The 71745-nt window shown below is 41.8% G+C and overlaps 3 protein-coding genes across 3 annotated transcripts in view; all 3 read left to right on the top strand.

Annotated features, from left to right (window-relative positions):
- Positions 1–15149: 15149 nt before the first annotated feature.
- LOC141510117 (uncharacterized) lies at positions 15150–22571 on the top strand. Its single transcript, XM_074220120.1, has 2 exons — positions 15150–15337; positions 20864–22571. Exons 1-2 carry the CDS (start codon positions 15178–15180, stop codon positions 21721–21723), a joined length of 1020 nt encoding a protein of 339 aa, XP_074076221.1. The 5' UTR covers positions 15150–15177; the 3' UTR covers positions 21724–22571.
- A 1247-nt stretch (positions 22572–23818) lies between these two features.
- LOC141510115 (uncharacterized) lies at positions 23819–53740 on the top strand. The gene is made up of 5 exons (XM_074220118.1): positions 23819–24460; positions 31469–31684; positions 37297–37420; positions 38339–38434; positions 48698–53740. Exons 1-5 carry the CDS (start codon positions 24458–24460, stop codon positions 50836–50838), a joined length of 2580 nt encoding a protein of 859 aa, XP_074076219.1. The 5' UTR covers positions 23819–24457; the 3' UTR covers positions 50839–53740.
- Positions 53741–61603: 7863 nt separating this feature from the next.
- LOC141510116 (uncharacterized) overlaps positions 61604–71745 on the top strand; it is a 19072-nt gene continuing 8930 nt past the window's right edge. The window contains exons 1-4 of the mRNA XM_074220119.1: positions 61604–61695; positions 62802–63029; positions 66111–66237; positions 67483–67578. Coding sequence (XP_074076220.1) covers positions 62844–63029; positions 66111–66237; positions 67483–67578 — 409 coding nt within the window. The 5' untranslated portion in view covers positions 61604–61695; positions 62802–62843. The remainder of the gene's footprint in view (positions 61696–62801; positions 63030–66110; positions 66238–67482; positions 67579–71745) is intronic.

Raw genomic sequence — 71745 nt, 5'->3', positions numbered from 1 at the left:
TGTGGGGGTCACCCCACTGGGACCTTTATTCCTTCAAGGTCTTATGCTCTCTAGTCTGTGCTTTGATATGTAGATGACCACAGCACTACCCTGTGCCCTGGGGCTATAAGGAGAGATCCAGCTTGGTTATTTAGTATGGGAGCCCAAACTGCAATATGTGAGTGTAGGAAAACAGCAGGGTCCTACCCCAGGAAGAGCAGAGAAATCTCTGCAGACTTCCCTTACTATCTCTGGAGGTGCAGGCTGCTTTCTCCCGATTCTAGCTGCAGATTCTTTGGCCATGCTCCTCACTGCACACTCACCCAGGTGCAGCAGAGTTCTCTCACCACCCCTTCAAGCTGTTATGGGTGATCTCTGGGTTGGGCAGGGCTGGGCTGGGTTGCAGCTCAGCTTTTTTTCCTAACCCCGGTCCTGGTGAAACACACCTTTCCCATCGAACTTCTAAGTTATTTTAGACTGGGAAAATATATCACTCAGTCTTTCTGTGGGTTCTGCCCTGCTAAATTTTGGCTAGAGCCATCCTTTTTTTTTGGGGGGGGGTGGTCAGCGTTCCTGGGATATGCTGCCTTTACACTGTCATCTTGGCTCTGCCGCCCACAGCACATTTTAAGTGAACCCACAGTATAATTTCAATTAGAAGAAGCTCAATCTAATCCAATCTGGATTACAGTTAAATTATAGTTTGTATCATACAAAATCCTAATTTCCCCAAGAGCCATTTGGTGCCGGGACCTCAAAGTACAGGGCATGCTGTTTCTGGTGAGTCTGCTGCCCAGGTTTTCTCTTGGCAGGCTTTCTATTCAGGAGGAAGAGGGTGTGAGCCTCAGAGCAGGGTGAAGGATGGAAGGTGGTGGAGAGATGGGGAGGAGATGGAGAATTCTGGTCAAGGATCAGCCAAGAGGCCAGTGTTGCTAGGTCAGAGAGGAGGAGGAGGGGAGTGAAGTGTGTGAAGACTGGGGCCAAGGTTGGGGCTGGTTCTCCGCTCCTTCCAAATATATCCTGATATCGTTTGCAAAAAGAGATGGTTTATTACTTCATTTGCAATTCTGGTACCTTTGATTTCTTTTTCTTCTTGTATTACTATGCTAACATTTCCAAAACAATATTGAATAATATTGGGGACATCTAGCATAGTTTCCCAGTTTATCTATCTTAATTAAATGTATTTTAGCTTTACCCTTGTGTGAGATCATGATTGCTCCCCCTACTAATAAATTTTACTCCAGTTCCTTTATTTTAACTGTGTGTATCTTTCATTTTTAATTGTGGTTCTTGTGAACAACCTATCCTCAGGTTCTGATTTTTAATCCATTTTGCTAGTCCTTTCCATTTCAATGCATGAATTCATCCCATTCATATTCAATGTTAAAATTATTACTTGACTGTTTCCCTCTACCCTGTTTTCTTGCCCTATTTACCATTTCCCTCCTTATGCATCTAACTTCTAACTACTACCTTGACCTTCTATTCCTTAATCTACCCACTCCTCTAAGAATTCCTCCCTCTGGTGCAGTGGATAGAGCACTGGCCCTGGAGTCAGGAGTACCTGATTTCAAATCTGGTCTCAAGCCACTTAACCCCATTGCCTTAAAAAAAAAACCCCAAAAAAACAACAACAAAAAAAGTAAAAAACAAGAATTCCTCCCTCATCCTCTTCCCTCATTCTTCATGCATCCTCCTGATGCCCTGTGCCTTTGCCCTCTTAATTTTTTTATAAATCTGGAAGAATTTTAGACCTTTCTAGATATGTGTGTAGTTCTTTTTTTAACCTAGTTTCACTAAGAGTAGAGTTCCAGCACTGGCAGCCTGCACTCCAACTTGCCTCTTGTTCTTCCTTTCCTGTCTCATTTGTATGAGATAATTACTCTTTTTTAACCTCTCCCTTCCCAGTTACATTTTTTAGAATCAATTGATCATAACAAACCTTTCTATAAAACTACCCAAGTAAAGATGAAATATCTTAAAAGTACTGATGACATTTTCACATATAAGAAGTAAACAATTTGACCTTGAGTCCCTTTTAATTGATCTTTAATGTTTATCATGTCTCTCCTGAATCTTATTTGTCAAATTTTTCAATAAGTTCTGGTTTTTTTTTTAAAAAGACTTTTGAAAGTCTAGATATTAAATGTCCATTGTTCAGGATTATACTCAGCTTTGCTTGGTACGTTATTTTTGGTCACAATTCCAGCTCTTTTGCTTTTTTGAAATAAAATGTTCTGGGGATGGTTAGGTGGTGCAATGGATAGAGCGGTGGCCTTGGAATCAGGAGAACCTGAGTTCAAATCTCGGCCTCAAACACTTAATAATTACCTAGCTGTGTGACCCCATTGCCTTGCAAAAAAAAAATCGTCTGGAACACCAAAAGCTCAACAATATCAAGGGAATCAATTAAAAAAAACTAGCTATACCAGATTTCAAGTTGTATTATAAAGCACTAATTATCTAAACATTCTGGTACTTACTAAGAAATTAATATATTAGGTATAAATTACAGTATAGTAAATGGGTAATCTAGTATGTGATAAACCCAAAGATCCAGGCTTTTGGAAAACTCACTATTTGACAAAAACTACTGGGAAAACTGGAAAACAGGAGAGCAGAAACTAGAAACAGAGCAACATTTCACACACATATTAAGATAAGGTCAAAATGGGTACATGAATTACACATAAAGGATGATAGTATAATCATGGAATAGTTAATCTGTCAGATTTATAAATAAGAGAAGAATTAAAGACCAAAGAAGTTATAGCAAGCATTACAAAATGTACATAAAATTAAAAAGGTTTTGCACAAACAAAACCAATGCAGCCAAAATTATAAGAAAGTGGAAAACTGGGAAATTTTTTAAAATCTTTGATAAAGACATAATGTCTCAACTATATAGAAAACAGTCAAATTTATAAAAATATGTTATTCCCCAATGGTCAAAGTGAAAATGCAGTTTTTAGACAAAGTTACCTATAGTCCTATAAAAATGCTCTAATCACTGTTCATCAGGCAAATGCAAATTAAACCAGCTTTGAGGGATCACTTGACACCTATTAGAACAGCCAATATATTTTTAAAAAAGATGTTGGAGGGAGTGTAGAAAAACAGGGACACCAATGCCTTTTTGGTGGAGCTGTGAACTATCCAATCATTCTGGAGAGTCATTTGTATCTATGCTCAAAGAGTATTCAAGCTGTTCAGCAATACCAATACCGGTTCTATATCCCAAAGAGATCACAAAGAAGAGACAAAGGCATATAAGTATAAACATATTTGTAGGCGCTCTTCTGTGGGGGCAAAGAACTGGACACTGAGGGCATGCCCATGCACTGGGGAGTGGCGGGACACGTTGTGGTCTTCGAATGCAACGCAGTCCTGTTGTTCTGAGCAGCGGATTTTGGGGCAGAAGAACTGATGCTGAGCGAAGGGAGCGGAACCGGGAGGACAGTGGGCCGAGCAGCAGTGGCCCCCGCGGTCAGGACCACGGCCAGCTCCGAGGCTCGGTCGGACAGTGCCCTCCATGCGGATGGCGCGGCACCGTGTGCCCGCGGTCTCCTTTTGTACTTTTTGCTTTAGCAGGGCGGTAGGGTGGAGGGACTCGGCCAAGGTCACACAGCTAGGCGAGCATTAAGTGTCGGAGGTCCGCTCCATCCACTGCGCCCCCTAGCGGCCCCAGTTTCACGATCTCTTAATGACTAATCGGGAAATGCTTGACGCGACTGCGCATGGAGGTTTGTGTGATTCAGGGACGGGGTGGGGGGAGAGGGGGGAGAGTTTGGAAATCCGGACTCGAAAGTGGCTCTAAAAATTGGAAAAGTAAAGTGAAGCCCTAAGGCCCCCCCCCCAGAGTTGGGCCCCGCCCCTCCCCTGTGAAGAGGCCAATTGGAATCTGCGGCGGGCATCACGTGTCGCCGGCCCCGCCTTTCCGCCCAGTGCACGGCCTACGCTCGTTCGGACTACATCTCCCAGAAGGCGTTCCGTCGCAACCGGAAGCCGCCTTCCCCCGCCCCCGGAGCGGCCCCGGCTTGGCGGGGGACTCCCGGAAGCTCCCGTCGCCGCCGGCCGAGCCCGAGCGGGCATGCGCAGTGCCGCTGCGGGCCGGGGTGAGCGCGGGGGGCGGGGTGCTGTGCCGGAGAGGATGGGGCTGCGCCCGCCCCCTCAGCCCCCTCCCCCGACCAGGGGGTCCCCGGAAGCCCCCCCACGCCTTGGCCTCGTCCACAAGGGGACTCGCCGCGTTCGCGGGGCCCCCCGGCCCCCCAGAAGGAAGGACAAGCTCCTCCTCGTCGTCGCCCTCATGGGGGTCACTTCCGGCCCGGCCTCCGCCCGCCCCGGGGCCGCCCCCCTTTTCTTTGTTTTTCAGGCTTTTGCTGGGCAGTGGGGGTCGGGTCTTCACGAAGTGTCTGAGGCCGGGTTTGAACCCGGGGCCTCCTGACTCCGGGCCGGGGCGCCATCCACCGCCCCCCGGCCGCCCCCTTGAGGTTTCCCGGTGGATGGGGTGCTGCCCAGCCCTGCCCCTTCCTGATGTGGCTTTGGGTCCCCGACCCTGCGGGCCGGCCCCCTGCCCCGCCTGTGCCCCTGCAGGCCTCAGGGCCCCCGCTCTGCCCTCGGGCCCCCCAACTTGGGCTTGCCCTGGGATCTCTCCCAGGAAGGATCAGGCAGTGGTGTGGGGTCTGCCCCCGACCCCCGCGGCCTCCCTCTGCCCCCGGACGTTCCCCGTGACCTTGGAGTCCCCCTCCCGGCTTTGATGTGGGGCGGCTGCAGGAGTTTGGGAGGAGGCCCCATGCAGCATGTCCCTGCCCTCAGTGCGAGGACGAGCACCTCTGGCGTGAGGGCTGCTCATCCACCCTCTGGTCCACACGGCCCGACTCCCACCTGTGACGCCAAGAAACTGCAGTGGCCACACCTACAAGTAGATCCAAGGATCGGCTCCGACTTATCGCCATTGACCAGGAGGGCCAAGAAAGTTCTGTATTGTTCAAGGAGGATGCCACCCATAGGGTCCCCCTGTCACCCCACTCCCACCTGGGGCTTCCAGAAGCTGCAGCATGCACCCTGGCCGTAGCCCCCATACCCCCTCTCAGCAGACAGGATCCACCTGGCTGAGGGGAAACAGTCGGGTCTCAAACCCATCAGAGGGATGTTTACCCCAAGCATGTGAAGATGCCCTCCTCAAGGAATGGGACGTTCCAACGGCCAGGAAGGCGGCTAAAGCAGAAGCCTAGTGAGACATGGATCACAGTCATCCGCTGCATCCCAAGCCATTGCCGGTTGGCTTGACTTTCGTCGCCCTGCCTTTTGTCCTGCCGCTGTGGAAGGGAGAGTGAGGCAGAGGACTTGGCCCAGCACCCCCTCACTCACCACCCATGATGTCACTGGTCCTCTTTGCAAAAAGAGGGGCAAGCAACAACAAGCACCCAGTCTGATGATGTATTCAACTCGGCATGTTCTCCCTCTCTTCCAAATTTCCCTTTTATCTCCTCCAGAATCTGGGGTCACACTTTGAAGATTCTACCATTGCAGCATCCACTGAAGACTCCCCCTTCTCTCTGCCCCATCAAGGTCGAGGCCCCAGTCCCCTGACTCCTGTTCCAGTTCAACAGCCTCCTCTGCTTGGCTTTTGAAGCCCTTCCTGGCCTGACCCCTTCCTACTGACCAGTCTTCTCTCCCTTGGGTCCCCAGGCCCTCCCCTCACATACTCTGGCTTCCTTGCTCTTCCAACCCAGCCTCCTGACCGGCCACTCTTATTGGCCACCCTCGTGCCTGAAATTCTCTCTCTCCTCAATCCCTGTCTTCAGGTTTCCTCAGTGTCCTTACAACCTTTCACCATTCCCAGTCCCTGAACAGAGTTTCCCTGGGAGAGCATCCCCCATCTGAACTTCTTTAGGGTTTGGTTGTCCAAATTTATTCACAGGCTGTCTCTTCCATTAGACTCCTAGCTCCTTGCTGGCCTTCTTGCCCCTGCTTTGTATCCCCAGTACTAAGAACAGGGCCTCGTAAAATAGATGCTTAATGTCTGTTAATACAATGACTTTCAGGGGTGGCTAGGTGGGATAGTGGATAAAGCACCAGCCTTGGAGTCAGGAGTACCTGGGTTCAAATCTGGTCTCAGACACTTAATAATTACCTAGCTGTGTGGCCTTGGGCAAGTCACTTAACCCTGTTTGCCTTACAAAAACCTAAAAAAAAATTAATGACTTTCTTAGACAAAAATTTTATCTTTAAATGTAAATGGAGGGGCAGCTAGGTGGCGCAATGGCTAGGGCACCAGCCCTGGAGTCAGGAGGACCTGAGTTCAAGTCCAGCTCAGACACTTACTAATGACCTAGCTGTGTGACCTTGGGCAAGCCACTTAACCCCACTGCCTTGCAAAAAAACAAAAACAAATTGTTAATAGAGTATTAAACTTCACTTTGGAAAGCAAGGCAGTGCAGAATGGGCACTAGTGGCAGGAAGACTCCTTTTCCTGAGTTGAAATTCAGCCTCAGACTCTAGCATTGTGACTCTGGGCAAGTCACTTAAGCTTCTCTGCTTCAATTTCCTTATCTATGAAATATATAAACTGGAATACATAAAATAGCTTCCAAATGTTTCTATTGAGAATAGTGACAAAAGGTCAAGTAAACATGTTAATCCTGAATATACATATTTTTTATCCTGAAGGTAATAACTGTTAAATCATTTCAGTGGAGGCCTATTCAAGATGCCTTTTTTGCAGTTTTCTTGGTAAAGATGCCAGTATGGTTTGTTGTTTCCTTTTCCACTTCATTTTGTAGGTGAGTGAGGCAACTAGGATTAAATGAGGTGAAAACTTAATTTTAGATTAAAAATGAAACAATGGAAATTTAGGTCAAACATGAAGTTTATTCTCTAAAATTTACCATGAACTCTATAGGCAGTGATGTTTTTGTTCTTCATTCTCAAAGACCATGACAAAAAGGAGGTGATGCCATAACAGGTACATGCATTGGATTTGAGTGAGGGGGGAGCTGTACTGTCACCACTTTCTCAGCCTCACTTTCCCTTTGGAGCAATCTCGATCCAGTGGTTGGATATGAATCAAGATGACTGACCCTGGATGATGAGGCCACCAGGGTTAAGTGACTTGCCCAAGGTCTAGTATCAAGTATCTGAGATCACATTTGAACTCAGGTCCTCCTGATTCCAGGACTGGTGCTCTATCCATTGTGCTACCTAGCTGCCCTTACAGGTGGTAGTTATCCTGAGAAATGGTTATCTAGAGAAAAATGAGAGGATGATATTTATAGAAAACACATAAGAGTCAAACTTTTGGCACCCAACCAATCAGATTCTACATTTATACATCAAGGTGTCATTGATTATGTTATGATCCTCTTTCCCATCCAGGAGTTCTATTCTCTGTCAGAACTGACAAAGAGCCAATTAGCAACAGGACCAGTGCCTCCTTTCTGACTTCATATTTGATATTGTTATCAGATATGTTATACTCATATAAAATTGATTTCTCCCTTCCCAAAATGTCAGAAGAATTTATATGGGTCTCTTATAGAGATAATCAGACTAGTGTCCTTCTTTCTCAGGGTGCTCTTTCTCTGGGTGCTCTTTCTCTAGATGTTGACACAACAGGAAAGCCAACTTCTAGATGCAATTAGAAAGGGACCAGACTCATTCACACAGAACTGCCTTCAGATTTATACTTGAAGAGTCCCAGACCTTGAGAAGGATAGAGACTAACATTCAGACTTATAAACCTTAATTAGAGGCTGAGAAACCATATCTTATCAGAAATATATGGCTTAGAAACTTAACTCATTCCAAGGTCAGAGCTTTATCCACTGGGCCACATAGCTATCAAAGTTAATAAAACACAAGACTAAAAGCCAACCAAAGACCTGAATTTCTTGATGATGATGATGATGATGTTTGTGCTTCATTCTTGAAGAAGACCCTGACATCAGGGAGGTGATGTCATGACAAGCACATGAATTGGTTTGAGTGGGGATTGCTCTACTAAGTCTCCAGTCTCACTTTCTCCTCCAGAAACATCTGAATCCAGTAGCCAGATAGGAATCAGGATGACTGGAGATGGTCCTGGATACCAGGCAATCGGGATTAAATGACTTGCCCAAGGTCACACAGCCATCGAGTATCAAGTGTCTGAGGCTGGATTTGACCTCCCATCCTCCTGATTCCTCTTAAGTGTCCAGTGAATATACAGAGATGACATTTTTGTTAATTATTTTTAACCTAGGATATATAGGCTGATTGTCTATAAAATCTCAAAATTGAATTAAAGCTTTTTCACATAAAAGTGATTTAATTAATTGTGTATTCACAATTTTTAAATCATGTCCCCTCTTCCCTCTCTCACTTTGAAATTGATGATATGAGGAGAGAAAGGAATCATTTAAAAGCACCTTTCATATGTGCCTGGGACCCACATGTCCTGACTCAGTTCTCCCAGAGAATCTACTATCTTTCAATGAGAGAATATTTCTTAGGAAAGAATAACAAGACACAGAGAAAAAGGCTCTATGATGTGCAGATGTTTCCATATTGGAGATGAGGGTTAAATAGGGTAGGCAAATCTGGGGTCCAAATTGCAGGGTAGATAGGGGCAGCTACCTACTTGATGGCATGGAGGAGGGAAATGGTTGAGAAATCTGAAGGGATTAGAGTCTGGATATAGCATTTGGGGAACAAATGAGATAACAGGGAGAGAGACGAAAAAAGTCTATGAGATTCTGCTCAGAAAGAGGGTCTGGGACCTAGAACAGGGGGAGGAAAGGAGGGAGATAGTGGGAAGAGGACTCTCACCTAAGATCACTTAGTTTGGAGTCCTGGGAACAGACTAGAGACAGTTGGAGGTCAGGTCTTGGCCTAGAGACCTGGCAGGGTTTGAGGTCCTGGCTCTAGGAGCCATTGGAGGAAAGGGAAGCTTCTGGGCTCTCAGTTGGCCTGGGCAGGGTAGGACTCCCGGGACTGTGAGCTGACTGGAAGTGGGAACCTCTGGCATTGAGGTTAAGCTGCCTTCTTCCTTTGGAGTTGTGTCTGCTCTGACTCCCCTTGGAGCTGAGGTTGCTCTGCTTTCCTGAAGCCAGATCTGCGCTTGTAGGTCCCAGGTAGGTCTGAGCCAGGAACCCATGAGTTCTCAGCTACAACTGGCCAATCTTTCCTTTAGGTTTTAGCCTCCCCATTTGACCTCATGTTAAGTGGACTCGAGGACCACCAGGAACCTCTCTCCCTCCCAAGGTTGTTTTCCTGACTGGCCCCTAGTCCCATCAGACTCTCCATCCTGTCTCAAACAGCCTAGGGTTCCATCTCCAGATTGACCATTGGGTCACACTTGCCCAACTTCAGACCTTTCCCTTGATGACCCAACAGTATTGCCTTCCACCTATTCATTAGGACACATGTGTTTCCCTTCCCCTAGCTCCTATTCAGAGATTTAGTTGTCCCACTAGCATTCTTGGCTTCCTAAAGGACCCAGGAGTCCTGTCTCTTTTCCTAGGGCCTACCTAGGACTCAGGCACCCAAGTTCCTTCCTGGCATCCCTTAACTGGACCTGCAATTCTCATACTGGCTCCCAGTCACAGGCATTAGCTTCCCTGCTCTACTTTCTGTCACTGAGATATCCCCTCCTTTTCCCCCAGCTTTGTTACAGTGTCCTGCCCCTCAGACCCTTTCTTATCCTGACCTCCTGCTTCCTTCTGCCATGTTTTCCAGACCCTCGGGTCCCTTGCCAAGCTCCTAAACCTAAGACAGGATTGTGTCTTCCCCCCTCAGGCTTCCCTGACAGCTCCATCCCAGAGCCCTCCCTCTCCCCAACTTTTCCTAGCTACCTTCTCTCTTGGATCAATAACTCAATCTGTTGCTTGGATTTTGTGTGGGTGAGTTGGGGAGAGGGGGGAGCATGGAGGACAAAGAAAGAGTTGAAGGAAGAGTTCTGAGCCAGGGGCCATGGTGGCTCTGATGGGTCTCATTCCATCTGGGACCCCCAAAATCCTTTCTACCTTCTGAATCTTTGTAGGAGGAAGGGGCAGAAGAAAGTAAGAGAGGGAAGGAGTCTTCCTGTTCAGACCATCTTCATTTCCAAGTCAGATAGATCCTGCTTGCTATCTCCTTCCTGCAGCTGGTTGGAGTTTCTCCTCTAAGGGCAGGGCCAGGGTCTTTGTAACTCCTGTGGACCTCACTTTGTATAAATTCTTGTAGGCCGGCCTCCTGTCCAGGAAGAGAAGGGAAGGACATCTCTCTTTCCCCGGTTCAGACTACAGAGAACCAAGGCCTGATCGAAGTGAGAACCCTGGAGCCAGAGGGAATGACACCTGAGAGCTGCAGACCCACCCCCCCCAGGTGAGTGGAGTCTGTCTACAGACACGACCAATATCAGTCAAGAGAACATTTCCAGACTAGCGATACCTTACCTGGATTGTTTCTGTACAAAATAGCCATGAACTTGAATACAGAAGTAACAGCACTGCCCTAGTCTTTTCTTCTGTGATTTAAACTGATTCATTGGCTTTGGCATCTTGTGGACTGACTGCTCCCCCACTACCGGCATCCCCCTCTCCCATTATTGCCCTTCCTGATTTAAGTTTATCTTCATGGTAAGTGGGCAACCACTTCACTCAGCCTTTGTTCTATTGGGCATCATTTCTTTGCTCTCTTCTTACCTACTTAGCACCTCCCTCCCCCATTTAGCATCCCCCTTCTTCTTTGTTTCTTGTGACCATGCTTTTCCTTCTCGGAACAGAAGGTCAAAGAAATTCTTTACTCTTAAATCCTGTCTGTTCAGGCCTGGGGCAGAGAGAGAGATCTGAAGGTTTCTCCAGCTCTCATCCTTTGCAGTGCTTTCATCAGAATAGGAATTGTTCTCCTGGTGCTGCTGGCAGGGCTTCTGCCTCAGGTTCTTGAGGCCTTCTCAGGCTTCTCTGAATCCCCCTCATTTACCATGTCTTAGGTCACATCAGGAAGTATTAGAAAGTGGCTCCTCTGGGTCAGGAACTGTTTGAAACTTCAGGAAGGATAATCCATTCCCTGCCCTCTAGGAACTCCCAGTCTAATGGGAGAGAGACAACCTGCCAGGAGCTGGGTCCACATAAGCTCTGTATCTGAGAGGAAAGACTCCGGTAGTTTGGGAACTGATGAAAAACTTCTTTTCAGAATGTGAGATTTTAGCTGAGATGATAAGGAAACCAGGAGGCCCAGGGGAGGAGGGAGGACCTTCTAAGCATGAAAAATGGTCATCAGAAAGGTTCAGAGTCAGGACTGGAGAGTCTTGGTCACGGATTAGCCAGGAAGCCAATGTCCCTGGGTCAGAGAGAAATGAACCAAGGGGGAAAAAGACTGGAAGGGTTTGGGGCTAGTCATCTGGTGTCTGGTAGGGGCCAAGGCAGCCTAGGACAGAGCCAGGAGAGCGCAGGTAATGAGAGTCTTGAACTTTGATCATGCTCACTCCAGGCCCAGGATTCAATCTACTGAGTCACCCTCATTTATTTCCCTGATTCCCATCCCCATCTGACCTCTCCTCCCTCCCAAATAAAAAGAGGACCATTAATTCATTTACTAAAATTCCCAGGAGGGAAGAGAAGAACTTGGGAAAGTTACCTAGACAAGCTAAATGTCTTTGGAAGGAGTGTGTTAATATTGTCATTTACTATGAAAAAAGAAACATCCTAATAACGATCAATACTCTTTCTCTTTTGCTTTGTTTATGGGAATATTTGAGAATCAATTAAAAAATTAAAGTCCTTGGCTTCCTTCAAGACTCAGCAGAAGTGATGCCTTTGTCAGGAAGTGTTTCTGATCCCCAAACAGCCCCTTCTTCCCCTGTGAGATTAATATCTGTACTCTTAGGTGTCTTGTAGGCTAGGAGGGGTCTAGTGATTAGAGAACTGAATCTGGAGTTAGGAAGACCTGAGTTCAGGTGCTAACTCAGACCTTATCAGGGGGTAAGTCCTGGACAAGTCATTTAACCTCTCTCTGCCTCAGTTTCTTTGTGTATAAAAATGGGCATGATCATAGCATCCCCTCTGTAGGTTGTTGTGAGCCCAAGTCCTGAGGATACACACAGAGACAAAAGATAGTCCCTGCCTTCAGAAAGCTGGAAAGGAGAAAGGGAAAAATAGCATGTAAACAGCTATTTGAAAGCAAATTCTGTACATGATAAGTAGGAGATAATTCACAGTGGGAAGGCAACAGAATGAAGAGGGGTTGGGCAAGGCTTCCTATGGAAAGGAGGCTTTTATTTGGGACTGAAAGGGAGGTCAGTCATCTGAGTGAGAGAGGGAGAGCAGGCCAGGCCTGGGGAAAGGCCAGAGAACATACTGGAAGAAGAGTTGGTAGATCTTGTTCTTAGAAGTCTTGGGAGGCAGGTGGTATTGGGGAGGAAAGTGTGACAAGCCTGGAAGATGGGAGGGGGCTGGGCTAGAAGGGCTTTGAAGGCAAAATAGCATTTTGTGTCTAATGCTGGGGCAATAGTGACCTTCTGGGGTATATTGAATAGTCAGGGTGACAAGGAAACTCAATATAGTAGCTGAATGGAGGGTGAATGGGAATGGGGAGGACCTAGAGTGGGGCAGACCCTCCAGCAGATGCTATCATAGTCCAGGGGTAAGGGAATGATGACCTGTCTCAGGGTGGGGTCATCTGTGAAAATGCTCTGCCAACCCCAAAGGGCTGTAGAACTGCTGGCTATCAATTTGGAATTATGCCAAAAGGGCAACAAAAATGTGCATACCTTTTGATCCAGCAATACCACTACTGGGGCTATACCCTGAAGAGATGAAGAAAAAGGGTAAAAACATCATTTGTACAAAAATATTCATAGCAGCCCTGTTTGTGGTGGCAAAGAATTGGAAATCAAGTAAATGTCCTTCAATTGGGGAATGGCTTAGCAAACTGTGGTATATGTATGTCCTGGAACATTATTGTTCTATTAGAACCCAGGAGGCACAGGATTTCAGGGAAGCCTGGAGGGATTTTCATGAACTGATGCTGAGTGAGATGAGCAGAACCAGAAGAACATTGTAAACCCTGATAGCAACATGGGGGTGATGGTCAACCTTGATGGATTTGCTCCTTCCATCAGGGCAACAACCAGGGACAATTTCAGGTTATCTGTGATGGAGAATACCATCTGTATCCAGAGAAAGAATTGTGGAGTTTGAACAAAGACCAAAGACCAGGCGGCTAGGTGGCACAGTGAATAGAGCACTGGCCCTGGAGTCAGGAGGACCTGAGTTCAAATCCGGCCTCAGACGTGGCCTTGGGCAAGTCACTTAACCCCATCTGCCTTGCAAAAAAAACTAAAAAAAACCCCAACAAGACCAAAGACTGTCAACTTTAATTTAAAAAAAAAAAAACAAATGTTATCTTATGTAACTTTGTAATCTCTTATACTTTCTGTTTCTTCCTTAAGGATAGGATTTCTCTCCCATCACATTCAACTTAGATCAATTTCTGTAGGGGTAGGGGGGAGGGGTGGGGGGGAGGGAAGCAAGATTAGGGGAAAAATTATAAAATTCAAAATAAATAAATAAAATAATAATAATAATAAAGAGGGGCAGCTAGGTGGCATAATGGATAAAGCACCGGCCCTGGAGTCAGGAGTACCTGGGTTCAAATCCGGTCTCAGACACTTCATAATGACCTAGCTGTGTGGCCTTGGGAAAGCCACTTAACCCCATTTGCCTTACAAAAACCTAAAAAAAAATGCTGGCTAGCATCAACTCTTCATGGAATTTTCTTTGTAACACATTTCTTTTGTTTGTTCTAATGAGGAAGACATTTCACTTCACCTTTTCTCTTCCACCTCTAGATATCCTCATACATTTCTTCCTCCATGCTTCAGTTTCCACTTTTAAGTTACTGAGGGTTGGACAAGGTGAATTTGAAGTCTCTTTCAGCTCTAAGTCTTATGACTTTTGATGGTTTAGGAGGTGGTGACATTCAAAGATGTGGTTATGGACTTCACTCTGTATAAATGGGTCCTCTTAGACCATCCTCAGAAGGAGCTGTACAAGGAGGTCATGCTGGAGATTTTCCAGAACCTGCTGTCCCTGGGTAAGGACACTTTTCCTGGTCACTCTCAGGCTCCATTCCCTAATGTACAGGGTTTGGAGCAAATATTTATTAGTTCTTAGAAAGACTAAAGTACTGGTCTCCTCCAAGAGACAGGGTCCACCTGCTGCCTGGTTTTCTTATAAAAGTCTTTGAGTTGTCTCTCGAGGAGCTGAGGGTGTCCTTTGATACTCCTGAAACTTTCTCTTACTGGTTCGATATTGAAGAATCTCAGACTTGGAACTAATCTGAGGCTGTATCAAGTCTGACCTCTCCCTAAAAAGGAAGTTTATCTGCCAAGTCTCTGAAAACTGTTTGGGCAGCATTTTGCCAGGAGATGGGCAATGCAGGGAAACCCTTTCTTCTTTGGGTTGGGTCTGGTCTTTGAAAAGTTTTTCTTGATAACAACCACAAGTTTGTAAGTTAGTGCTCCTAGTCTTACTCTCAGAAGCCTGCTAAAGCAAGTGTGTCCTTGTTCTTCCCTCTTACCTCCCTAGAACTCCAGTGCAAAGGATGGGAAAGGAAGGGAATAAGCATTTCTCTATATTTTCTATATCTCAGGCACTGTGCTAAAAGCTTTTCCCTTTTTTTTACAAATATCATATTTTTTTTCTTACAACATGACTGTGATGGGCTGGCTAGGTGGCATAGTGGATAAAGTACTGGCCTTGGAGTCAGGAGTACCTGGGTTCAAATCCGGTCTCAGACACTTAATAATGACCTAGCTGTGTGGCCTTGGGCAAGCCACTTAACCCTGTTTGCCTTGCAAAAAACAAAAAAACAAAACAAAACAAAACAAAAAAAAAACAACATGACTGTGAGTTAGATGATACTATTATTCCCATTTTACAGTTGAGGAAACTGAGGCAAACAAGTTAAGTGACTTGACTGGGGCACTTAGCCAATAAGTGTCTCAAATCAGATTTGAACTCAGAACTTCCTGAATCCAGGGCCAAGAGTCTCTCTACTGGCCTTTTAACATCTGAATATTGAAATCAACTCATCCTCCTCTGAAGGAAGTAGAGAAAATAGAATTTTCTGATTCTAAATTGGCTTTCAGAAGATGCCCTTCCCATCCCTCATCAAAATTCCCAACAGTAAATATCATGGAAAAGGTTCTTGAGGAGTCCTGGGAACCATCCTATGACCTTTCTCACGCCACCTTTCCCTAAAGAGAATAAATTACAAGCTGTTCTGCATCCTTTTCCCTCCTTATTCCTCATGGCCAGGACTTGCAGTTCCCAGAGAAAATTTGATCTCCCGTGGAAGCTGGAGCAAGAAGACCCCAGAACCTCCTGTGCAGGTGAGTAAGGTGAAGAAAGCAGGTGTATGAGGGTTGTTATCCCATGTCTCAGGGAGGGGAGTGCCAGACTAGGGGTCATGAACACTGGACTTCCAATTCTTTTTCAGATGCTTTTTAGCTGTGGGTTCCTGGGCAAGTTACTGAACCTCAGTTTCCCTTCCATGGGCTTTTGCTTCCCTTCCTGTGCTAAAGCTCTGATCTTATAAGATCTATTGTCTGGAACTTTGAGTCATGGAACTCTCCTGAAAGTATCCAGAAGGGGCTCAGGTTCTCTAATGCCAGCTCTTCAAGTTAACAAGCATTTATTAGGTGCATACTAGATGCCAGGCCTTGTGCTAGGTTCTGGGCATTGAAAGATTAGTAAAGGACATCCTTTGTCTCAAGGAGTTCACAGTCTAGTGAGGAAAACAGCATGGACAGAACCATGTACGACACACTATCGACAGGATAAACTGGAGCTAGTCAAGGGAGGAAAGACGCTTAGATTAAGGAGGAGTGGAAGAGCCTCACTGTGGAGGGTGGGCTTAAACTAGGGCTTCAGAGAAGTCAGGGGAGCCTTCTAGGCTGGAGGGGCAGCCTAGGAAAAACCCATGGAGATTTGAGATGGTTTGTCCTATTGAAGGAAATGAAAGGAAACCTTTAGGACTGGATTAAAGCCCATGAGGAGGGGAGTAGGGTAAAAGAAGACTGGAGAGGGGCAGGTGATGGAATGTTCTTAGAGTTCAGTGGAGGATTTTATATATCATCCTGGGGCCAGGGAGCCAGGGCATGTTATTGAGGAGGCAGAGAGGAGCTTTAGGAAGATGAATCTGACAGCTGGGTAGAGCATTGCCTGATCTAGGGAGAGATTTGAAGCAATGAGACCAAATAGCAGGTTTTTGCAATACCTCAGGTGTGAGGTATTGGGGTCTAAACTCAGAAACTGGCAGGTTTAGGAGAGAATGAGGTATATTTATATATATATATATATGTGTGTATATATGTATATATATATGTATGTATATACATATACATACATATATATATATACATATATACACATATATATATATATATATGTATATATATATATATATATATATATATGTATGAGATGTAACAAAGGTGGAGGTATGGGGATTTTCCAAATGGGGGGAGGTGGGATGGGAGGGGATAGTAGGAATTTGAAAGATGATGAGGAGTAGATGACATCTCTTTTATGAGCCTGGACAATCGGAAGGGTGACCTGGTTTTGGAAAACAGGAAGATGGGAGGATTGGGGGGAAGAGTTAATGAGTATTGTTTTGGATGTGGCAGGAGGAGAACCCAAAGAGAGAGCGTCAACAAAACATAGAGACTAAAGTGTCAAGGAGAAGGGGATGTGAGTTTCAGAATTTGCAAGGTCAAGAATGATGAAGATTGGGAAAAAGGCTTTTTGTTTTAACAGTTAAATTTAATTAGCCATTAAGAGGTCATTAGTAACTTTGGAGGGAGATGTTTCAATTGAATAGTAAAGTTGGAAGCCAGACTGTAGAGTTTTGTAAGAAATAAGAGCAAAGGAGTTGGAGACCCCAAGTGTAGATCCTCTAGATGGTTAGGCATGAAAGGGAAGAGAGATACAGGATATCAACTGGGCATGGATGGATCAAAGAAGGGTTATTTTAGGACTGTGAAGAAATGGTTTCATTCAATCCAGTAGAAATGGACATTGAAAATTAGTGAGAAAATGGGAGATGGAGGCGGCTAGGTGGCATAGTGGATAAAGCACTGGCCTTGGAGTCAGGAGTACCTGGGTTCAAATCCAGTCTCAGACATTTAATAATGACCTAGCTGCGTGGCCTTGGGCAAGCCACTTAACCCCATTACCTTGCAAAAGCCTAAAAAAAAATGGAGATGGTAAAATAGGGAATATATTGGAGGAGTAGATGAGGCATATTCTTGAAAAAAACAGATAAAGGAGGAAAAGAAGACTCGGATTTTTGTAAGATGAGGTGGAGCTGAGAGAACTCTTGGTAAATGTCCTATTTTGTCAGTGAAATGTGAGGCCAAGTTCTCAACTCTGGGGGTCGGTGGGAGCAAGCTGAGGAGGAATGAGAAGCTCTGGAAGAGCTGCTATAAGTGGAATAGGGCGTTACACCGGGCAATGTCAAAGTTTGCCTTACCACAGAGTCTAGCCAAGTTTATGTAACCTCAACATGTCGTGAACTAGGGCAACAAAAAGTTTCATGCTTTTCTCTTTTCATCTAGCAGCGCATGAATAGGAGTGAAGCCCTATATCTTTCCAAGTAATCCAGTGTCAAGGCTTGTGTAAATCATCCACCTAAGTGCTCTTCCTGATCTTTATGGTCCAGTCTTTCTTTCCATTCTTGGAGAATCATTGGCCAGATGCATATGAGTGACTACCAGGCTATGTTTAGGAAGGAGGGAGTTAGAGAATCCCAGGCGTTCCATGGCAGGAGACCCTCCAGCCTTTGTGATCTCCCGTATTTGGTCTGGTCAGGTCCCATCCACATTAGAACTGGACAAAGGTAACTCCTTGTAGATTATAAAGTGACAGGAGGAGACAAGCAGGACCGAAGCCAGAACCTGCATGTGAGCAAAGGAGATGCCAGGGATTGTGGTAGAAGTTAAAGTCTTTTATCAGCCCTGGGACAAGATGGTCCATCAATAAACATTTCTTATTCTAGGTGTTGTGCTAAGTTCTCAAAGAAAGACAAAGGCAGCTCTGTTGTCAAGGAGCTCACAGTCTAGTGTAAAAACATGGAGGTGGCTTGAGAAAATGCAACAAATCATGAAGCTCAGTCTTAGCTAATGCAGGCAAAAAAGAGTATTTTGGTGAAGAAATGCATTAAATTCAACAGAGTCATAAATAAATAAAAGGTGAGAGGAAAATGACAGTTCAAAAGGGAGAGCTAGTTCATTATAATGTAGTGCCCTATATGGGCCAAAACTTTACAAATATAATTTGATCATGTGGCTCTGGAATCATCTGGAAAATGTTCTTCACAGATGAATAAAATGGGAAATGAGGAGAATTTGACAAATTATGTTGTTTGAGTTGGAAAGATTTTTTAGCTCTCTCTTTCGATAACAAAATGTTAGGTACTTTAGGAAAGATATAATTTTCTGTTGGTTAATGACAAATTGTATATTAAACCTAAATGTACTTTAAGGTTAATTGCACTTTTTTTTTTTTTACACAATGCTTATATGTTTAAAAAACCTTTTCTAAGGGAAGTGTGTCTCCATATATAATTTTCTTCTTTGCCACCAGCACACTGCCTATACTCTCACAAAAACTCTTTTGATTGACTGGACCGTGTTGCCAGCCTACTAGATTGGAGAGTATTAACATAAGTGGAAGATAAGTTCAGATCAGAAAGTAGCCATAAGTCTGTAATGAGAGGCAATATAAAGACTGTTTTTATAGAATGCTTGGGATATTCCATGATGGATTCAAAATGGCTTGTGATATGCTCATGGTTTTCAAAAAGCCTGCCATCTGTGCAAATATTTGTAACATCTTGATTTGGTGATTAATCTCAAGGAATCTGGGAATGCAGGAACTACTCTGGTGTCTTAGACATGAGTTCAGAAAAAATAGAGAGATCACCAGGGAAATTAAACTATAGATAAAATATTTAGTTATATATGTCAGAAATGTCACCTCTATGGCCATTTATTGAATACAAAATAAGAAAAATTGAATACAATACTGAAAATTGCTATACAGTAACAGAACCATTGTTCACCTTAGCATATGAAATTTATTAAGAATGACTGCAGAGGTGGCTAGGTGGCACAGTGGCTAGAGCACTGGCCCTGGAGTCAGGAGTACCTGAGTTCAAATCTGGTCTCAGACACTTAATAATTACCTAGCCATGTGGCCTTGGGCAAGCCACTTAACCCCATTGCCTTGCAAAAACCTAAAATAAAAATAAGAATGACTGTGATAATGTGTCAAAATTGGACAATAAAGAGAAAGAGGAAGAACCATGATCCAGTAAAAAATATAGTCAACAAGTGACATTTGAAGAAAGGATTGAAAGTGCAATGGAGGTCCAGCAAAAGAATAGCAAGAGGGGCGGCTAGGTGGTGCAGTGGATAGAGCAGTGGCCCTGGAGTCAGGAGTACCTGGGTTCAAATCCAGCCTCAGACACTTACTGATGACCTAGTTGTGTGGCCTTGGGCAAGCCACTTAACCCCATTTTCCTTGCAAAAACCTTTAAAAAAAAAGGATAGCAAGAGGAAAGGGATTGGGGGGTGGGGGAGGGGATAAATGATTGTCACATCCCTTTTGGGACAGACATTCAGATCCTGGCCCTGAGGAGTTGAGTACCTTATCTGAACCTCAGGAAAAGATGTAAGACTTCACTACTCAAAGGCATCCTTTCTCCAAAAGTATGACACCAACAGTCAATGTAGAAAGCCATGATCTGGACTCTGGGAATCCTCCAAAAGATGCCCACAGAGCCACTCAAGGACAATGACGCAGAGGCACACTTTTAAGAAGAAAGATCATTGCCAGAAGACTGGGCTGGACCTAATTGCATCAGGGATCATTCTGAGACCTTCTATTCCAGTGTGAGTTGTTGATCTCTTCCTTATTATCAAGGAACTTACCTGCATCTTCCCAAAGGAACTATTTTTCTAACATTGAATACAAACTGGTAATCACCATTTTTAATAAGCATAATGAATTTAACTAGAGGATGTGGCAAAATTTTAAGTTTAAGAAAATCCAGGGGTGGCTAGGTGGCGCAGTGGATAAAGCACCAGCCCTGGAGTCAGGAGTACCTGGGTTCAAATCCTTTCTCAGACACTTAATAATTACCTAGCTGTGTGGCCTTGGGCAAGCCACTTAACCCCATTTGCCTTGCAAAAAACCCCTAAAAAAAAAAAAAGGAAAAGAAAATCCAACCAAATTTGCATTTGAGTAATGTCTGAATTCCAATAAATTAATTCTTTATATGAGTTCATGAACTCATACTTGTATAACAATACCACTAAAAATGACATTATAGTAATGCCAAGCATACTACTTCCATTGGGCACTTGTCAAAACTGTGCTTACCCCATGCTTTGTACACATGCTTATAAATACAAACAAGTGAATAATCAATAATAAAATAGTTCCTAGTACTGTGGACAGAGCATGGCCAATTACAGGATGAGTTTGAGTCTTGGTTACAGGGATGTTGGTCAGGTCACTCTATCAGTATAAGATCATGGCTTGAGTAGGGAATGTCTTGAGAATGTTGATCCTGCTTGTGTTGTTATATGTTGTGAGGATCCAATGTTATTGTATCTGGTGTTACTGTATATGAAGCTCTTTGTAAATTAAATTATTCTGAGAATGTGAACTAGTGGCATTTTCAAATGATTGACACTGCCCATTTAATTTTAAAAATTTACAATCAGATAACTTTCAATGGAGGGAAGAGGATATATTTGTATACAGTGTGTATCTGCCACTACGTATATACATCTATCTATCTATCTATCTATCTATCTATCTATCTATCTATCTTTGTTTGTTTACTTCAGATGGAGAGACTAAGCTTGAAAAGAGGAAGGCTGTTGCAAAGCTTAGCATTTCATTGGAAGAATCAGGACAACAAAGATTCATGAAAAATGGTCACTGTGACTTCAGTTTGAGAGAAATCTGTGACTCTGATAATAAGACAGGAAAAAAACAAAAGAATAACTATGATTTTGATAAAGCTGGAAATTGTTTCAAACAATATTCAGTCCTAATTCATTGTAAGAAAATTACTTCAGGGAATGACTATTTTCAGGAAAATAAATACAGGGAATGCTCTACTAAATTGGTAGAGGTTGTTGAGTCACATGAAGAGCCTCCTGAAGTGCAGACTTTTCAATGTGAGATGGCCTTCAGCTTGACTTCAGATCTAATTAGACCTCAGAAAAGACATATTGGAGAAAAACTTTATATCTGTAATGAAGATGAAAAATCCTTCAATTGTAATTCAAAGCTCATTGACCACCAGAAAATGCACAAGGAAAAGAAATGCTATGGATGTAATGAATGTGGTAAGGCATGCCTCATTTCCCATCAGAGAATTCAGACTAGAGAGAAATCTCCTGAGTTTCATCAATGTGGTAAAACTTTTAGTGAAAACTCATCCTTCATTTTCCATCAGAGAAGACACACTGGAAAGAAACTTTATGAATGTACTCATTGCAGGAAAACTTTCAGACAAAAGTACAGTCTTTCTGAACATCAGAGAATTCACACTGGAGAGAAACCTTATGAATGTAATCAGTGTGGAAAGAGCTTCAGACAGAGCTCCAACCTTGCTGAACATAAAAGAATCCACACTGGAGAAAAACCTTATGAATGTAATGAATGTGGAAAGTTTCAGACACAGCTCAAGCCTTGTTAGTCATCAGAAAATCCACACAGGAGAGAAACCTTATGAATGTTATCAGTGTGGAAAGACTTTCAGATGCAACTCCAAACTTGCTCTGCATCAGAGAATCCACACTGAGTAGAAACTTTATGAATGTCATCAGCGTGGAAAGGCTTTCACAAACACCTCCCATCTTGCTCTGCATCAGACAGTTCACACCAGAGAGAAGCCTTATCAATGTAGTAATCAGTGTGGTAAAACCTTCCGGCAATAATTGTCTCTTATTTCCCACCGAAGAATTCATAATAGATGGAAGTCTCATCACTGTACTTCATGAAGAAGGCAATCAAATGGAGTCCAGAGCTTGTTAGATATCAGAAGATTCGTTCTGGGGACATGTTCTATTTCAACTGGGAAGGTCTTCAGTCAAAGATTATTTCTTACTTTATAGCAGAAGACCCAGAGTGAACACATATGAGTATGCTCAAAAAGGGCAGGCCTTTAGATGGAAGAGGAGGGTCCCTAGACATCAGAATATTCACACTGGGAAAAGCAATGATTTTTGGAAAGCCTTGACAGGGAGCTCATACTTCACTGTACCACGGAGAAATTATGCTAGAGATAAACTTAGGCATCTAATTAAAAAGGGAAGACTTCTTGCTTGAGCAAAACAATGAAATATTGTTTTTCAGTAGTTTGATAATATTCCATAGCATTATATACTGTACTTGATCAGCCATGTCCTGGGTGATTAGGATTTGTTTCTTGTTCTTTGTCACAAAAAGTTCTGGCATAAATATTTTGCTAACTGGCGGACATTTGTTTTTGTAATGATTTCTTGAGGCTGGTGGGTGACACAGTGGATAGAATGCTATTCCTGCAGCCAGAAGATCTTGTTCAGATTCGTCTATGTATTAGCTGTATGACCTGGTCCAAATCACAATAGTTTATCATTGCCTCCGTTTTCCCTGTCTTTTTTTTGGGGGGGGGGGGTTGCAAGGCAAATGGGGTTACTTGGCTTGCCCAAGGCCACACAGCTAGTTCATTAAGTGTCTGAGGCTGGATTTGAACTCAGGTCCTTCTGACTCCAGGGCAGGTGCTCTATTCACTGTGCGACCTAGCTGCCCCCTTCCCTAGCTTTTGTAGAATGTGTATTACTAATATCATGAGCTTATTTTCCTTTTCACCTAGAAAGATGAGTTCAGAATCTAAAAGTAAAATTTGTCATTTTGAGGGACACTAAGAATAGGATTGCCCTTTCCTCCCCCCTCCCACGAAGAGGCCAGAACAACAGGAAGGCCAAGTTTCATGACATACTCAATTTTTTTAATATCTCAAGAAGAAAATCAAGCCATAAGTGGAAATCGCTTCACCTGGAAGCCTGCCGGATTACGCATGCATGTATACGTGTAAAAGAGAAGGGATGGGTTCCATTTAGTGATCAATGTGATAAGCACAGCAGAACGGGCTGCTTTTATTTTGTGGTTGTAAACTTTAAAACACGAAGTGAAATACTGCCCATTCCCTTTGTGCCAGGTCTGAGGGCTCTCTGTCTCTCTCTGCCCAGGGCCGGGGGCTCTCGCGGGCTTTGGTGCCCACAGAAGCCTCTGCTCTCGTTGGGCCGCAGACCCCGCCCCCCAGCAGCCAGGGGCCCGCAGTGAGAGGATTGGTCTGTTTGGGGGGCGCCCCCTGGCTTGTGGTCTGGGGGTCACGACGACGGGGCAGACCCCAGCCCTGGCAGGAGCGGGGGTCGGTCCTGAGGACGGATTCACCCTGAAAAGGACCATGGGGAGGGCCGGGGTCCGGGAGACAGAAGCTGGGGGGCGCTGGGGGAAGGGGCACCAAGGGCACATTCCGAGACTGGGGGGCCGGGCACCTGCTCTTGGTTGGGGGGGGCCCTGGCTAGGGCCAGCGGGCACCCCCTCCCCACACCAGGCCCGGTGGGATAGCGGTGGCCCCGGCGTGGGCTCGGGAGGAAGCGGAAGTGGAGCGCGGCGCGGGGGCTTCTGGGAAATGTAGTCCCGGGACCCCCAGGAGCCCAGGCTGCGGAAGGAAGGGGCGGGGCCGCCGGAAGGCTGGGGGAGGGGAGGAGGAGCGCCCCCTTCCGCCCCGCCCTCTGCCCCCGCGCCTGCGCGCTGTCCTGGGGGGCGCCCAGGCGGGGCTCCCTGGGGGGCTCAGGAGGGGGCCCCGGGCCCGCAGGGCGGGGCTGTCCTTCTTCCTCCGTTTCCATCTGGTGTGAACTAGACAAGGAAGGCCGCGGGGAGGAGCCCGGCTGGCAGCTCCCGGGGGGCACAGCCCTGCCAGGGAGACCTCCTACCCAGCACTTGGGCTGCCCTGCCCGGAGAGGGCCCGCCCGCGCTGCTGTGCCGCCGGGAAGGGATTCGGCCTTGTGGAGGGCGCCGCAGCTCTGCCCCAAGGCCTCTCTGTGCCAGGATGGGGGCAGGCCGCCCTTTGTGGCGGCAAGCACCCGAAAGCGGAGGGCATCCTCGTCCAGTGGGGGACGGGCCACCAGGCTGAGGCCCAGGCCCGCAGCTAGTGCCAGCCAGTACCCCGCACCAGCGGCCCCTCCCGATGCCCAAGGAGCCCGCGTGCCCGGAGCGGCCTTTAGGGCGATTAGTAAATGACGGACAAAATCTCCCAGTCTGTAAGGGTGTCTTCCCGCTGACCGGACCACCATCACCGCCATCCTGACTGAAGACATTTGAAGAGGAGGTTGGCTAAGAGTCCCCCCGGGTTCCTCCTCACTGCTAGCAGCTACAAGTATTTCATGGTAAAAGTATTATTCTTGGTGCTGCACCGGCCCTGGAGTCAGGAGGACCCGAGTTCAAATCCGGCCTCACACACTTCATAATTCCCTAGCCGTGTGGCCTTGGGCAAGCCACTTAACCCCATTTGCCTTGCAAAAAAAAAAAAAAAACAACCCTAAAAAAGTATTATTTTTTTAGTTTTTGCAAAGCCACGAGGTTAAGTGACTTGCCCAAGGTTACACAGCTAGGGAATTATGAAGTGTCTGAAGCTGGATTTCAACCCGGGTCCTCTTAGTAAAATTAGTCTTACATCTTGGTATAGTCTGTAACAAAAGTTCTGACAGAATCAAACTGAATTTGAGGTAAATGGGTAGCGAATGAGATCATAAAGATAGACTATACAAGGGCAAAGATTCCATTCACAATAGAATAGAGTCCTGAGTGGGGGCAAGGCAAAAGCCTAGTCTTTAGGTAAGGTTTTTCCCAGAACAAAATTGTCTTTGTTGTTGTTTGTCCCTCCTTTTCAAAAAGAATCAGAGTTATCACAAGGTGATTAAATGAAGTAGTCTTGCACAGATATCAGACTCACTTTCCCAGGGTCATCCAAGTCTAGCATCCAGACATAAGTCAAGGTGATTGGCAATGACCCCAGATGCAGGGAATGACCTTGGCGTCTCTGATGTCTGACCAAACTCCAACCACTCCACATTGCCTGCTTTTACCACTTTCATAGCCATTGGGACAAATTGCTGTCATCTTTCTATTCCATTGGGAGAAGTCTTCACTTCTTGGGGTAGACATCCCCCTAATTCACCAACAGACTTGAGACTTGTCACTTATCCCCAACCTGTTTTAGCTTCTCTGTTGGATTGCCAGGGTGTGGCTGCCACACATGCTACTGCTTTGTGGTATCACAGGTGGGTGTTGAGGACCAGGTAGACCAAATAACGGATGAACAGTCCTGAAAAGAGCCCGCAGCCCCTCACCACAGGTGCTAGTCCTCCTTACCTCCCTGAATGCAGGTGGGAAAGTATTCAATCCATGCCAACTTGAGTCTTAAAAGTAGAATTAAAATTGAGTTTCAATTTTACAACTGTGAGAAAGGATGAGCAGCATGATTTCAGAAAAAAATGTATTCTATGTGCTGATGCAAAGTGAAGTGAAGAAACTAGGAGAACATTGAACCCAATAATAGCAATATTTTGTAACAATAATCAACTGTGAAAGACATAGCTAATCCTATCAATACAAAGATAAATGACGTTTATGAAGTACTCGTGATAAAAATGCTATATACAACTTGGGAGAGAATTGTTCGACTCTAACACACTTTTCTCTTTTTCTCAACATGTTAATATGATATACATAAAATATAAAATTCATATATATGTATATATATATAAAATGACTCAAGGATTTCTTGCCCTCTCAATGAGTGGAGAAGGATCAAGGGGGATACAGAACTTGGAACTCAAAATTAAAATTAAAATTAAAAATTAAAAAATGAGAAAACTTCCTGTTTATAGTTTTTGCCCATAAGTTTATTGGAGAATGGGGTCATTCTTAATTAAATTGCATATGTTTTTCTATACCTTGCATAGTGTCTTTATCAGAGAAACTTCCTGAAAATCTCTTCCCCATTTGATTCCCTTTCAATTTTCATAAGTGATCAAAATTTTATAGTCTGAGATCTCTCACTTTTAGGGGGACAAGTTCCTCCCTCATCTATAATTGTAAAATGTATTTTCTTTGTGTTCCTTTCAATTGTTTGAGGTAAGCTTTTCATAATTAAGGTATGTATTCAGCTACAGCTAATGTTTGTTGCTCTATGCCTACATTCTACCTGATTGCTTTTCAGTTTCTCCAGTATCTTGTGTAATTACTAAGTCCTGGCTTCTCATTGGAGGTCTTTGGATTTGTTGAACCAGGGTTCTTTCATTCATTTTCTTTTGCATATAACGCTCCCAATTTTTTCACTGTCTTTCTACATTTTTAATGTTTTACAAAACAATAATAGCTCCCATTTACGTAGTGATTTAATGTTTTCAAAGCACTTAACTGATATTATCTCATACTCTAATCAACTCTGAAATGTAGGTAATATTCTCCCTATTCTACAGATGTGAAGGGAAAGGTCGGAATAAGTTGCCCAGGGTCATATAGCTGGTAAATATCAGAGCTTTGATTTGAACTCTGGTCTTCTGGCTCCAGACACAGAACTCATCCACTGAGTCACCTAGTTACCTAAAGAAATCATTAGCAAAATAAATGTCCAACAGATTACAAATATTTATAGCAGGACTTTTGTGTTATGAAAAAACTAGAAACAAAGTGAGTACGACTCATCTGAGAAATGACTAAAGAAGTGATGGTATAGAAATGCTATGGAATATTATTGAAGAGTAATGACAACTGTTAAGATGTCAGAGAAGAATTCATTACATTGATAGGGGTTTTTTGTACAGTATGAAATTCCATATGTGAAATTTCATGCATTTAAGGAGGCCTTCCCTTCATCAATAAGGTCCATAGATGTTATCTCCATCAGGATTTCTACAGTGAACTCTCACATATGAGTTCTAACTAAAGACCTTCCCATAGCCATTGCTTTGATGAGGCTTCTATCCAGTATTCTAATATCCATTGACCTCCTCCAGTCAGTAAAAGGATTGTCCCCAGTAAGCCCATTCATGAAAATAAATCCTCTGATGTAAATAAGAGGTAATCTCTGACTAAAGGTCCTCCCACACTGAGTCCATATAAGGCTTGTCTCCAGAATGAATTTTTTTGTTATCCTAGCTTGTGTGGGTCAGCTAGGTGACACTATGGATAGAGAACCTGGTCAGGAAGATCTGAGTTCAAATCCAGTCTCAGACACTTACTAGCTGTGTGAACCTGTTTGCCCCAGTTTTCTCATCTGTAAAATAAGCTGGAGAAGGAAATGACAAATCGTGCCAATATTTTTGCCAAGAAAATCCCAAATGGGGTCACAAAGAGTGAGATATACTGAACAATAAGAACAAGCTCTGTAAGCTATTTGGTTGTTTTTCTTCATTTATGGCAGTGATAAGAGTTCAATCTAGTATGAATTCTCTGATGGCAAATAAGGGAGGACTATTGTGTATAGACTTTATTACATTGATTACATTCATAAAGTTTCTTTCCAGTGTGTGAATTTTTTTTTTTTTGAGGCAAATGGAGTTAAGTGGCTTGCCCAAGGCCACACAGCTAGGCAATTATTAAGTGTCTGAGGCTGGATTTGAACTCAGGTACTCCTGACTCTAGGGCAGGTGCTCTATCCACTGCACCACCTAGCCGCCCCTGAGTGTGTGAATTTTCTGACATCCAATGTACCTTCTCAATACATATATAAACTATTTCCGTAAGAGGGGGAAGGTGATTTAAGAAGTTTGTTAATGGGGGCAGTTAAGCTGTGGCTAGGTGGCGTAGTGGATAGAGCATTGGCCCTGGAGTCAGGAGGACCTGAATTCAAATATGACCTCAGTCACTAATTGCCTAGCTGTGTGACCTTGTGAAAGTTTCTTAACCCCATTGCCCCTGAAATAATTAAAAAAAAAAGTAAAAAAGAAGTTTGTTAATAACAAAGAAATTATTTTTATGATTTTTCTGGCCACTAATTTAGAAACTTATAAAAATTATAACTGGAATAAGTTATGCCTTTGAACCAACTTAGTTCCAACAGACCTCAAATTTTAGTTTTATGGGTTCATATGTAATACCTTAAGATCTCTCTATGCTGGAGACTTTCAATGGTCTGTGTTTTTTTGGGTTTTGAAGGAACAATCATGTATTCATGGTATGGGTATATGGAATGTGTTGTTTTTTCCCCCACTTCTATTGATAGATTTTTGCTTCAGGATAGATGTAAATTAGAAAAAAAGGGCAAAGTAAGACCTTGAATGTACTTAAGGACTAAAGACTAATATTTTAAATAGTAAGTGCTACTGCAACAACATGAAAAAATTAGTAACTGTATCTTGTCCTCAGCTGATTAGCAAAACTTGCTATTTGAGGAAAAATATCTTGGAAAGATATACATCATTTGGTATTGTTCTGAGTTCTGAATTCAGGTGTAATTGAATTATCTTTACATCAGTAAACTACCATTTAAGGGAAATGTCATGAATTTGCTCAAAATGAGAAGTACTTCATGTTGCTTCCCGTACCTGTTGAGAAGACAATCTTACAAAAGTAATGGCGGTTTGAATCAGTTTTCCCATTGTGCTGTTTCCTTTATGAATAGGAATGTTTCCCACCTTGTTCATCCTGAGTCTAATAATACTCTGTGAATAATGTGGAACTTTGCTATATGATTGGCTATTCCAAAATTTAACTGTGACTTACCTGTAAGTGAACAGAGCTAAGGAAGCTTTCTCCTCTTCAGGTCAGTTGGTACCATTGAAGGGGCAGTCTTGATATTGTTAGTCATGTCCCTCCCTCTTCCTTTCACAGCAAATTTGTAAAACCAGGGTAAGTGAATGGTAAAAGTGTCTGTGTGTGTGTGTGTGTGTGTGTGTGTGTGTGTGTGTGTTATCTCATTGTTTTAATACTTAAATATCTAAGTTATTGATCATGTGATGCATCTATGAAACCGTATTGTTTTTATTTTACTATTCTGAATTGGTGAATTAGGCATCAATTTGTTGATCTAAGCATTAAGGAAAATGAATCAGTAGATCTGCCATCCAGTCCCTTATTAAAGAGTTATGTTTTCATGTAACATCAAGTCTGAACAGTATTCATCTCTTTTCTAGATGATTTGATGAGGAACGTAACTATTGTACATAGAGATTTCTATCTTCTCTCACTAGGATAAAGATGTGATATGATAAATATGTAAAACTTTTCAATGTTAGATAACATTTTTGGTTCCAAATTTTTAAAGAATTGGAATATATGACATTAGTTACCAATCGTTTCTATGGAGAATAGTGACAAAAGGTCAAGTAAACATCATGTTCCTGAATGACAGATACTTGCATTTTCTTTTGATCCTGAAGGCAATAAAGCAAATAAAAAGTACAGCAAAGTACTGAACTCCTAAATAAAGGTCCAATGAATTTACAGAGATGAATGAAGTTTCTGTGAATTTATTTTTTATCTAGGATATGCTGGCTTTCTGTATATTTTAATAATTTTCTATAAAATCTCAAATTTGAATTAAGGCTTTTTCATATCAAATTGATTTAAAAAAGTTGTAGACATACTTTTAAATGATGGTTTTCTTTTCCGGCTTTGAAAACTCTCTGATAATATGAAGGGACAGAAGGGCTTATTTTCCAAGCAGATGTAATATCTGCCCTGGGACCCAGGTGTCCTGACTTCCTGGCCTCCACTGGTCTGCCATTCCTTTTTTTTTTCCCAAGGCAATGGGGTTAAGTGGCTTGCCCAAGGCCACCCAGCTTGGTCATTGTTAAGGGTCTGAGGTCGGATTTGAACTCAGATCCTCCTGACTCCAGGGCCGGTGCTCTATCCACTGTGCCATCCAGCTGCCTCTGGCCTTCCATTCCTTAGGGAATTATAGCAAGATAGAGGGAAAGGTTTCCCCCATAAGGGGGCAAGTGTTTCCGGGTTGGAGGAGAGGGTTAGTTTGGGGTGGACACCCGCCAGGTGAATGAGGGACTTGGGGGAGGGGAATAGATGGGAGAATCAGGAGGGTCTGCGGGTGGTGGTTTGGAAGGAGCAGGGCAGAGCTGGAAGAAGGGGGGTGTGAGGCCCAGAGGGGAGCAAGGGAGGTAGTGGGAGGAGCAGGCTCCCAGATGACCATCTTGGCCCAAGTGGAATTTGAGCCCTTGGGTGGAGTTTGGCGTGGGGGGGGAGTCTAGACTATAAAAGGGGTTGTTCCAGTGGCCAAGGCATCGCACGTGACAGAGGGCAGGCCTTGGGGGGGGCTCTGGGCCTGGGAGCCGCCCCGCGATCTCCCTGTCTTCTTCATTTGGAGCTGCGCTCACTGTGCCTTCTCCCCCGGGAGCCCACATCCTCTGCCCACCGGAAGCCCCAGGTAGGTGCATCCGGCCGCAGCCAGGCAGCAGGAGGCACCAGCGGCTGCCAGCCCACTTTGGCCTCCTCCGCAGGGCTCCCCGGGCTGCCAGGGCCGCTGCTTCCCAAGGCTTTCTGGCCCTTGGGCCGGCTTCTGGGCCACCACCGCAGTCTGACCCCTGGGGCCCACTTGCACCCCCAGAGTCCCGCCTTCTGCCTCTCCATCAGGAAGCACATGTCCTGCCCCCCCCCCAGCCGCTGCTGAGAGAGCTCATTGTCCCCCCGGCAGCCGGGCTGTCTAAAGGACCCAGGAGTCCTGCTTCCTTGCCTGGGGCCCAGCTAGGGCCCAGGCACCCAAGCTCCAGCCTGGCCCCCCTCGTCTGCCCTGTAGTTCCCATATGGAGAGCCCCCCCAGCTGCTCATCCTAGAACAGTCATCCTGCTTTCCCAGCCTCAGTTGCCCCCTGGAATCTTTCCTTCACCGAGATGTTCCCTCCTTCCTCTCCGGGCTTTGTTTCACTGTCCTGCCTCCCACACCCTCCCTTACATTGAATCTATTGAACCCCAGATAAGCCTGTGTCTCTCTCAGACTTGCCCATCCCAGAGCCCTCTCCACTCTCAATCTTATCTAACTCCCCACCCTCCGGGATCTGTCAGTCTGAATTCTGTGTGTGTGAGTTGGGGAGAGAGGATGCAGGGAGGGACAAGGAGTAGGAGGGAGAGCTGAGTCAGGGGCCATGGAGGCTCAGCTGAGTCTCCTCCCATCTGGGATCCCAAAGTCCTTTGTTGTTTTTTTTTTTGTTTTTTGCAAGTTTAAGTGACTTGCCCAAGGTCACACAGCTAGGTAATTCTTAAATGTCTGAGGCTGGATTTGATTCCCTGACTCGGGGTGAGCGCTCGGCTACCCCTGCAAAGTCCTTTCTACCTTCTGAATCTCTGAAGGAGAATGAGGAAGAGGGAGTGGAGTGGAGAGAGAGGGGAAGTAGTGTTGTTCACATCATTTTCATTCCTGCTGTCTCCTTTCCTCTGTAGGTTGGACTCTTCCACTATGAGAACAGAGCCAGGGTCTTTGTAACTCCTGCGGGTCCTCCCTGTCTGCAAATCCTCCTGCTCAGGACGAAAAGGAAAAGACCTCTGTCCCTCTGGGATCCTTCTTCCTCCCCAGCTCAGTCTGCAGAGGACCAAGGCCTAGCCCAAGCAGGAATTCTAGAGAGAATGGCCCCTGGGAGCCACAGGTCCCCAGCCCAGGTGAGTGCAATCTGTCCACAGGCTTGATCAAGAGTAGCCAAGGATGCCATTTCCATAGACACAGAGGATTATGGCTGGCAGCAATCCATAGTGTAATAGGTTTGAAATTGAACGCAGTGGGGCAACACTGCCATTCTCTCTTTTTTCCCCCCATTTGAACTGGTTCATTGGTACTTTGGCTTCTCAAGTACTAACAATTCCTCCCTTCCACCTTGTTTTTTAAATTCACCTTAATTACAACTGAGTCACAAGGATGATCATTTCACTCACATCTTTGCTCTCTTTTTGCATGCCTAATACTCCTGACCCCACATACAACCTCTTTCCCTCCTTTTGATTTCCTTTAACCAACCTCACCCTTGAAGTAACTGAAGGTCCAGGAAACCCCTTCACTCAGTCTTGCCTGTACAGGCCTGGAACAAAGCCTTGAAGGCTGCCCTAACTCTTGGGTTTTTTTATTATTTTGAATTTTTTACAATTTTTTCCCTAATCTTGCTTCCCCCTCCACCCCCTGGAGAGGGCACTTTGCCAGTCTTTACATTGTTTCCATGGCATGCATTGTTGAATGTGATGAGAGAGAAATCATATCCTTAAGGAAGAAAAATAAAGTATTGTCCCTGGTTGTTGCACTGATGGAACGAGCAAGTCCATCAAGGTTGATCATCACCCCCATGTTGCTGTTAGGGTGTACAGTGTTCTTCTGGTTCTGGTCATCTCACTCAGCATCAGTTCCTGCACATCCCTCCAGGCTTCCGTGGATTCCTATCCCTCCTGGTTTCTAATAGAACAATAGTGTTCCATGATATACATATATCACAGTTTGCTAAGCCATTCCCCAATGGAAGGACATTTACTTGATTTCCAATTCTTTGCCACCACAAACAGGGCTGCTATGAATATTTTTGTACAAGTGATTTTTTTTATACATTACTAAAATATTGTTTAAAAGTAAATATAATACCCCCCCAAAAAATATAGACCCTCATGAGAAATAAGTAAAGGAAAGAGAAAAGAAACTGTGTTTCATTCTGTGTTCTGATACCATCAGCTCTGTCTCGGGTGGATCACATTCTTTTTTTTTTTTTTTTTAGGTTTTTGCAAGGCAAATGGGGTTAAGTGGCTTGCCCAAGGCCACACAGCTAAGTAATTATTAAGTGTCTGAGGTTGGATTTGAACCCAGGGACTCCTGACTCCAGGGCCCCCTGGAGTTCATCATAGAAGTTACTTCCACATTTTTGCACTGTTGCTGTTGCTGATTATGATTCCCTCCATCTATTCCTCCCTACCACCATCTATTGTATTTTCTCTCTTCTTTCACTCTGTCCCTCTTCTAAAATGTGCTGTGGGGCAGCTGAGTTTTGCAGCAGACAGAACACTGCCCCTGGGGCCAAGAGGCCCTGAGCCCACATACCACCCCTGAGACCTAGCATCCACCTGGCCCCGTGGTTCCGGACAGGCCATCCAAGCCCAGCCCCTTGCAAGAAGTAAAAAAGAAAATGTATTATATCTGACTATTCTCTCCTATGATCCACCCTCTCCTCTATCACCCACATCCCCCCTTCCCCCTTCCCCCCTCTCCTTTTTACTCCAGATGTCTATACCCTATTGAGTGTGTATGCTGTTTCCTCTCTGAGCCATTACTGATGAGAGTGAAGGTTCCCTCCTTTCTCCTCACCTTCCTGCCTTCCATATCATTGCAAAAGTTCATTGTAAAAAAAAAATCTTTTATATGAAATATCTTAGCCTATTCCACCTCTGCTTTCCCTTACTCCCAGTCTAGCTCTTGGTTTTGACTGTGTCTATGCAGAATTTGTCTTCCTGGCACTGCTCATTTCTTTCTGCCCCAGCTCACACTTACAACTTCCTAGGTTTCTCTGAATTCTTCCCATTTACCATTTCTTAGGTCAAGTCATTAATATTTGGAGAGTGGCTCCTCCATAACAGACTGTTTAAAGCATCTGTGGATGCAAAGGAAGGAAAAACCAGTCCCTTCCCTCCATGAGCTCTCAGTCTAATGGGGAGACAACATCTCCTCATTTGTGTCTGCAATATAGAAGGGAGGCTGTCTGAGAGGGCAGTCTCTATACTGGTTAAGTGTTTGAGGCAGCACCTGAATTTAATTCTTTCTAACTCCAACCATCCAGAGAAAAGTCTCTGAACAGAAAGATGGCAAGATAACACGTTGGCAGCTGTGTCCACCCACAGACACCTGACAGATAAGGTTTTAGCAGTTTCAGGGACTAAGAAAAGATTGTTTTCAGAAGGGGAGATGTGAGGGAAGCCAGAAGACCCAGGGGAGGAGGGAGGACCTTCCAAACATTAGAGAAAGTCATTTGAAAGGCACAGAGTCAAGGGATGGAGGGTCTTGGTCAAGCATCAGCTAGAAGGCCAGTGTTATTGGATCAATGAGTTGGAGACAGGAAATAAACCTGATGATATTTATCCTTCATTCTCAAAGAAGACCATGACATTATGATGGTGATATCATGACAAGCACATGAATTGGATTTGAGTGAGGGGGGATGTGCTAAGTCACCAGCCTCACTTTCTTCTCCAGAGCCATCTGGATCCAGTGGTCAGATATGAATCAGGATGATTGGAGATGGCCTTGGATGTGAGGATCAGTGTTAAGTGACTTGACCAAGGCCATAAAACTAGTAAGTTGCTTGGGGCTGGATTCAAATGTCCATTCTCTTGACTCCAAGGCCAGTGCTCTATCCACTACTCCTCTCTAACTGCCCATATAATATTGCTATTATAAACAAATAAAAGCTATAAGAAGTCTGGAATACCAGGTGATGTCCAGGTCACGATGGGCTTTGCAAGAGAATTTGTATTTCATCCTGGAAGTGATATGGAGCCACTGGAGTTCATTCAGTAGGAGTCACTTGATCATGTCTTTGGTTTAGGAAAATTACTTTGTTGACCAAATGGAGTCTTGAGGCAGGCTGACCCAGCAACTGGTTATAGAAGTAGTCCAAAGGTGAGATGAGAAAAACTGGCACCAGTGTAGTTGCAGTATCAGAAAAACATGTAACTCCTCTACTGAAGGGTATATTTGCATGATAAAATTCACAGCCCTTTGCAACACTTTGTAGTTGAGAATGAGGCTGTTGAGAGTATGGTGTTGGCTTTGACAATAAGAGAGAAGGTTATAACTTCTCTGTCGGACATAGTGACTCTAGGAGAGCTACTGGACATCATGTTGCATTGTCTGAAAGGAGGTTGGGAGTGGAGAAATTCAGCTTGAGTGACTTCAGCTTTTAAGGGAAAATAAGGAACAAGGTGCTAAAAAAATGAAAGAAAATCACTACCCTTAAGAAGCTTATAATCTATTAGGAGAAGACAACATACAAAAGGAAGGTGAAAAATTGAGAGGCAGAAGGTACCAGAGACTGGGATGTGGCAGAGAAGGCAATCAGATTAAGTCCAAAGTAGTGTAGCCATGTCGGAAATGAGATGGGTCAGCTGGCCTCTCAACTTGAAGGAAAATTCATGGCTCTACCCCACAGTGGTGATGATGGATGTGGGAGGATGGAGACAGAAAGAAGTTTCTAAGTTTCTGTTGAGATTGTGTTAAGGAACCAATTATTAATCAAGAAAAGGATTGCCTTCCTCCAGTGAGAGCCCACACTGTGAATAAATGCTATCAAGGAAAGAATACTGACTGAAGAGAATCTAGTGAAAATCCGTGTGTGTGTGTGTGTGTGTGTGTGTGTGTGTGTGTGTGTGTGTGTGTGTTCCAAATAGAGCATAAATCTGTTATTTTAAAGAAAATATCAAAATGATTAAAAAATAAAAAGAATAGAGAAAGTCATTGGAAAGGTACAGAGTCAAGGGATGGAGGGTCTTGGTCCAGCATCAGCTAGGAGGCCAGTGTTATTGGATCCATGAGTAAGTGGCACAAAATAAGGCTGAAGATAGATACTCCAAAATAAAGAGAAATTCTAAAATGATAAGTCATATCACTGTAAGGAAAATGATGAAAAATGAGATGGCTGCCAATCACATTTCTAGCTCATTGACCAAATACGTGTTCTCCATTTATGAGGTTAGAAAAACAGATGACTTATTCCATGTATCAGAGCATTTTGAGACCTGGCCTAATTCTTTTGTATGCTGTTCTTTGGTCTGCTGTGATTCATTCTCTTGACTCTTGTCCTCCCAAATTCTAGAGTTCTAGGGATCTGTTTAGGTCCTTTTTTTTGGTTTCTTTCTCATTTAATATTTTATTTTTTCTATTACAGGTAAAAACAATTTTAATATTTTTTTCAAATTTTATTTTCAAATCTCTCCCTATTGAAAAGGCAAACAGTTTGAGATAGGTTATTCATAGGTAGTCATAAAAACTGGCAGTGAAGTTCCATATAAGTCATTCTCTGAAAGAAAACACAGACAAAAAAATATACCACAAGAAAAATAAAGAGTGTAAAGAAAAAGAATCCTTGTAGGATCCCATAAGGAAACTGGCAATGAACCACATGAACCACAACTCAAGCCCCAACCTTTGCTAATAAAATATTACTTTTATTATAAATGAAGAAAAGCTCTTTTCCCTTTCTTGGTTATTCATTTCTTGATGACCAAATATTAAAATTACTGAATAAAGGCTGTTAACAAATGAAAGCAATCATAAAGCAAAGGCATGAGATATTTTGGCCATGATATCATTCCCAGAGCCACCTCCCAAGCCCTCAATATAACAATTGATAGCTCTTTTTCCCTTGACTGGAAATACTACTCAGTTCAGACCAGAATGTATATCTCTCATTTTTTTTTTTTTTTAGTTTTTGGCAAGGCAATGGGGTTAAGTGACTTGCCCAAGGCCACACAGCTAGGTCATTATTAAGTGTCTGAGACTGGATTTGAACCCAGGTATTCCTGACTCCAAGGCTGGTGCTTTATCCACTATGCCACCTAGCCACCCCAGAATGTATATCTCTTAAGAATGTTTTTTTTATGTTTTCATTTAGAGAAGACACTATTTCAGTCACTCAGGAAATAAAATCCATCTTTTCTTTTTCTTTATACTCTTTTCCATGATTACAAGAAATTGCTCCCCTTCCTTGCCTCCCCCTTATTATCCCATGATACATAGTAGCTGCTAGTATGATCCATTGTTTGGAACTTTGGGTCATGGAACTCTCCTGAAGGAACTCTCTAGAAAAGGCTCAAGTTGTCTAAGGCAAGCACTTTCCTAGACCCTCTTAAAGTTAAGAAACATTATTTCACTGTAGTTGGAATTTTCTTGATAACATGACTTATGCCTTATGTTTTGATGATGTTTCATGTCATCTTCTCTCTTTCTCCTCTAGAGAACCTCATATATCTCTGATAAAACACATAACTCCTCTGATTCCATATGGAAAGCAATTCCCACTTGCACATTTCTCAATTTTATTCTACAGTAAATAAAAACAGCTACTCTCAATATTCCACTGGGCTTTTCTTGTCTGTACTTCTAAGTGTTGGGTCTGACATCCATAAAGGATATGACCTTTGAGGAAATCTCTCCTCTATGTTTTGGTTTTCCCCTATAAATTTATGAGGGTTGAACTAGATGAATTCTGGAGTTTCATTTCTAAAGCATGGAACTTTTGATGGTTTGGCAGTTGGTGACATTCAAGGATGTGGCTGTGGTCTTCACCCCAGAGGAATGGGGCCTCTTGGATCATCCTCAGAAAGAACTGTTCAAGGAGGTCATGCTGGAGAATGTCCAGAACCTGCTCTCCCTGGGTAAGGACACATCTCCTGGGAACTTTGAAATTTCTATCAAAAAGACTATCTTCATTCTCAAACTCCAATGCAAAATTTGGACCATTTATCAGTTTTTAGAAAAAGCAAAATATTGGTCTCCTGGATCCAAGAGACAGGGTCCTTCTGCTGCCTGTAAATGGTCTTTGCCTTATGCAAGGGAGAGCTGGGACTTTCCTTTCTTACCTCTGAAGCTGTGTCTTACTGGTTCTAGAGAGCTTGAGGTCAAAGATCAAAACATGTTGGAGAATCTCAGACTTTAAACTCAGAGGCTGTGTCTAGTCTGACCTCTCCTCGAACATGGATTTTATCTGCCAAAACCTCTCAGGCAACTTTTCCTTGGAGATGGACACTGCAGAGTAGCCCCCTCCCTCCCCAGGTAGCTCCTTCTTCTTTGGATAGGTTTGGTCTTTGGAAGGTTCTTCTTCATCACAAGCATAAATCTGTAGCTTATTGCTTTTAATCTTACTCTCAGAAGCCTGGATTCCAAAAGGTATCCATGTTCTTCCTTCATACTTCTCCAGAATTCTGGCAGAAATGATGGGAAATGAAGGGAAGGGAACGTGATCATGTATATACATCTACTATGTCCCAGGACTGTGCTAAAATATTATCTAATTTGATCTTCTCAATAAACCTGTGAATTAGATCATATTATCCCCATTTTGCAGCTGAGGAAACCGAGGTAAACAGAGCTTAAGAGACTTGACTGGGACACTTAGCTAATTACGTGTCTGAGATCAGAGTTTCCTGAATCCAGACACAACGCTCTCTCCACTGCACTACTAGCTTCCTTTTAATAGTGTTGGATTCTTAAGGAATCATTCAATGTTTCTATGAAGGAAGTGGAGAAAATAGAATTTTCTGATTCCAAATTGCATCTTTATTCCCTGTTCTTAGGACTTCCAGTTCCCAGGGAAGATTGGCTTTCCCATTTTGAGCAAGGGGAAGCATCATGGATGTTGGAGCGAGAAGACCCCAGAACCTCCTGTTCAGGTGAGTGAAGTGAAAGCAAGTGTATGAGGACAATTATCCCAAGAGAGAGGTCCATGTCTCAGGGAGGGGCGTGTCAGACTGGGGAGCAGGAACACTGAACTCACAGGTTTTTTTTCAGACATTTTTTAGTTGTGGGATCCTAGGCAAGTCAGTGAATCTCAGTTTCTCCACCTGAGATATGAAGGGATTGGATACCATGATCTTTTGCTTGCCTTCCAGTGATAAAACCATGATCCTGTAAGATCCATTGTTTGGAACTTTGGGTCTTGGAACTCTCCTGAAGGAACTCTCTAAAAAAGGCTCAAGCTGTCTAAGGCAAGCACTTTCCTAGACCCTCTTGAAGTTAACAAGCATTATTAAATGTCTACTAGATACCAGGCCTCGTGCTAGGTTGTGAGGATTCCAAGGATAGCAAGAGACATCCTTTGTTTCTCTCTTTTTTATTTTTTAAATTTTTTTCCATCCTTTGTTTCTCAAGGTACTTAAAGACTAATGTGGAAAACAACACGGACAGAACTGTGTATAACACACTATAGACAAGATAAACTAGAGCTAGTCAAGGGAGGAAAGGCACTTAGATTAAGGAGTGGAAGAGGCTTATTGTGGAGGGTGGGTTTTAGCTGGGGCTTCAGAGAAGTCAGTGGGGAGCCTTCTAGGTTGCAGGGGCAGCCTGGAAAAACCCATGGAGACTTAAGATGGCTTAACTTGTTCAAGGAATTGAAAGGAAGCTTTTAGGACTGGATTATAGCCTATGTGGAGGGAAGTAAGGTGAAAGAAGACTGGAGAGGAAAGAGGGGGAAGGTGATGAAAGCCTCTTAACAGCCCAACAGAGCATTTTATGTGTTATCCTGGTGCTAGGGAATCAATGTAGCTTATTGAGGAAACAGTGATTGTGTCAGAGGGGAGCTATAGAAGATGACTTTGACAGCTGGGTAGATTATTGACTGATCCAGGGAAAGATTTGAGGTATGAGACCAAAAAGCAGACTTTTTCAATACTTTAAATGTGAGGGAATTGGGCTCTGAATCTAGAAATTGGTAAAGTTGGGAGAAAAAGCAGTTATGATAAATGTAACAAAGGGGGGTGAGACGGGGGTGGGGAGCCAAAGGGAGGAGTATCACCAAAACCTAGAGAGAAGGAAGTCAAGGAAAAGGGGATGGGTGATGATCAGAGGCTACAGAACGGTCAAAAAGAATGAGGATTGGGAAAAGACCTTTTGGTTTAACAATCAGGAGGTCATTGGTAACTTCGGAGGGAGATCTTTCAATTCAACAGTAAAATTGGGAGCCAGACTGCAGAGTTTTGTTGTAAGTAAGGGTAAAGGAGTTGGAGATTCCAAGTGTAGAGCATCTCTCGATGTTTGGTCATGAAAGAGAGGAATAATATCTACTGAGAAGAATGTATTACATATGGGCTTTTGGAGGGCCAATGAAAAATGGTTTCATTTATGGAGGTTGGGAAGGACCCAGAAGTAGAAAGAGAAAGAATGAAAATTAGTGAGCAAATGGACTTGATAGAGTAGGAAATATGCTGGAGGAGCAGGAAGACCCCCTTTTCATAAAAGACTGAAGTAAAGAAGAAAAAGAAGGTCTCCGATTTATGTGAGATTAGAATGAGTAAGGGAGGGTGGCTAGGTGGCACAGTGGATAGAGCACCAGCCCTGGAGTCAGGAGTCCCTGAGATCAAATCCGGCCTCAGACATTTAATAATCACCTAGCTGTGTGGCCTTGGGCAAGCCACTTAACCCTATTTGCCTGGCAAAAACCTTAAAAAAAAAAAGAATGAGTAAGGGAACTCAAAGTAAACATCCAATGGTTTCAATGAAATATGAGACTAAGTTCTGTGAGAGCTGGTGGGAACAAGTCACATGGGGGGATTGGGGAGGAAGAAAAAGAGCTGGAAAAGCTGGGAGAGGGAGTCAGTTAGAGAGATGTCAAGGATTGTTTTGCCACAGTTGGGGCCCAGACAAACTTATGTTATCTAAACTTGTAGTGGATTGGTTTCATAGTTTTCTGTATTTTCTTTATTTATTCAGTAGCATACGAGTTGGAATGAAGGCCAGTGTCTCATCCTGAAATAATTCAGTGTTGAGGAGTGCATAAGTCATCCACCTAAAGTACCTTTTTTGATCTTTATGGTCCAGTCTTTGTCTCCATTCTTGGAGAATCGTTTGTCAGATTCATGTAGATAATTGCCACCCTTAGTTTAGGGAGAAGGGAGGTAGAGACTCCCAGGTGTTCCAAAGCAAGAGATCCTCTTGCAGTCTTTGTGATCTCCAGTATCTGGTCTGATCAGGTCCCATCCACATTAGAACTGGACCAAGGTAACTCTTTGTAGGTTATAAAGTGAAAGAAGGAGACATAAAGTAGAACTGAAGCCAGAACCTGCATGGGGCCAAAGGAGAGACTAAATTCTAAGGATTGTGATAGAAGTTAGTCTTGAATCGGCCCTGGGACAAGATGGTCCATCAATCAATATTTCTTAAGTATCTACTGTAATTCTAGGTGTTGTGCTGAGTTCTCAAAGAAAGGCAAAAGACAGCTCTGTTGTCAAGGAGCTCACAATTTAGTATAAAACATGAAGATGTTTGAGAAAAAGCACCAAATCATGAGCCTCGGTCTTGGGGTGATCTAGGCAAAAAGGCATGTTTGTCTTGGATCATTGTATTTCTAAGAATAATTACATCATTCACAGTTGGTCATCATATACTATAACTGTTTTAGCATACAGTGTTCTGGTTCTGCTTATTTCACTTTGCATCAGTTCATAAAACTCTTTCCAGGCTTTTCTGAAAACATCCTGCTTGTCATCTCTCATAGCACAGCAGTATTCTATCACAATTATATGCCACAACTTGTTCAGCCATTTCCCAATTGATGGACAACTCCTCGATTTTCAATTCTTTGCTACCACTAAAAGAGCTTCTATAAATATTTGTACATATACTTTTCATTTTTGATCTCTTTTTTAAGGTTTTTTTTTTTTTTTTGCAAGACAATGGGGTTAAGTGGCTTGTCCAAGGCCACACTGCTAGGTAATTATTAAGTGTCTGAGGCCAGATTTGAACTCAGGCACTCCTGACTCAAGGACAAGTGTTCTATCCACTGTGCCACCTAGCCGCCCCTGTTGTTTAATCTCTTAGGGATAATGACCTAATAGTGATATTGTTGTTTCAAAGGATATACATAATTTTATAACCCTTTGGTCATAATTACACATTGCCCTTTAGAATAATTGAATCAGTATACCACTTTATCAGTGGTGCATTAGTGTTTCAATTTTCCCATATCCCCTCCAACATTTGTCATTTCTTTTTTTTTTTTGTCATATTAGTCAATGTGATTGATGGAGAGTGGTACCTCAGAGTTGTTTTCATTTGCATTTCTTGAATCAGTAATGGTTTGGAGCATTTGTTCAGATGGTCTACAGTTACCTCATCTGAAAATTGCCTATTCTGTCCTTTGACCATTTATTAATTGAGGAATGACCTTTATTCTTACAAATTTAATTCAATTCTTTATATAGTTGAGAAATGGGACCTTAATCAAAAAAACCTGCTGCAACAGTTTTTTCAAAGTTTATGATTACTAACTATTTCTTTTCTTTCTTTTCTTTCTTTTTTTTAGGTTTTTGCTAGGCAATGGGGTTGTGGCTTGCCTAAGGCCACACAGCTGGGTAATTATTGTCTAAGGCCGGATTTGAACCCAGGTACTCCTGACTCCAAGGCCGGTGCTTTATTCACTACGCCACCTAGCCCTAACTGTATTTCCTTCCATCCTCTTCCCCTCCCATTTTTCTTACTCTCTTCAACCTGTCCATTCTCAAAAATGTTTTGCTTCTGTCTTTTATCTGTCTCAATCTGTTCTGCTTTTTATAAGCTTTCCTCTCCTTTCTCTTATCTCCTTCCCTTACCATTTTCCTGTCTGGTAAGATAGAGCACTACACCTCAGTGTATGTGTATGTTAATCCTTCTTTGAATCAATTCTGATGAGAATAATTCCCTCCACTTCTGCCATCTTTTCCTACTGTGAAAGGTCTTTAGCGCTTCTTTTATGTCAGATAATTTACCCCATTCTACCACCCCCTTTCCCCTTCTCCCAATGCATTCCTCTTTCTCATCATTAATTTTATTTACAACAAACTTTTTAAGAAATGTAACTTTTGGGGTGGCTAGGTGGCTGGATAGAACACTGTCTCTGTAGTCAGGAGGACTTGAGTTCAAATCTGGTCTCAGACACTTAATAATTACCCAGCTGTGTGGCCTTGGCCAAGCCACTTAACCCCATTTTCCTTGCAAAAACCTAAAAAAAAATAAAAGAAACAACTTTCTTCTTTCAGCTCCTGGTACACTGACTATACACTCTCACAAAAATCTTTTCTGAATGATCAACTCATGTTACCAACCAATTCCTTAGCTAATCTGCTCAATTAGTTTAACAAGTTATAGTGATTGATTATGATGGAATACTATTGTTATTTAAGAAATGTTATTTAAGAAATGATTAATTCATTGGCCTTAGAAAAACATTGAAAAATATTGCATGGAATAATGAAGAACAGAATGAGCAATTGACTAATATTTCTTTCCTTCAAACAGAACTTGGGGTTGTTATGATAGAGAATCTTCTTCCGATGTCACTAAAACTTTATCATATTTGCTTAAATATCCCCTTAGCATTTTGAAAAGCTAAAGGATCTTAATTCCCACAGGAGCATGTAGCTGATAACAGATGCCCAGGTTTTACATTAGCTTAGCTGTTTATTAGAATTAAATGGGTGTATGCAAAACTGCCAAAATTAATATATTTTTTGTACTGATCTGACATGATTACTGGAATTTACCATAAGGATCAATGACATAAGAAAGGAAAACTTTCCTTATTTAGTTGTTTGTTTATTTTTAGGGTTTTTTCTTTACAAGGCAAATGGGGTTAAGTGGCTTGCCCAAGGCCTCACAGCTAGGTAATTATTAAATATCTGAGGCCGGATTTGAACTCAGATACTCCTGACTCCAGGGCCAGTGCTCTATCCACTGCGCCACCTAGCCACCCCTTCCTTTTTTATTTAGATGTCAGATTTTAGGTAAGGAAACAAGTCCATATCCTTTTTATATCATACATGGGGAAAGATCAGGAGATTTTAAAACCATGCCTATCTTCTCTCTGCCATCTTGGCCAGAAGTCCCCCCCATATCCTTTCTAAACAAAAGGAACATCTTTAGATGCTTTTAAAATAATTTAAAAATAATTTCTAATGCCAAGTGAAACAAAACAGTCCCAAGACCAATCAGAATTCCAAATAGGGTGACACATGAATTTCATTAACATAATGTTTTCATATTCAAATCTTATTTCTTAGAACAACAGCCAAATTAATATAGACCGTATAAACATAATAAATTTTACATATTTTAAATGAGTTTACTTACTTGTAATCAAATATATGCATATCATTCTCAAAAATTAGAATCTTCCAGAATTGGAATTATTTACTTATGATAAATTCAATATATTGAGAAAATTCTTACTTATGAAATGGAAATGGCAACAAATTCAGATCAAAAATAGCAAAATTCTTTCTATTGATAGTAATTTAGATGCTTTTACCTAATGACAAAGTGTTTCACAAATAGTTAATTTTTACTTTTACTACATTGAAAAAATAGAAACTTTTCTCTGAAGAAGGGACATAAATATATATATATATATATACATATATATATATACATATGTATATATACATATGTATATATATATATATAGCTTATCTGGCTAATCAGATGGACAAGACCTAGGAAAATTCCAAAAGAAACATTGAAAGTCTCACTTCATTACTGGTAATTTGGAACAAAATGGAATTCCAAGTTGTTTTGAGTCACATTCCCTGAGAGCAGAAGAATGTTATCAACAGTTAACTTCAGCTGAACCACTTTTCCCTATTGACTTACAGTGTTTTATCAGTTATTCTAAAAGACCTTTACTAACATGGGAGTAGGCCGTATCATTTGGTCTCTAATTATCTCTCTCTCTCTCTCTCTCTCTCTCTCTCTCTCACAAAAATCTATATCAAAAATAGCAAAAGCTAACAACAGGTAACTTCAAATATAGGATCCCTAAAAACTCATTTATTAAGCTGGACAAATAAATGAATTAAAATATTCAAATCAGATACAAAATTTATCTTAAACTAAGTGGAAAAAATTTTTTGTTCTTATTTAGCCTTGAAGTAAAAAACAAATCCTTAAAAAGTAAAGTTATTGAACTCAAATTGATGTAAAGAATTTTTAAGTATCATAAATAAACCCCCCAAAATCTTTAGAAGCACAAAATTTCCCAAAAAAAGTGATTTCAAAAGAACAAAGATTTGTTGCTTAAATCCAATATCTTTATCACAAAACTCAATTTTTAAAGCTATCTTTCCCAAATTTATTCACATACAAATATACCTTTTGGTAAGAACAAACTATGAAGTATACTCCAATTCTGTTCAATACAGAATATTTCTTGATTAGGATCCTAATTTTTTTTAATTTTTTTTTTTGCAAGGGAATGGTGAAGTAACTTGCCCAGGGTCACACAGCTAGGTACTTAAGTGTCTGAGGTCACATTTGAACTCAAGACCTCCTGACTTAAGGGCCATTACTCTATCCATTGCATCACTTAGCTGCCCCAGTAACTGATTTCTAAAGGGAAAGATTATCTTTGTTCAGTGGTTCATGGAAGTAAAATTACTATACCTTTCCTTAATAGCATAGAACTAGGCCCTGAAATCTTGAAAATAATGATATCCTAAATTAGATAATAATCTGCTATTGCTTATTAATTTCAAATTACTTTTAAAACAAATCCAAAACTGAAATAAAAGACATAATTCATATTTTAAACTTGCATTTCATTTAGACTGATTTTAGAAACTGAACTCTGTTGCTCATGAATCTTATTTTTTCGAAATATTGTCAAATAGAGCTAAAGATGAATAATTTAGCATTCTAAATTATATGTACATTTTAAACAGTTAACATCAGAATAGGATTTTCAGCTTCTATTCTTTATTCTGAAAACAAAGGCTTGATTACTCCCTGAGAGTGAACATGAAGCTTAGGTTCAATCTATCCCAAAGATGAGCTCATCCTAAACCATTTTAAATCTGGGTTTCACATTTCTAGAAAAAATCAATAGCTTGTCTTTTGAGATATATATGTACCTATAATGGTAGCCATCTTTCAGGTGAGGGGGAAGAAAAAAGGAGAAAAAAATTTATATGATAATTTCATTGAGTATTTGAAAGGAATATTAAGTTATACACAGTTGATTTGCAGTTTCATATACAATCATGTTTTTCATTGTATTATGTAATGGAAATGCTTGTTTTATTCCATAAACATGTATTAATGTAAAGAAAAAGAAAAATCTGCTCAATTGAAGAAAAGTAAGATAAGTGGTGGATAAGTTCAAATCAGAAAATAGCCTTAAGACTATAAGGAGAGCCAGTATAAGGACTGTTTTTGGTTGTGATAGTCTATGATGATTTCAAGTCTATGATGATTTCAAGTCTATGATGATTTCACAATGATTTGTAATGTGCTTGTCGTTTTCAAAGAACCTGCCATCTGTGTAAATATTTCTACCATCTTGACCTGGTGATTACTCTACTGATGAAAGATGTTTACAGAACAACCTGGGAATGAGGGAACTGGTGCAGTGACAGAAAGCAAGTGATATATGGGCATCCATTGGGAAGCAATTTACTTTTGAATTTCAGACCGTTCTGGCTGTTGGGAAACAATTTGGTGTCAAATTGAGTAACTGAAGGAACATACTTCACTTAGTCAGAAGTGTTCAGAGTTTGATGTAATCACCGCATGAGAGTTTAGAATCACTGCAGAAAGAAAACAATCATGCTTGAAATGTGCACATTTGTTGTTCCAGAGGAAAATATTTATATATTTTTATTTATTTTAAATAAATGTATATATATTCTATATTTATAAAATATAGAATATATTAGCATAATATAGTATGTTTATATTTCATTTATTTTATTTATTTAAACATTTATTATTAAATGGGGTGATTTTTTTCTCAAAATTCCATTAAAATTTTTTAGCTCAAATACTTAGACCATTATTGTGAAGTCCCAGAGGGTTTGTCAACCACAAAAGGGGACTACTAGTGAAGCATGCTGTCCACTTCCTGACAGAAGATCGATAGGCTCAAAGTCCAGTTTAAGAGATAATATTTTTGCATATAGAAATGGATTTTAAAAATCATGTTTATTGCAAGAATTAATTAGGTAACAGAAGCATAGAAAACAGCTATCCTAAAAAAGTGATGGACCAGAACAGAATATAGTATACCTCAGATAAATAGAAAAAACAAGATGGCAGTTATATGGTCTTATACATGAGAACAGGAAAAAATAAAAGGATCACTAGGAAACTAAACTGTGTTTATAGACATTATAAGTCATGAAATAATGTGAATATTTAGTGTATGGCTACAAATAATGCATCTATGGATCTGAATATATTAGAAAAGTTGGATACAAAGTTGAAAATTACTAAACAATAGAACTATTGCTCAGTTTTTTATAAAGATGATGATAATTCATTAATACTGATCAATAAAGAGAAACAGGAACCCCATAAAAAGTACAAATAACAAGTGGCATCTGAAGAAAGGATTGAAATTGCAATGGAGGGCCTGTGAAGTGATATAGACAGGGAAGAGCCTAGAGGGTGACATGCCTCCTGGGTCTCTGGTGTTCTATTCTTAGAGAGATCTTCAAAGATCCAGGGCTTTTGGTGCTTGGGATATTGCCATGGAGACCAGCAAGTAAGAGGCCACCTGTGGGAGATGACAAGGATCTCAGAGACCCCTTTCAAGATTTCCTGCACTCCCTGCCCCCAATGAAGTGTCCTGCAGAGGAAGAAGGAACACTCACCTATCTCATGGATGGATTGTATACCTCAACTTTAGGCTGCTTATCTGACATGACTAGTAGAAGATAGACTTTCAAATTCTATCACTAGCACTTAGGATTTCTGTACCTTATCTGAGCCTCAGGCAAAAATCTAAGACTCCTCCACTCAAAGGCATACTTGAAAGAAAAATATGTCAGTGCAGAGAACCATAATCTTAACCTTGAGAATCCCCCAAATGATGACACTGCCACTGAAGGACAATGACATAGAGATACATACAATCATTAAAAAGGAAAATATTCACTAGGAGACTAGTCTGAACCTGGTTGTGTCAGGGATCATGGTGAATCTGGGTGCTTGACAATGATAGCTTTCTACTTCTGAGATGTTGATCATCTCCCTACAATCAAAGAACTTAGTGATGCCTTCCCAAAGAAACTATTTTTCAAACAGCTGAGTACAAAATGCTAACCATTATTTTTAATAATCACAGCCATACACTACAGAATGTAAAAAGCAATATAGTTCTTAAAAATCCAACCAAATTTGTATTGTAAAAATTTCTGAACTCAAATGACTTTTTATATTATATTTTTCATATTGTTTGTTGGGATTTTAACTCATATTTCTGGAATAATACTTTAAAAATGATATTACAGACATGCTAAGTATACCATTTCCATTTGGCACTTGTTTAAATGACTGCTTACATAAGGTTCTGTATGTATGCTTACAAATACAAACAAATGTAATCATAAAGTAGGTTTTGGGGTTTGGGGGGGTTTGTTTTGGTTTTTGCAAGGCAATGGGGTTAAGTGGCTTGCCCAAGGCCATACAGCTAGGTAATCATTAAGTATCTCAGTTCAGATTTGAACTCAGGTCCTCCTGACTCCAAAGCCGGTGTTCTATCCACTGTGGCACCTAGCTGTCCCAGGTAGTCTTTCTTTAAAAAAAAATCTAGTAACATGGACAGAGCATGCCCAGTTACAGAATTGGAGTTCTAGTCTCAGTTGCAGGGATTCCGGTCAGTTTACATAGCAATTCTGAACTCAGGGCCAAGGTTGTGAATGTAACTGTGGAGCCTACCTGAGGCACAGGTGTATTGGAAGGATTCATTGTTATTGTGTGTAAATTAAATCAACCTGGGGATGTGAGCTAACGGCATTTTCAAATGATTCATTCTGCCCATTTGAACTTGAAGGCTTTTCTCTTTCCCTAGGTAAATGAATTATAAACCAGTTTCCTTTCGGTTAATGGAGGGAAATTATATATTTTTGTATATGTGTATTTATCCATGAATAAATAATAAAGACATTAGTTTCTTTCCTTGTTTCCTTCAGATGGAGAGACCAAGCTTGAATCGAAGGAAACTACTTCAAAGCTGATTGTTTCTTTGGAAGAATCGCAACAGCAAAGATGCATGAATGATAATCTCGGTGACTTCAATTCGAGAGAAATCTTTGACTCTAATATCAAGAACGAGAATAAACAAAAAAGTCACTGTGAATTTCATAAAGATAGAAAGAGTCTCAAAAGATGTTCAGTTCTTATTTACCATAAAAAAAGGACCTCAAGGAATGACTGTTCACAGCATTGTAAATATAGGGAAAGACTTTCTGTAGAGCCTGTTGAGTCTCATGAAAAATCTCTTGAAATGCAAACTTTCCAATGTAATGAATGTGGTATGACCTTCAGCTTGAATTCAGATCTAATTAGACATCAGAAAAGTCATACCAGAGAAATGCTTTATACATGTAATGAAGGTAAGAAGGTCTTCAGTCATACTTCAAATCTTATTGTCCAACAGAAAATTCAAAAAGGAAAGAAACATAGATGTGGTGAATGTGGTAAATCTTTTAAGCAACAGTCATCCCTTATTCACCATCAAAAATGTCATACTAGTGAAAACCTACATAAGTGTATGCAGTGTGAAAAGACCTTTAGACGACATTTATCCCTTATTTCCCATCAAAGAGTTCATAGTAGAGAAGGTGGTAAAGTTTTCAGTGAAAACTCTGCTTATATTGAACACCAGAGAAGTAACACTGGAGAGAAATCTTATCCTTGCAACCAATGTGAAAAGACTTTCAGACAGAGGTCCAGTCTTGCTGAACATAAGAGAATCCATACTGGAGAGAAACCTTATCTTTGCAATCAGTGTGGAAAGTCTTTTAGATGTAATTCTAGTCTTGTTCAACACCAGAGAATCCACACTGGAGAGAAACCTTATGAGTGTAAGCAGTGTGGAAAGACTTTCAGATGTAACTCTAAACTTACTCTACACCAGAGAATCCACACTGGAGAGAAACCTTATGAATGTAATCAATGTGGAAAGAATTTCAGACAGAGCTCCAGTCTTGCTGAACATCAGAGAATCCACACTGGGGAGAAACCTTATGAATGTAATCAGTGTGAAAAGACTTTCACACAAAGTTCCAGTCTTTCTTTACATCAGAGAATCCATACTGGGGAGAAACCTTATGAATGTAATCAATGTGGAAAAACTTTCACCAACACATCCAATCTTGCTGAACATCAGCGAATCCACACGGGAGAGAAACCTTATAAATGTAATCAATGTGGAAAAAGTTTCAGATGGAGTTCCAGTCTTGCGGAACATCAGAGAATCCACACAGGGGAAAAACCTTATAAATGTAATCAATGTGGGAAAAGTTTCAGACGGAGTTCCAGTCTTGCGGAACATCAGAGAATCCACACTGGAGAGAAACCATTTAAATGTAGTCAATGTGAAAAGACTTTCAGACACAGTTCTAGTCTTGCTAATCATCAGAGAATTCACACTGGTGAGAAACCTTATGAATGTAATCAATGTGGAAAGACTTTCACACAGAGTTCCAATCTTGCTTTACATCAGAAAATCCACACTGGGGAGAAACTTTATGAATGTAATCAGTGTGGAAAGACTTTCACAAACACATCCAAACTTGCTCTCCATAAGAGAGTCCACACTGGAGAGAAACCTTATGATTGTAATCAATGTGGAAAGACTTTTAGATGCAGATCCAGTCTTGCTCTACATCAAAGAATCCATACTGGAGAGAAACCTTATGAATGTAATCAATGTGAAAAGACTTTTAGATGCAGCTCTGGTCTTGCTAAACATCAGAGAATCCACACCGGAGAAAAACCTTATGAATGTAATCAGTGTGGAAAGAGTTTCAGGCAGAGCTCCAATCTTGCTGATCATAAGAGAATCCACACTGGGGAAAAACCTCATGAATGTAATCAATGTGGAAAGGCTTTCAGATTTAACTCCAAACTTATTGTTCACCAGAGAATTCACACTGGAGAGAAGCCTCATGAATGTCATGAATGTGGTAAGGCTTTTAGGGATCGTTCAGCACTTATTGTACATCAGACAATCCACACTGGAGAGAAACCTTTTGAATGCAATCGATGTGGAAAAACCTTCCGGCAACAGTCATCCCTTATTTCCCATCGAAGAATTCATAGTAGATAGAAATACTGTCATGAATGAGGACAGTTATTTAAATGGCATATAGAATGTCTTAGACATCAGAAAATTCATTCTGGGGACAAACTCAATATGGAGTCAGTGTGGGAGGATCTTTAGTCTGAGATAATCTCGTTACATCAGAGAATTCATAGTGGAGAGAAACTTTATGAATGTGCTCAATGGGAATAAACCTTTTGATGGAAAAGGAAGGTGACTGTGGGAAAGCCTTGTTATGGAGGTCGTACTTGACTATACATTGGAGGAATTATGCCGGAGTTAAAACTTGAATTGAAATAATGAGGGGAGGCCTCTTGCTTCAATGCAGACTTAATTAGATACCCCAGATTTCATTCTGTAATAAAACCCTACATATGTAATGGTTTTCCATGAAATACTATTGTTTTTCAGTACACTTAAAAATATTCCATAGCATTCATATTCAATAACCTCATCAGCCATTCCTAAATTGAATTTTCTGGGTTTTTTTGGTTGAAACAAAAAAATTGGGGTATGAATTTTTTGGTTACTAATAGCTAATTTATAAGTCTGTCCTTTTATTTAAAGAGGAAAAGGTAGGTCTTTTTTCCATTAAAAGGAAGGGTAATAAAGAGATGCATTACTATAGTGAAGACTTCAGAGCTACAAAACATTGTACTATACCAGCTAATATGTACATACACACTGCATTTGGGATCATCTCCAGGCAACCTGATCAGTCTTGCCTCACTTAAATCCAATTCATTTGCAAGTCAAGATACCATCTTCCTGTCATTGAATCTCTTTGAGAGTGAAAGACAAACAACAATCTGTAAGCTGTAGTTGCTGCCAGACTAGGGATCCTACTGGCCAGTTCCAATTAGGCAATGCTGCTCCTTCCTTTCTCCTAACCTCCCTTTTCCCCCTCTTTCCTTCCTCCCTTCTTGCCTCATTCCTTCCTTTCCTCCTTCTTTCCTTCTTTCTCTCCCTACTCTCCCTCTGCCTACAAAAGGAATTATATTCTTAGCTAGAGGTGCTCTACCCAAAGAAATATAAATTTTGATCACTGAAACTTTGCAAGGTAGCTTCCCAGAAATATTTTAAACAAAATTCCAAACTCATAGGTCAAAGAGAAAGTACTGCAAGGAACCAGGAAAAAAGAAGCCACAAACAGGATCACCAAGATTTAGCAGACACTACTTTTAAGGACTAGAGAGTTTTGAATACAATATTCCATAAGGCAAAGAAGGTAGGATTAAAATTATGAATAATCAATTGAGCAAAACTATAATTCTATGGTAGAAAAAATGGTCATGTAATAGGACTTTATGCATTCTGAAAGAGTTTAGCTATAAATAGGAAGTTTGATAAAGTTTAAGAAAAGCAAAAAAATAAGGGACTTGAAAAGGTCAAGCTATTTACCTTTCTATATGGAAGGATGATACATGTATTCCCTAAGAACTTTTTATCATTCAGGCAGTTAGAGGGCATTGTTGAGAATATTGAGTGAGAAAGAGGAATGCACTGGGAGAGAGGGGAAGGGAGAGGAAAAAAATTGGGGAATTATATCAAAGAAATGTTCAAGGAAGAGGTTTTTTTTTGTTTTTTGGGTTTTTGCAAGGCAAATGGGGTTAAGTGGCTTGCCCAAGGCCACACAGCTAGGGAATTATTAAGTGTCTGAGACCGGATTTGAACCCAGGTCCTCCTGACTCCAGGGCCAGTGCTTTATCCACTACACCACCTAGCCTCCACTGAAGAGTTTTTATAATGGAAGGAAAACTGAATTTGTTCAGGTGCAAAGTAAGTGTGTGTAGTCAAGCAGGCAGGGAAAGAGGTAGTATATATTCAAGGAGGTTAGGCTTACTGATTAGAAACACTGACCACTGAGGAGAGGAGAGTTAGAAAGAAAAGGATAAATAGAAGCAAATAACATGGAGGGAAATGCACAGCAATTATAATTGTGAAGGGAATTAACTCACCTTCAAAATAGAAGAGGAAAACTAGATAGATTAGAAAGCAGAATCTGATCATATGTTGTTTTTAAGAGAGAGACTTCAAACAGAAAGGTCTGCAGACATAAAGTAGTTCTCTAGAGCAGAATTTATGCTTCAACTAAAGTAAAAAAGGCATGGATAGCAATCATGGCCTCAGACAAAAAAAGAGCAAAAATACTCTGAGTTAAACAAGATAGATTGGGTAGCACACAATGGATAGAGTGCTAGACTGATGTCAGAAAGATTTGTCTTCCTGAGTTCAAATCTATCCTCAGAAACTACTAGTTATGTGGCCCTGGTAAAGTCATTTACCCCTGTTTGCCTCAGTTTCCTCATCTGTAAAAGAAGCTGGAGAAGGAAATGGCAAGCTATGCCAGTGTCTTTGCTAAGAAAATCTCAGATGGGGTCACAAAGAGTCAGACATGATTGAAATTACTGAACAACAACCCAAAAAGATAATAAAAATACATTTTGCTAAAAGATTGCCATGAACATACATGCTCCAAATGACAAATCATACAGATTCTTGAAAGAAATATTAAATGAGTTACAGGTGGAAAAAAAGAAAGTAAAACTATACCAGTGAGGGAACCTCAATTTATTTCTCTCACACCTGGATAAATCTATAAAATGGAAAAAAAATTCAAGCAATTAACACAACTTTAGAAAAGTTAGATATGATAGGTTTTTGAAAAAAATTTAAATGGGAATAGAATGGATTAAACCTATTTCTCAGTTCTACTGGCATTTTCATAATTGACCCAGCAGCCATAGAAGCCTCATAACAAATGCAGAGAAGCAAAAATATAAAATGCACCCTTTTGGGGGGGGGGGAGGGGGTCATAATCCTATAAAAATTACATTCAGTAAAGGACCTTGGAAGCATTAATTAAAAATATTCAGAAAGTAAACAATCCATTTTTTTTTTAGGATTTTTCAAGGCAAATGGGGTTAAGTGGTCCCAAGGCCACACAGCTAGGTAATTATTGTCTGAGGCCGGATTTGAACCCAGGTACTCCTGACTCCAGGGCCGGTGCTCTATCCACTGCGCCACCTAGCCACCCCTAAACAATCTATTCTTAAAGAATGAGTCAATCTGAGATCAAATCATAGAAACTATAATTTCATAAAATATAGTAACAAGACAACATAAAATTTATAGGCTTTAATAGTACTTAGGGGAAATTTTATATCTCTAAATGCTTATATAAATAAAAGAGAAAGAACAGATAAAAAAATTGGGTATGGTACTGAAAAGAAATATCTATTAAAATGACAAATTGAAGACCTCTACATGGCTCTTCTGGGTCACACCACCCAAGAAAAACTTGTCAAGGGCTACTCATAGAATTTAACATTTCTTTGTGATTGCTATGTAACCCATATTACCAATGAGTATAATCATAAAAATAAGAAGTAAAATAATAAGATATTCACTTTTTAAATGAAAAATGAGAACATAATATTTTTATGTGAATGCTGAAACTTTTTTGAAAGCAGTGTATCTAGTCTGTTAGAGATTATAGGGGTGGCTAGGTGGCGTAGTGGATAGAGCACCGGCCCTGGAGTCAGGAGTACCTGGGTTCAAATCCGGTCTCAGACACTTAATAATAATTACCTAGCTGTGTGGCCTTGGGCAAGCCACTTAACCCCATTTGCCTTGCAAAAAAAAACCTAAAAAAAAATAAAAAAAAAAGAGATGATAGTTTTTTTGCTCTGCCTTCTTTAGTATACCCTTTCAACAAGATGCCCAATACTACTTTGCCTTCGGCTGGAAGAGTACAGCAGAAATGGATCCACTGACCTCAAGGCAATGTAGAAAGTCCTACCCTGCTCTCTGTTTCCACAATAAGACTTAACTTCCATCACTTTGAGGGCTCTTCTCTGGTGCAATATATTAATGTTCTCCTGCTAGTTGCAGCCAGTATGAGATCTACCAAGTTGACAGTCGCCATCTTCTTCAACTTGCCATGCAATTTTTTGTTGGTCTCGAGCTTCAACAAGTGTTGAAGAATCTGTATGCTACTCAGGAGAAACAGAACAATTAATTGCAGATAAAATAAAACTGAGGCCCTCACCTTGTGACTAGCACCATTTGATCTGGAAACCTTATAACGTCTCAGATGAAGCTGAATATAATGTTCCCAAGAGAGAATCTCACATTAACCCAACTCCATTTTAGAACTGATCTTCATTTTATCTCATCTTAGAATCTATCTATGTAAAACCAATATTAGTAGTATTTATTACAGGAATAAACTAAAAATCTCTCCAGTAATATCAAGGGGGAAAAGGGAAGTCCATTATCATTGGATATTTACTAGAAATGTTAGATGTTGTAATAAGGAAAAAAAAGAGAAAAGAAAGGAGATAAAACTTATGAATTTGATTAAAAAGAGAAGACCTTTTGCTTTATCACAGATGTAATAAGATACCTCAAATTTCATCCTATGCATGAATTTTTCTCTGAAATACTAATTTTTCAATATTCCTCAATAATATTCTGTAGCATGTATATTCTGTAACTTCATCAGGCATTCCTCTATTTACTAATATTGACTTCTTTCCTGTTCTTTGTTGACCAAAAAAAAAATTCTGGTATAAATATTTTCATTAATTGTTGGACATTCATTTCTGTAATAATTTCTTTTAACTTGTGTATGGAATAATGCATAAAATGTTGCTTCTGGTTCAACTTCAGTCTCTCTAGATGTGTGATCTCAATTTGTCCAAAGTCACACATCTAATAAATGTCATCTTTAGAATGTGTATGCCAAGGAATGGATTCAAAATGGCAGTGTAAAACTCACACATTTAGTAAATGTCAGTTTTTTCCATATTTAGAATGTGTATACCAAGGATTGGAGTCAAGATGGCAAAGTAAAAGACTGCTAATTGACCAGGGTGACTGTCCCAGAGTGTGAAGGAGCAATAACTCTAGAGACTGCAGGTGTAGGGGAATGTGGACCCTGGTCACCATTCCAGGGCTGACAAGAACACTTGTGGTCACTCACAGACTAGAGTGCAGGCCAGTAGAGTATCATACCACATTGGAATAACTGAAAACTTACAGAACCCCACCCTACCCCCACAAAACTGGTCTTGAAACTGTAGCATAAAAAAACCTGAACCTAAAATTTTAACATAAAATTAAAAATTAATAGATTGGGAAAATGAACAAACAACAAAAAAAGAACATGACAGTAGGAAGTTACTATGAGAGTGATGCAAGAAAATCATGAAATAAAGAATAAACAGTTTGGTAAAAGGCAAAATAAATATTGAAAAAAATTTCACCTAAAAACCAGAATAGAGCAAATGTTAAATGAAGACAATAATCCACTGAAGACTTGGCTCATTTCATCAGTACAATAATAAGGGACAATTTTGCGGTATCTGTGATGGAGAAAACCAAGTGTATCCAGAGAGTTATGGAGTTTGAACAAAGACCAAAGACAATTACTTCTAATAAAAAAAAAACACATTTTCTTATTATGTAATTTTGCTCTCTTATACTTTATTTTTTCCTTAAGCATATGATTTCTCTCTCAACACATTCAATTTGGATCAATGTATAGCATGGAAACAATGAAAATTATAAATTTGATTCAGTGGGGGTGGGGGAGGGAAGTGAGAATGAGGGGGAAATTTGTAAAATTCAAAAAGAAATAGATTTAAATTAAAAAAAAAGAAATGAAGTCTTTATCAGAGACATTGGCTTTAAAAATTGTTTTACAGTTTGTGCTTTCCTTCTAATCTTGGTTGTATTATTTTAATTTGTGCAAAACCTTTTCAGTTTAATATAATCAAAATTATGCATTTTGTATTTCATAATGCTCTATCTTGTTGGTCATAAATTCTTCTCTTCTTCATGGAGCTGATTGCTCTTCTAATTGGCCTTTGTATTACTCTTGGCAAAGACCAGCATCTCATACCCTGTACCATGATTTTTCTAAAAAAAGAGCCTAGACATCACATATCAAGAAATTTTAAAGGAAAGCTGCCTAAATGTCTTATAACTGCAGGGCAAAGTAGAAAGTCCAAAGACTCCTTTAATACCTCATGAAAGAAATTCCAAAATGAAAACACCCAGGGACATTATCAACAAAACCCAAAACTCTTAGGTCAAGGAGCCAGAAGGAAGGAATGCAATATCATGAAAAGAACCCACTTCTAGACAAAAACCATTCAGAACACTGGGAGGTGGTCTGGGAGAAATGGATATTTACCAACATCTTATATCAAAGACCAAAATAAGCTTAAAGTGGTTGTGATTTAGATCAATGGTGGTAATCATAAACAAACTAGTAGAGCCTGGAAGAAACTACCCATCAGATCTGTAGGTGGAGAAAAAGACCAAGCCCAAATGAGATAAAGTTTAACCGAAATTAAAATGGACAATTTAAAAGGTATAGAAACCAGAACAATGCAGCCAAAATTAAAAGAAAATTAGGAAACTGAGGGAAAAAATTACTTTTACCTTTTCAGATGAAGGTCTCTTTTCTCAAATATGTAGAGAACTGAGCCAAATTTTTATATTCCCCAATTGATAAATGGTCAAAGGATAAAAATAGGCATTTTTTAGAGGAACAATTCACATCCATTAGACTGGCTATGAAGAAGGAAAAGGAAAAAATGACAAATACTGTCAGCATGTAGGAAAGTAGCCACGTTGTCGGTGTAGGAAAGTAGTTTTAAGCTAGTCCAATTAGTTTGGAGAATAATTTGGAAGTATGATTAAAGTGATATAAAACTATGCATATTTTTTGACCCAATACTACTACTTGATCTATATTCCAGGAAGATTAAAAAAAAGGAAAAGGATCCCATGTGGGAAAAAAATATATTTATAGCAGCTCTTTTAGTTGTGGCAGAGAACTGGAAGTGAAAGCTGCGGACTGTAACTAAAAAAATAATTTTTAAAATAATTAGTGTTTTGGGGCAGCTAGGTGGCGCAGTCGATAAAGCACCAGCCCTGGAGTCAGGAGTCCCTGGGTTCAAATCCACTCTCAGACCCTTAATAATGACCTAGCTGTGTGGCCTTGGGCAAGCCACTTAACCCCATTGCCTTGAAAAAAACTAAAAAAAAAAATAATTAGTGTTTTCCTGCTATGTTCCATAATTCAATATTTCCAGCTACAGGGCAAGGGCCTTACTGTTCGCTACAAAAGGATAGGAAAACCTGGAAAGTAGTCTGGCAGAAACTCAGCGTAGACTAATGATACATTACATGCCAAATGGAATGGAAGTTCCAAATGGAATGGAAGAACACGAAAAAAATCAAATGGGTAATTTTTATCACATAAAAACAGCAATGTGTCTTAAGTTTAAAAAGAAGCAATTAACTGAAAAAGTGTTCAGCAAGTTTTTTTGATTTAAATTCTCACATTCACAGTATATAACAAATGGATACAGACTTCTACAAATGAGCCATTTCTCACTAACCCTATGATCAAAGTTTGGAAAATGAACCTTTCAAAAGGAGAAACACAAATTATCAACAACAATAATATGATAAGATGGCCTACATCTATCACCACTAAGGCAAATCTATAACAATTAGAAAGATTCTTAGATTGATAAAGGTGGCAAGAAAATGGAAAGAACCAGGGCTAGAGGGAATGAATTTTGATTGCATGTTTTTATTCGTTTTTCCCTACTCACTTGTTGGAGGGCTAAAAATTAGATACTGGGAAATTTAAATACCTCTGAGGTTCCATTTATCAGCTACCCAAAATGGCAATGATGACAAGGGAAAACATCAGGGTTGGAGGAACTGTGGGAAAATAGGCAACTGAATCCATTCCTTACTATTGAAGGTCTGAAGTGGTTGAAGTCACTAAATTATGTCTCCCCTTTGACTCAGTATTATAACTAGATGGCAGATTCCCTTAACAAAAGAGGAAAACACCTGAAGTGTATGAAAATATTTATTATAGCTTCTTTAGAGATGATAATGTGAAGCTAAGGTGTCAATGCCTTAGAAGAGGGCAACAGTAGAACAAAGGTTGCTACACTGATGAATTTGAACACAAATATGCCATGAAACACAATTTCAAGTGAAACTTGACAAGTGAATTGATGTACAGTGATGTGTGAAGTACCAACGGAATAATTGAGAATGATGACAACATCGTAATGACCAACATTTCTGAAATGTTGTGAACTAGTCCAATCATTCTGGAGATCAATTTGGAACTACATCCAAAGAGCAATAAAACTGTACCATTTGATTCAGCAATACCACTACCAGGTCTTTATTCCAAAGAAATCATAAAAAGGGGAAGAGGACCACATATACAAAAATAGTTATAGTAGCCCCTATTTTGTGTTTAAGAATTTAAAAATTAAAAAAAAAATCAAATACCAGTGGTTTCCTTTTTTATGATTTTGCCACTAATTTTGAAGGCATGATATTTGTCCTTAGTTCTCTTAGAAGACCATGACATTAGGGAGGTGGTACCATGACAAGCAGATGAATTGGATTTGAGTTAGAGGGATGCTATGCTGTCACCAGCCCCATTTTCTCCTCCACAGTCATCTGGGTCCAGTGGTCAGATATGGATGAGGACGACTGGAAATAGCCCTGGATGTCAGACAATCAGGGCTGACTTGCCCAAGATCACACAGCCAGCAAAAGTCGAATCTCTAATCCCCCTGACTCTAAGGCCAGTGCTCTAACCACTGTGCACCTTAGCTGCCCCACCAACTGTAGTAGTAAAGAATTAGAAACTGAGGCGATGCCTACTGATTGGGGAATGATTGAACAAATTCTGATATATAAATATGATGGAGTACTATTGTTTCTGTAAGAAATCACAAATAGAGGGTTTTCAGAAAAACTTGGAAAGACTTTCATGAACTGATGCTAGCTGAAGTAAACAGAGGCAGGAGAGCATTATATATATTACCAGCAACACTGTGTGATGATCAGCAATAAGAGCCTCTTCTTAACAATAAGTGATTCAGGACAATTCCAAAAGACTTGTCGTCACCTACATCCCAAGAAAGCACTATGGAGTCTGAATGCAGACTGAAGCAGACTGTTTTCACTTTTTAAAATTTGTGTTTTGCTTTTTTCCCCCCTAATGGCATGGTTCTGATTCTTTTACAGGATGATTAATATAGAAATAATATATAAACTATATCAGATTGGCTGATGATTTGAGAGGGAGTAGGGAGGAAATGAGAGAGAAAAAATTGGAATTGAAAATCTTATAAAAAATGAATGTTGAAAATTATCTTTACATGTAATTGGAAAAAAATTACAAAAAAGAGAGAAAGCTGTCACAACTCTGCTAACTGTAATGATCAACCACTAATGCAGAGGGCTGTTCTCCCTGCCTATTGACTGAGAGATGCCATGTTGAATAAAAAAGAACATTTTGGGCAATAGACAACATGGGAATTGATTTTACTTGACTATGTACTTTTTAAAAATTTCTTTTGCAAGGCAATGGGGGGTAAGTGACTTGCCCAAGGTCACACAGCTAGGTCATGATTAAGTGTCTGAAGCCAGATCTGATTTCAGGTCCTCCTGACTTCAGTCAGGGCCAGTGCTCTCTCCACAGTGCCACTTAGTTGCCCCTGATTAGGTACTTATATTAAAGATATTTTTTGTTTCTTTTTTAAATGTGGATGAGTGAGCATGGCAGGTTAAGGGCTCCCTGGGATCAGATTGCTCTCCCACCAAAAAAAAGGAAAAAAAGGTCAGTGTGGGATTTTTTTTTTAATGGAAGAGAGGTTCTGGGGAAAGAAATCAGAATAGTTTTATAAAATGTCACACTGAATTTCTTGATGGCTCAAAATAAAACAAAGGCATACATACATATGTGTAATAGAAATTGTTTCGTTTGCAATCTTTTTCTGATTTCTATTGTATAGAAAGAGGTCATGTTATTTTTTTAAGAATTTCACAATAAAAAAATCAAATATTCGTAGTTTCCTTTTTTTATGATCCCCCCCCCCCCCAATTTTGATGGCCTGAGAAGTGTTTTATTTAGGATTTTGGCACCCATGTCCATGAGTGAAAATGGCCTATAATTTTTTCTGTTTTTACTTTTCCAGCTTTGGTTATCAATAGAAAATGTTAATCAAAACTCAGTCAGAATCAGTATATCATGATCGTTTCGGGAAAAGGCGTTTGGGAGAAGCCCTTGGCGCCCTCTTATTCCAAGGCATTGACTTACTGTTGGGATGACCCTCTTTCGCCTTGGGTGTGCCTAGTCCTGGGGCTTTTTCTTAGGAAGCTCGGGCTTCCAGCCCTCACGGGCTGTTCCGAGGGAAGGCCAGCAGGCCGGTGGGGCAGCCATGAAGGGGTGCCAGGGGCCAGTTGCCAGAACAGGCCATGGGGTACCCGACAGGTCGAAGGGGGTGGGACCAGACACGGAGAGAACATCAGAAAACCAAAGGAAAAACCCAACAAGAGCGCAGTGGCCAGGGCCCGGCCCTGGGGGCAGGAGCGCCTGGGTTCAAGTGCGGCCTCAGACACTTCCTAATGACCCAGCCGTGTGGCCTTGAACCCCATTACCTAGCAAAAACCTAAAAGACCAGCAAAAAGGAGCCGCAAAGGGCTCCGTTAGGTTGTCCGGCACCCCAAGGGCACAACGCCGCGGCGGGCAGCTTGGAGGGGGCAGCGGGGCCGGGCTGCGGGGCCGGGCTGCGGGGCCGGGCTGCGGGGCCGGACTGCGGGGCCGGGCTGCGGGGGCGCTGCAGGCGGACGGGGGCAGCGCCGGGGGCAGGCCCGGCGCGGGCTGGGGGAGGGGCGGAGGCCGGGGAGGCGGGGCGCGGGGCCGGGAGCCGGCCGGAAGCGGAGGCCCGGCGGAGCCTGCCCGGAGCCGGGCGCAGCCCAGGCCCGCGGCCGCAGCCCCAGGCAGGCCTGGCCCCCCAGGTAGGCCCGGCCCCGGCAAGCCCGGCCCCCCCAGGCCTCGGCCCCCCAGGCAGGCCCGGCCCCCCAGCAAGCCCGGCCCCCCCAGGCCTCGGCCCCCCCGGGCAGGCCTCGGCCCCCCCAGGCCTCGGCCCCCCAGGCAGGCCCGGCCCCCCCAGGCCTCGGCCCCCCCAGACAGGCCTGGCCCCCCCAGGTAGGCCTGGCCCCCCGGGCAGGCCCGGCCCCCCCAGGCCTCGGCACCCCAGACAGGCCTGGCCCCGGCAAGCCCGGCCCCCCCAGGCCTCGGCCCCCCCAGGCAGGCCTGGCCCCCCCCAGACAGGCCCGGCCCCGGCAAGCCCGGCCCCCCCAGGCCTCGGCCCCCCCAGGCAGGCCCGGCCCCCCCAAGGCCTCGGCCCCCCCAGGCAGGCCTCGGCCCCCCCAGGCAGGCCCGGCCCCCCCGGGCAGGCCCGGCCCCCCCCCTCGGCCCCCCAGACAGGCCCGGCCCCCCCCCAGGCCTCGGCCCCCCAGGCAGGCCTGACAGGCCCGGCCCCCCCAGGCCTCGGCCTGGCCCCCCCCCGGCAGGCCCGGCCCCCCCAGGCAGGCCCGGCCCCCCCAGACAGGCCTGGCCCCCAGGCCCCAGCTTGCCCTGTGGGCCCGGCAGCGCTGCCCGCACCTTGCTCGCAGGCCCCAGGTGGCCCCTCTCCTTGCCCCACTTTCCGTGCGGACATGAGACGTTGGCAGCCGCCCCGGCGCCCTGCAGGAAGCCTGGATCCTGGCCCCCGGCCCAGCACCTCTGCCCCCGGGCACCCGGGCACCCGCCGGGCCCTGCTTCCCTGGGCCCGGCCCTGTCAGGCTGCAGCAGGCACCCTATCTCGGCTTTTCTCCCGGGGCTCAGACACGCTGCCCCGAGCCTAATCTCCAGACAGGCCCAAGAGCCCTGGCCAGCCGCCCCTCGGGCCCCAGGACAGCCTCTACGGCTCTCAGAAGTCCCGGGCCACGCTGGCACCTCCCAGACCCGCCCGCACCCGGGCCTCCTGCCTCCCTGGCACGGGGCAGAAGATGAGTGGTGGAGGCTGCTCGGACCATCCCGACGGCCAAGGCTGACCGTGCCTTCTTCCCTCTCTCTTTAGGTCCGAGTCTCCGAGGGCAGCGCCAGGGTCTTTGCAGCTGCTATGGGGAGTCACCCCCTTTTAATCCTGGAAGGTCAGCCTCCAGCGCTGCCAGAGGAAGGCAAGACATTTCTACCTCCGATCCCTTCTGCCTCCCCAGCTTGGTCTGTAGAAGCCCCAGGCCTGGCCCAAAGAGAGAGCCCAGGGCCCGAGGGAATGGCCCCTGCCCACCGTGAACTCCCAGCTCAGGTGAGTATAGTCTCTCCACAGGCTTGACCAGCAGCACCCGAAGATGTCATTTCCCTAGACGTAAGAGGATTATTCAGGATTGTTCTTACCTCTAGATAGATGCTTTCTTTACAAAAATAGATATGCAGTTGAATGGACGAGTCATAACACTGCCTCCTCTCTTCTTCTGTATTTTGGACTTATTCCCTGGCTCTTGGCCAGCTCAAGCACCAATAATTGCCTCCGGTGCTCCCCCCTCCCAAATTGCTACTCTCCCCTGTTTGTTTTTTAACTTCTTCCTCATTACAGTTGAGTCACACAGATGACCATTTCACTCATGATTCTCTATTCCACAGGAATCTTCTTTCCTTTCTTTTTGCATTCCAAGTCCACAGACACACACCCATACATACACCTTCTCCCCCCTCCTCTCTGTTCTTATTACATTTGAGTCTTGCCTGGACCGGCCTGGAGCAGAGCCCTGGAAGCTTCCCTAGCTCTTGTCCTTGACTGCGTTGAGGCAGAAATTGTTCTACACCCCCCCACACACCTTCTTCCCCCTCCTCTCTGTTCTTATGGTCAAGCTCTCTCTTGTAGCAGCTGAAGGTCCAGGAAACCCATTATACCTCTGTTCTCACACACACATTTTCCCAGGTTTCTTCTCATTTAGCATTTCTTAGGTCAAGTCTTTAAGTATTAGAAAGTGGCTCTTCTGGGCCAGGGATTGTTTGTGGATATATCAAGTCCAGGTGAGGGAAAAAACCAGCCCCTGCCCTCCAGAAGCTCCCAAATTAAAGGGGAGATAGCAGCTCATGAACTGCATCCAAACAAGCTCTCTACAGTAGAGACAGGAGGCATTCTGGGAATGAAGGTTCCAGCAGTTTCAGGGACCAGGAGAACCTTGGTTTCAGAAAAATGAGATTTTTTTAGGTTGATGGAAACCAGGAGACCCAGGGGAGGAGGGAGAACCTTCTGAGCATGAGAGACATCCTTTGAAAAGACCCAGAGTCAGGGCAGCTAGGTGGCACAGTGGATAGAGCACTGGCCCTGGACTCAGGAGGACCTGAGTTCAAATTTGACCTCAGACACTTAATCATTACCTAGCTGTGTGGCCTTGGGCACTTAACCCCATTTGCCTTGCAAAAAAAAAAAAAAAGACCCAGAGTCAAAATATAGTCTTGGTCAAGGATCAGATGAAGTCCCAAAGTACTGTAGCTGTGATAGAAGTGAGATGACTCTGCTGAGTTCTCTCCTTAAATGACAATTCATGGCCTCACGCTTCAGTGGGCAAGGATGGATGTGGGAGGGATGGAGAGGGAAGGACTTTTTTTGTGAGGAGTGAGTTAGGGAATCAATTATCAATTAAGAAAAGGACTGCCTTCCTCCAATGAGAGTTCACACTGAATAAATGCTGTGAAGTGAAGAACACTACCTGAAGAGACTCTTGTGAAAAGGAAATGTATATGTATTCTTGGGAATCTCAAAAAGTGGGAAAAGATCAATCAATTCCTTACATGTCCAGCAGATAAATAATAGGGAAAAAAGGAAGTTAAAAATGAAATTTGAGTTGCAAAGATACCACAACTCTGTTGTCCTAAGGAAAAAAATCAAAATGGTGACAAAGTAAAAATAATTTTATCCACATGATAGAGAATTATTACTTATTTATTTAAGGGAATGTGATTAAGTGACTTGCCCAAGGCCACACAACTAGGCAATTATTAAGTATCTGAGTCCGAATTTGAACTCAGTTCCTCCTGACTCCAGGGCCGGTACTCTATCCACCGTGCCACCTAGCTGCCCCCATGTGATAGGGAATTGCTCCAAAAGAATAGGAACTCTAAAAGAGTTGGAGCAAAATGAGATGGAAGACCATCAAATTCTTAGCATGTTGGCATGTTGACTAAATATGGATTCCACATTTGGCAGGATGTAGAAATAGGTGACTGATTCCAAGTAACAACATATTTCAGAACTGACCAACCTTCCCATTTGTCATTCATCAATCTGCCTCTTGCCTCATCCTCTTGATTTTTGTTCTCCCATTTACCAGAGTTCTAGGGGAATGTTGAGTTCTTTCATAGCTCACAAGGAAATTGGCAATGCCATTCTCATGATTTAGATCAAACCCCTACATTGGTTCCTAAAATATTACCTTTATTAAAAAATCAAGGAAACCTACATAACCCTTCTTAGTTCTTCATAGTTTTATATAATAATGTCAAAATTAGGAAATAAAAATGGCATTAACAAATGAAACAATTATAAAACAAGGGCATGAGATGTTTTGTTTATGACACATGATACCTAGAGCCATCTCAAACCCTCAATATAACAATAGAAAGTATTTTTTCCTTGACTGGAAACTGTCTCATACCACTTAATTTAGTTTAGACTTTGATTAATATCTCTTAAGAATGTTCTTGGGGCGGCTAGGTGGTGCAGTGGATAGAGCATGGGCCCTGGATTCAGGAGAACCTGAGTTCAAATCCAGCCTCAGACACTAAATTACCCAGCTGTGTGGCCTTGGGCAAGCCACTTAACCCCATTGCCTTGCCCAAAAAAAAAAAAAAGAATGTTCTTCATGTTTTCATCTGGTTAAGACTATTTCTGGCACTCAGGAAATGAACTAACTCTTTTCTTTACTCACTTTTAAGTAAGACATAGGAAATTTCCCCTCCCATCCCTCTAACCTCAAGTATATCCTGACATCTCCCCAGATCTTCATAGAATTTTCTTTATAACATCTCACGGTTGTCTGTTCTGAAGAGGAAGAAATTTCACATCACCTTCTCTCTTTCTCCTTTAGAGATAGCTCTTATGTCTCTTGATAAAACACAGAATTCTTGATTCCATAGGGAGATTCTATAGTAATATATTTTTCAATTTTATCCAACTGCAAATATAAAAAACTCTCCTCAATATTTCATTGAGCTTTTCCCAACTGTGTTTCTAAGTGTTGGTCTGACCTTCATGAGAACAGAAATTTTGAGGAAATCCTTCCATTGTGCTTCAGTTTCCTCTTGCAAATTGATGAGACTTGGACCAGATGAATTCAGATGTCTCTCTCATCTCTAAGTCCTATGACTTTTGATGGTTTAGGAGTTGGTGACATTCAAGGATGTGGCTGTGGACTTCACCCCAGAGGAATGGGGTCTCTTGGACCATTCTCAGAAAAAGATGTACAAGGAGGTCATGCTGGAGATCACCCAGAACCTGATCTCCCTGGGTAAGGATACTTCCCTTGGTAACTGAATCTACCATCAAAGGAACTGCCTTCATTCCCTCCCTTATCTGCAGGGTTTGGAGCATTTATTCCTTAGAAAGGTCAAAGTGCTGGTCTCCTAGGTCCAAGAATCAGGGTCCTCCTGCTGCCTGGATTTCCTGTAAAGGGTCTTTGCCTCATGTAACAGGGAGCTGGGGATTTCCTTTCTTGCCCCTGAAGCTGTCTCTTCTTGGTTCTAATGGATCATAGCAATATTGGAGAACCTCAGACTTGGAACTAATCCTAGAGGTTGTATCCAGCCTGACATCTCCCTGAACCTGAAGTTTGTCTCCTAAATCTCTGAAAACTGCTCAGGAAACTTTTCTTTGGAGATGGGGTTGGGGTGGGGCAGGGAAGCTGCTCTCTCCCCAAGAAACCCCTGGTGGGTTGGGTCTGATCTATGGAAGGTTAAAAGAAACCTAAAGTTGTTGCTCACTATTCCTAATTTTATTCTCAGAAGCCTATTAGAGCAAATGTTTCCTTGGTCTTCCTTCATACTTCCTCCAAATTATGGCGCAAATGACAAAAAAAGGAAGAGAAGGAAACAGGAATTTATATTTAAAAGAAATAAATTTATAGAAAACTAAAGGACTTTTTTTTTTTGGTTTTTTGCAAGGTAATGGGGTTAAGTGGCTTGCCCAAGGCCACACAACTAGGTCATTATTAAGTGTCTGAGGCCGGATTTGTACTCAGGTACTCCTGACTCCTGAGCCAGTGCTCTATCCACTGCGCCACCTAGCTGCCCCCAAAGGACTTTCTTTATAAATATTTTCTAATTTTATTCTCACGGCAAGTATGTCAGTTAGATGATGATGATATTACTCCCATTTTACAGATAAGGAAACTGAATCAAACAGTTTAAGTGACTTGCCTCAGATATTTGGATAATACCCATTTGAGATTGGATTTGAATTCAAGGCTTCCTGAATCCAGGCCCAATACTTTCTGTTCTGTATCACCAGCTGCTTCTTAATTTCTAAATGATGGAATCTGTGAAATCAGACAAATCTTCTATAAAAGCAGAGTTTACTACTTCCAAATGAGCTCCTTCCCATCCCTCACCAAAGCTTTCAGCAATAAATAAAAAGAAATGATCCTAGATGGGTCCCAGGAACCATCTGGTGACCCTTCCAACATGTCCCCTTTCCCTGAAGAGATCTACATTGCACATGTCTCTCCCTCTTCATCTCTTTTATTTCCCATGTCTAGGTGTTCCAATTCCCAGAAAAGATTTGATCTTCCATTTTGAGCAAGGTGAAATATCATGCTTACTGGAGGGAGAAGATCTCAGAACCTCCTGTCCAGGTGAGTTAAATTGAAGCATGTATATGAGGCTATTATCAGAAGAGGTAAGCTACATGTTAACAGAAGGGAATGCTAGACTTGGGGGGGGCAGGAAAACATAAGCTGCTTATCTTCTTCACACATTTTTAACCTTGGCAAGTCTCTGAACTTTTGAACTTTAGCTCCCCCCCCCCGCATGAAATGAAAGAGTTGGATAGCATGGTTTTTTACTTCCTTTCCAGTAATAAAACTATGTTCCTCTAAGATCCATTATTTGGAACTTTGGGTCACGAAAGCCTCCTGAAGGAACTCTCCAGAAAGAGATCAGCATCTCTAATGCAAGTTATTTCCAAGACTCTTTTAGGAAGAGCCTACTGTATTTCAGGCTGAATGCTAAGATTTGGTGATTCAGAGAAAGACAAGGTATATTCCTATTCTCAAGGAGTTCACAGACTATTGGGGAAGACAACTAAGAAAGAATTATGTTAAAACATGATAAATTGGAGCTAGTCAAGAGAGGGAAGACACTTAGATTAAGGAGGATTGGAAAAGGCTAATTGTGAAGAGTGGACTTTAACTGGGACTCCAGAGAAGTCTGGAGAAATCTTCTAAGCATGAAGGGCAGCCAGGGAACACCCATGGAGACTGAAGATAGTTTGTCCTCTTCAAGGAATAGAAAGGATGCCTTTGCTACTGGTTTATAGCATTTTTGGAGGAAGAGGAAGAGGAGAGATGCTGGGAAGGGTCAGAGAGAGACAGATGATGAAGGCACCTAAGAGCTCCATAGGAGATTCTAGATTTCCTCCTGGTACTAGGAAGTCATTCCAGTTTATTGAAAAGGCAGTGATGTGGTCAGATATGAGTTTTAGAGGATGAATTTGCCAGTTAGGAAGAAGATTGGTTGATCTAGGGAGAGATTTGAGGCAATGAAATCAAACAACAGGTTTTTGGGTTGGGGGGAAGTCAAGGAGTTTCATTTTGGATATGGTAGGATGATAACCCAAGGAGAAGAGTGTCATCAAAACCTAGAGGGAAGAGGCTATGAAGGAAAAGGGGGTGATTCACACTGTCAAAAGCTGCAGAAGACTAAAAAAGGATGAGGATTTTGATTTAGCAATGAGAAGATCATTGGGAAATTTGAATCATAATTTCCATTAAACAGTAAAGTTGGGAACTAGACTGCAGAGTTTTATAGAAAATAAGAGTAAAGAAGTTGGAGACCCTAAGTGTAGATAACCATCTCTAGGTGTTTCACCATGAATCAGAGGGAAGAGACAGGATGATATCCAGTGTGGATAGATGGATCAACTGAGAATGGTTTGAGGACTGGGGAGAAATAGTTTCATTTATCACTGTTGACAGATTTAGGGAGTTTGAAAATTATTAAGAAACTGGAAATGATAGAATATGGGATATGATGGGTCAGAATTTGTTTTGTCAATCAGGAAAGGGCCCTCTTCATGTAAAAGGGTTAAAGGCAGAAAAGAAGGCATCTGATTTATGTGAGATGAGGAAGGGGTTAAAACACTTGGTGAATTTCCAATTGTTTTATTGGAATATGAGGCCAATTTCTTCTATGCTGAGAGTTAGGGGCAGTGGAGCAAGCGATGTGGAAGTGCTGGGAAGGAATGCAAAGTTTTGGAAAAGCTGCTGTGGTAAGAGGCACAGGGATTGCCTTTGTGTGGGCTGAGATGATGTTACCTAAATTAGTTATGCATTGATTTTCTCTGTTTCCATTGAGTACCACATGAGTCCACTGGAAGGCCATAAGACTTAAGACTAATGAGAGACATTATAAGGACTCATTTGTAGAAGAGTTGTGATGGTCCATCCTGAAAAAATGACTTGTCCTGCCCTCATGGTTTTCAAAATGTCTATCACTTGTGCAAATATTTGTACCACCTTGACCTGGTTATTTTTCTGCTGATGAGATGAGGGAACTACTCTATTCTGTGACAGAAAGCAAATGCGTTTCTGTGCATTGCTGGGATCATCCATTGGAATTTGATTTGCCTATGAATTTCAAATCTTTGGGACTGTTGGGAAACAAATTGAGAATCTAAAGGAACACGTACTTAGATGTGGCCAGGGTTTGACCTTGAACAACATTGTATACTTAATTGTGACAGATTGGAGTCTCTGCAGTAAGAAAACAATTACGGTTGCAGAGAACATGTTTTCTTTTTTCTCCCAGAGGAAAATGTTAAAATATTTATTGTTTACAATTTTCTTTGAAAATATTTATAACAAAATTTGATAATGATTTTTTTTGCTCCAGGTTCCATTAAATAGTTTTTAGCTCCGGGCAGCTAGGTGGTGCAGTGGATAGAGCACCGGCCTTGGAGTCAGGAGTACCTGAGTTCAAATTCAGCCTCAGACACTTAATAATTACCTAGCTGTGTGTCCTTGGGCAAGTCACTTAACCCCATTTGTCTTGTAAAAAACCTAAAAAAAAGTTTTTAGCTCAAACTTTATACCTTTAATGTGAAGCCCCATAGGATTCATCAACCACAAAATGGAAAAGACTACAAAAGGACTAATATTGAAGCATATTATACAGTTCCTACAGAAGGAAACTTGACATCCAAAATAAGATAATAGTTTTGAATATAGAAAATGGATGAATTTTTTATTGTGTTTGTTATAAGGATTCTAACTTTTTTATTTTCAATAAGGGAGCAGAAGCATTCAAAGATAAAAATTTTAAAATAAATTGATAATCACTATCCTAAAAAAAGTGATGGGCCAGAACAGAATATGGTATGCCTCAAGTGAACAAAAAATAAAAAACAAAACACAATGTTGGCAATCATGATTTGGTCTTAGACATGAAAACAAAAAAATCAAAAGATAAAGGAGATCAACAGGGAAATTAAACTATGCATATAGACAAGATAGTTAATGGAATAATATAAATATTTGGTATCTATATATTTGTATATAAGAAAACTTGGATTCCATATTGAAAACTGCTACACAAATAGATCTGTTTCTTACCTAAAAATAGGAAATTTAGAGAAATCATCAGTGGTAATGCATTAAAACTGGCAGTAAGGAGAAACAAGAAGCATGATCCAATAAAAAAAGTATAAATAACTAGTATTTGAAGAATGGATTGAAAGTACAGTGGAGGTCCCTGGAAAAGTTCCCTCCCTACTAGAATAGGGGAGAAACTCAGCTAGACTTGCATGTCTTCCAAGCCAGTGGTGTTCTTATCTGTAGGTGTTCTCCAGAGTTCTAGGGTCCTTGCTGTTTAGGGGTGTTGCAGCAGGTCCTAGGACAGCTTTGGTGGAGGGTTAGGTTCTTAAAGAGGTTCTCTTAGATTTCCTGCTTCACTGCAGTATCCTGTAGAGCAGGAGGGCCACGTCCTGTACCTATAGCAACATTGCCCATGGCTGGGATTCCCTCACACCAGCTCTAGACTGCTTGTCTGATTGTGAAGACATTAAACATTAAATCCTGCCATGACCACTTAGATGCTGTGTACATTATCTGAGCTTCAGACAAAGGCATCCTTACTCCAGAAGTATGGCAGTTACAGGCAATGCAGAGAACCATAAATGTAACCTCTTAAGAATTCCCCAAAAGATTCTGATACACCACTAGCACAGATAATAACATAGACTCTATAATCATAAGGAAGGAAAATAATCACAAAGAAGGAAAATAATCACAAGGAGACTGGACTGGATGTTTTCTTGGTCCTGGGACTTGGAAATGGCAGCCTTCCATTCCTGTGTGAGATGATGATATAATCCCTTACAATATAATAATCATTTTAATAAGTTTAAGAGCTATAGAATATGATGAACTGTAGTTTTAAATCATACAATCTAACTTATATTCCAAAAATGTTATCACTCCTTTACAGTATATTTATTTTACTATCCATTAACTTGTACTTGTATAGCAATAGCTCTAAAATGATGATACCAATTGAGTCATGTATTTAGTAGATATACCAATGATATGCCAAGTGGACTACTTCCACTGGGTGCCTGTTTGAACTGCAGCTTATACAGTGGTCCATACACATATTAACAAATATAAACAGTGAGCATGCAGTTTTGCTATTATTTTTTTAAAAAGGCAGTGGAGAAAGGTTATCTAATACCAAGGCAGAGGTTATCCAGTCACTGAGTTTTATCTCCATGTCAAAGAGTTTGGTCAATAATTGTCATTCTAAGC

This window comes from Macrotis lagotis, chromosome 1, assembly GCF_037893015.1.
Source record: "Macrotis lagotis isolate mMagLag1 chromosome 1, bilby.v1.9.chrom.fasta, whole genome shotgun sequence".
Taxonomy (NCBI): Eukaryota; Metazoa; Chordata; class Mammalia; order Peramelemorphia; family Peramelidae; genus Macrotis; species Macrotis lagotis.
The sequence above is the reverse complement of the archived record's forward strand: the minus strand, read 5'-3'. Positions and strand labels throughout refer to the sequence as shown.

What these genes read in the sequence shown, in the direction of transcription:
- LOC141510117 (XM_074220120.1), top strand. Translation starts at nt 15,178, where the DNA reads ATGACCTTTCTCACGCCACCTTTCCCTAAAGAGAATAAATTACAAGCT. An exon ending in CCCCAGAACCTCCTGTGCAG is followed by an intron (nt 15,338 to 20,863) that starts GTGAGTAAGGTG and finishes TGTTTACTTCAG; the next exon opens with ATGGAGAGACTAAGCTTGAA.
- LOC141510115 (XM_074220118.1), top strand. An exon ending in CCAGAACCTGCTCTCCCTGG is followed by an intron (nt 37,421 to 38,338) that starts GTAAGGACACAT and finishes CCCTGTTCTTAG; the next exon opens with GACTTCCAGTTCCCAGGGAA. An exon ending in CCCCAGAACCTCCTGTTCAG is followed by an intron (nt 38,435 to 48,697) that starts GTGAGTGAAGTG and finishes TGTTTCCTTCAG; the next exon opens with ATGGAGAGACCAAGCTTGAA.